This window comes from Canis lupus, chromosome 20 (assembly GCF_048164855.1).
Source record: "Canis lupus baileyi chromosome 20, mCanLup2.hap1, whole genome shotgun sequence".
Classification (NCBI taxonomy): Eukaryota; Metazoa; Chordata; class Mammalia; order Carnivora; family Canidae; genus Canis; species Canis lupus.
In genome coordinates this window covers 9457160-9529248 of record NC_132857.1, presented here as the reverse complement: position 1 = coordinate 9529248, position 72089 = coordinate 9457160, and the positions used below count along the sequence as shown (strand labels likewise).

General features: G+C 34.8%; 1 pseudogene; it reads left to right on the top strand.

Annotated features, from left to right (window-relative positions):
• Nucleotides 1-49137: 49137 nt before the first annotated feature.
• On the top strand, nucleotides 49138-67154 carry LOC140611580 (exportin-4-like; annotated as a pseudogene).
• The last annotated feature ends 4935 nt before the right edge of the window (nucleotides 67155-72089 follow it).

Below are 72089 nucleotides of genomic sequence, written 5' to 3'. Positions count from 1 at the left end.
GATAGTGGCATTTCAGTCTGTTCTGAAAGAACAGATGCCCACTCTTTGGGTTTTGCAGATTTTCACAGGACATTGGCTAGGTCTACTCACTAAATAGCAGAACAGTTTAAAAAATATCTCTGGCCATAATTTCTTCATTTAAATTGATTAAGGGTGCAACCTATACAGTAACATTATCATAACTATGTATAACTCCAGTCTCTCCAAATTGTGTTGACAGGGTGATGAATTAATTTGACTAAAAGCCAAATCAGAATTATTTTTATAGTATCTAATGCAACCGTGCATGCCAATGCAATTTAATTTTCATTAATTTCAATACATATTGAGAAATAGATGTTAAAGCTTAAGACATCTGAAGTGCCACATTTTTTTTCTTCATCTATGTCATGATTTCTTCAAAGTCAATATTCAAAATAATGTTTTTATGCAACTGTAATAGTAATATTTGTAGTAGTAATAATAGTAATATTAGTAATATTTTGTAGTAATGGTAATATTTTGATTTAAATACCAAAAGACTGGGGATCCCTGGGTGGCGCAGCAGTTTAGCGCCTGCCTTTGGCCCAGGGCCCGATCCTGGAGACCCAGGATCAAATCCCACGTCAGGCTCCCGGTGCATGGAGCCTGCTTCTCCCTCTGCCTGTGTCTCTGCCTCTCTCTCTCTCTCTCACTGTGTGCCTATCATAAATAAATAAAATAAAATAAAATTAAAACAAAAAAAAAACAAAAGACCATTTATGGTAATTTTTACTTACCCATCAGGTAGATAGACTGACACATAGGTACATGGATACGTAGACAGAATAGATACAAAGTTTCTACAAGTAACTTCAGATTTTTATTCTAATCCATCCAAAAAATGGGCATCTATCTGTTGGAAGTAACAGTAGCCCATTGTGATATTTCATTTATTGCTTGAAGTTGAAAAACAGTATAAAACTGATCATTACAAATACAATCTCATTCAATTTTAATTGTGTTCCTGATGCTTCTTATCAAGTCTATGTAATTAATTTGTTTTTGATTCTCTAGCTAATTCACCACATGAGATTTTTCTCTCTTCCCTCTTCAATACCCTAAGCTGATAAGCACTCCTCCTTCTATGCAATTTAAAATAGTAGAGGCCAAACGGAAAGCAGAGTTTTCATTTATTAGCTGTGTGTATAAATACTAATAGTTCCTAACTCACAGAAATAATGTGAAAAGAAAATGTGAGCACACATATTGAAGTGTCATGCATAGGCTGTTGTGAATAAATTGAGAGGGTCCTCAACTGTGAATAAATCATTGTGTGATTTGAGCAGTTCTCAAAGTATGGCCCTGGGAAGAACAGCATTGGAAGTATGAGGAATCTTAGAAATGTGAAGCAATTAAATCCTGTCCCAGACCAACTGAATCCAAAACTCTCGAGATAGATCCTAGAAATAAGCCGTGCAGGTGATTTTCATGCTCAGTGAAGTTTGAGAACCATTATTATAAGGAATCCTACTTGCCTTTCAACTTGGTATCAGTCTTGCCTACTATTTGGTCCTTTCACAACCCCTTGTAATGTAATGATTTAAGAGCTCATTGACCATGTCATTGATTTTCCATATATGGTTTTATGACGTAAACTACTAAATATTTAATATACCATGAAAATCATCTCTAGGTGTGGTCTTAAACATAATTACATAAAACATAATAACTCATTAAATATCTATTTTAATATTAGTTTTAGATTTTACCTACTTATGGAATTGATGAAGACATCACACATCATACTGAGCTAGGAGCTAGGATCTAGGATCTAGGAAATATCACAGTTTTGCTCCAGTTTAGATTTCTCTTATTATTGATGCCTGAATTCTGGTAAATTACTCCCTCCTTCACCCCTCCTTCTCTCTCTTCTTCCCTCTCTCCCTTCCGTCCTTTTCTGTCTTTCTTTGTTCAGAGATGATATATATCATCCTTTGCCATGTTTGCTTTCCTTAAATAGTGCTCTTACTACTGCTGCAATTGCAGAAGAATGGCTTCATGCATTTTTTAATTCACTTTAGATAAACAATTTCCATTAGAATAGCACAGATGAAGAGAAGCAAAAAAAGCAGCAAAAGCAGCCACTAATAGAGGTGTTATTTAATGAAACTTCCGCTAAGCTTTGTGTGTGCGTGTGTTTTGTTGCAATGCAGAATACTTTCTTACTCTGGGTGGAGGGAAAAAAATGCCTTGTACAATGCCTGCCCTCAATATATATTTTTTTCTCTTTTTCTCTCAAATCTCTAATACTTCTGTGTTCTCTCTTCTGCCAACGCCGCTTTAATGGTTTTGTGTTTTATGCTTCATTCCTTTTGGCAAAAAAGAGTAAATCCAAATTGTTTACAAGCTAACAAATGGACTCCCTGTCAGAAAGAAATAGATATTTTTTTTAAGTTTTATTTATTTATTTGAGACACAGAGAGAGAGAGAGAGAGTCAGCAGGAGGAGGGGCAGAGAGAGAGAAAGAGGAGAGCATAGCAGACTCCCCACTGAGCAGGAAGCCTGGCCAGAGGCTAGATCCCAGGACTCTGAGATCATGACCTGAGCTAAAGGCAGATGTTCGACGACTGAGCCACTCAGGCACCCTGAGAAATGAATCTATACTAAACATCTGTGGCTGCAGCTGTTTATGTTTTAATACTTAACCATTTCGATCCCATTGATGTAGGAACAAGTTAGGGGCAGATGGGGCTAGGCAGGGAAATATAAGGGAAAGGCCTGGAGACAGGTTCCCAGAAATCTGTGGGCTGCCACAAACCCCAGGGACAACGAAAGGCCCAGAGTCAGGCTCCTATCTGTGCCAAGAAAAACAGAGTGAAGACAGTAAAAACAGAGATAAATAATAAATCTGGTTCCCTAGCTCCAAAATGTTAGGGAGTATCTCCCTTTGATGGTTACTAAGTAATCACAGGAACTCCCCAGACCACAAAGAAATATGTCATGAAGGTGTTATCAATAGTCCTTGCTCAAACCAAGATAGCATGAGAATCTCAAGGCTGTGGGCTCCCTGGCTAAGTTCTCAATAAAAGATTGCCTCTACAGGCCTCAGTGGCAACCCCGTCAGGACCCCTCTCACTCCTGAGAGTTTTCTCTGTACCTTTTCTTAATAAACTTCTATCTCTTTATTCACTCTCTGTTGTGCTCCACATTCATTCTTCTATTCCGTGAGACAAGAACCAAGCTCTCCTGTATCACCTCTGTTTGGCAATTTGCAAAAACAATCTTACGCTATAAAACGGTACATATTTTCTCATAATTTTGATTATTTTATCTCCTATTTTACAGGTTTTCTTCATAATGATATAATGATTTATGCTAAGTATAATGTATTTTTTAAAGTTATTCATGTGCCCAGCAACGTTTTACATGCTTTAACTCATTTCACATCATATATAACTTTATAAAGAACTATTATCCCCATTTTACAGTTAAATAAACCAAAGAAAAGAGAGATTCAATGACCTGTCCCAGATCACATAACAGAAGTGCTAATGCAGGGATTTAAATGATGGTGTCTTGGTCTTAGCTGATTCACAATAATACCAAAGACAAGACTTAAGAGTAGCAGTTTTCAGAAATTCCACTTCAATCACCGCGATTTGGTTTTATTTTCTTTTTTTATCAGGAGGAGCAGAAAGTGTCAGTATTAGCCTCTAGGGTTTTATATCATTTTGAGTTTTAACTTTTGAACATTTGAGGGAGGTGGGAATAGAAAACTCATCTCTTAAATGTTAGATTACTATTTCTGAAGAAGAAATGTCCACTTTGGGTAAAGAACCTCAAGAAAGCATAAAGAAGGATCTGGCTTGCTCCTCTCTTATCGCTTTCCCCATCTCCCTCCACTCCACATTGGGAAAATGCCTAAACTCAGAAGTGTTTACTGGCAACAAAGAGAAAGCCCGATTATATTCACTGTGACTAAAGGTATATTTGATTACTCCTTCCCTTTAAAATAATGAGTCTTGGGAAATTTTATTTTGCATGATTTTCATAGTCCTCCTCCCCTCCATCATTACTTTGCCTTCGAATTCTTATCACATTCTATCTTCTCTTTTCATTCTTCTGCTTTATGATTTTGCATTCTTGGCTTTCTTTTTATTTTGTTCCTTTAATTATTCATAGTTATTTTTTAAAATATGATGCTTTCCAGGCAGGGATGAGGCTAAGGTCAAAGAGATTCTTGCCTTGGGACACAGTATTTAAGACAGCACCAGAACTCAGTAATCAAGATATATAATATTTATGTGACATTTTAAAAAAAAATCACTGGCAAGCTATGTCACATTTTTTTTTAAATAAAGTTTTACTGGAACAAGCACTGGGATTAGGTGAGGTAAGTAAGGCACAGTTTTGAATGCACAGGGCCAAATTGTCTCTATTTAAAGTTTTGCTTTTTAAATGCTTTTTTACATTATTTTTACTTTAAAAAACATTTTGTTAAGATATTACTTATGTACTATTTTGTACCCCTTTGAATTTTCCAGCCCAACGCAGTACTCTCACTTACATCACCCTAGTCCCAACCTGGAACTGTATAGAGTTTTGTTTTTGTTGTATGTAATCCTGGAACCCACTTTTATACTCTAATTATTATTTTCCCCATGAGACCCACAACCAAAGATCTTTCCTAGAAAGTAATTATTCTGCTCTCATAGACAGTACATATAGATGAGTAATATAGGCTCAGCATATATCAGGCTCTGTAAAGTATGGCCTATCACACAAATTCAGAGCACAAGGGCAACATATCTCTTTTATTTTCCAAACAAAACATAACAAATCTGTCACATATCTAATAGGATGAATCCCAGTGTCTGACTCCTCGAGTGGTTTTCAGATTTTCCAAAACCATGCAAGGTTATGGAATGCATAACGGTGACGTGAACAACTTCCACACTAATGCATCTAAAGAATAAATATCACTGAGTTTTTCTTCTTTGCCTTTTCTCCATGGAGTCACACAGTGCCCTCCAGTCCTCTACTGCATAGCCATTACCAGTCCCCATTGTAATAAGGCTTTCCGCCTGGGATCTAGCACAGACTGCCATAATCCTCTACAGCAGAGAGATGTTAACTCTTCCTAGGTAAAGGACAATTAAGTGTATTTGTGTTCACCTCTATTCTCTGCTTATTCACCTATTCTCAAAACTTTCTTAGAACTGAAGTGTCATGCAATTATTTCCAAAGAACCTATACTCCTTGTCTTGAGATTAGTTCAACAGCCTAGACTCCCATAGCCTTCAGGTCATTTAACAATGGGATTTTTGCACTTTTACACACTTAGCCAACCTGCCCACCAATGCATGTCTCCTAACTTTAACTTCCAATGATCAAGTATGGAATAATGTCTGTTTCCCCTGGAAAAGTACCAGATTATTATGTATATTGAATCCCCTTCCTCTCTTATAATTTATTTTCTATTCAAGCAATGCCAAGTAGCGGGTATTTTATAGAGTCACAAAGAAACAGAAATTCCAGGCCAGTAGTTTTCAATAAAAACTTATAGAATGAAGAAGGCAAACTTTTTTCCGAAGAAATTAATCAATCAGTTAATCAATTAAGTACATTTGTTCTCTGTCATTGAGAAATGCTTATTTTTAATTCCACTGTTCATCCACCTCTGTCCACAGAGAAAAGAGCTCGCTGTGTTCCTTCCTCTTGAGGACATTTTATTTCCTGAAGTAGAAAGAACATTTCAACTAACACAGAGCTTGGTATTGAGCTGTACTTTTTGGAGGATGTCAATCATAAAGGAAAAGTCTTTGCTTCCAGTTGCTGTGGTCGGTCTCCTGCTGTTTTGCCCTTTCCTCCACACAGACACAGTTGGCTCCCATTATCTGTTCTTTCCTTTTTATCAGTTTTCTGGTGTTTGGCACCTCCTATCTGCCTCCACCCCTCCAACCCCTGCTAATCTCTGTTTCTCTGCCCAGATTGTAGAGGACCTTCAGTCCTACATCAGGAAAGTCAGATCTGTAGACTGACGGCAGCGTTCAAAGATGATTTGGGGAGAGAATCAGAGGTTCCTTTAGGCTTCACTTGTGAGACACAGTTGCACTTATGATTTTATAAGATGTACACTTAGCTGTTAATACAGCTAATATTTTGATTGCCATTTGTTTAATTTTCTAGATTTAAATTCTCCATTGGTTGAGTGGAGTAAGAAGTAAGGGGAGGGTTGTTTTTGTGTCAAGACTTTGAGAATGCTATTGTGTATGATCACATTTATAATCCTCTTAATTCTGTGGATTAGGCATCAGTTATTTCTTAATTGAGATAGTAGAAATTTGGAGAAGCTAAGTAATATTCACATAATTACATGGATTGGGAGAGCTAGGATTTAGATCCAGTTTTCTTGGTTACAGGTGTTGGCCACTCAATCACCGTGTAGGCACACAGTAGCTTCCCCGATGCTCCTGCAGGGTTCTCTGACACTGCTACATTACTCTACCATTTCATTACTCCATACAGCATTTCACTCCAAAGACAGGTTCCGAGTTTTGTCAAATAAGATATGAGTGAGGATTTTCAGAGTGAAGACTGAGGATTCCCTTTTCCTCTCTTATTATCTCTCAAGAGCAAGAACCAGATGAAAATCAGGTCTGTTTTATATATAAGAATCATAGACTGCACTTATACTTTTTCCTATGAAAATAATGTCTTCCAAACGCAATAGGAAAGTGGACAATTTTCTAAAATGGTTTGTTTATGAAGGGTGTAAAAACATACTATTGATACTAAGTACAAAGGGAAAAAAAAACTTGGAATATGCAAAAAGAATCAGGGAATAGTCAATCACCTTTAGGTTAAAGTGATCTTTAAGGGGCGCTGGGTGGGTCAGTGGTTAAGTGTCTGCCTTCAGCTCAGGTTGTGATCCTGGATCCTGGGATCGAGTCTCACATCAGGCTCCCTATGGAGAGTCTGCTTCTTCCTCAGCCTGTGTCTCTGCTTCTCTCCCTATGTCTCTCATGAATAAAGAAGTAAAATCTTAAAAAAAAAAGAAGAAAAGAAAAGAAAGATATCCTTTAAGCAACAATTTAACCTAAATTTTCTTTGATTATTTTGTAGGTCAACTTTCCATACCAGGTACAAGCAGCCAACAACAATACTCTCATGTCAGAAAGTTATGCCAGTGTCCCCTTACAACAACTGTCAAAGTTAAAATCTTTCCCTGCGGAATAATTTTAAGTGGCACATTATATAGCACAATTAAGGTGAAGTTTAGCCAGTACATGCAGCAAACTATAGGTTTCAGTGTGGCAACCACTTGGGTGAAGATAATTCTAACATTGCTATACAATATTATGAATTGGACTAGATTTTCTTAATTGAGATAGTAGAAATTTGGAAATGCTAAATAATATTCACATAATTACATGGATTGGGAGAGCTAGGATTTAGATCCAGTTTTCTTGGATAGATATGCATAGATATGCATTTCCTGCATAGATATGAAAAAGTATAGTTGTTCAAAATGGAAAAAAAAAAAAAAGCAAAGGAAAGGGTTAGGTTCAAACTATGTCTGGTCACTGTCCTGCTTTGTGGATTGTATCACTACCATTTTAATGTAGATACAGAGTTTCTCCTTGGGTGGGTTTTTCTTTTAAGTCCCCTACAAAAATAAAGAGAGAAAAAGGCAACAACCATGAAACCACCTCAAAAAAGTGACAAAGGAAACTGATCCATTAATTTATAAATACCTTCTAAATCTTTTCCTTCTTAATAAAGTAAACATGTCAAGTTAAATAAGCCACTGGCACAAAATATCACCGTGCGTCTCATATACCACTGGCTAATTATCACTGAATTTGATTTGAAAAATCACATTACTTCCTTTTTTCTTTGTTTCTGAAAATAATTTGCTAACCACTGTCATCAGTAAGTTTGTTTTTCATTTTGTGAATCTCACACAAACAGTGATTTGTTCCAGTTTCTCAAGATCTATAAACATTTGGATCCTACAGCAGTTTGACCATATATTATTAGCAGTGTTTCGGTGCATAATGATGTGTGGCTGCATACTAACACAGACCCAACAGTTATCATCAGACTAAGCCAAATGTACATGCATAAAGTGGCTACAGAATTATTTCACTTTTTTTTTTTTTGTCATTCTGAGAACAGCACTACTTCTTTTTTTTTTTTTAAAGATTTTATTTATTCATGAGAGACACAGAAAGAGAGAGGCAGAGACACAGGCAGAGGGAGAAGCAGGCTCCATGCAGGGAGCCTGATGTGGGACTCGATCCCAGGTCTCCAGGATCAGGCCCTGGGCTGAAGGTGGCGCTAAACTACTGAGCCATCAGGGCTGCCCCTACTTCTTAAGAGAAAAAAAAAATCTATTCATTTTTTTTGGTAATTTTAGTAAAGAATACAAATTTTGTGACTACCTTTAAGTCTTTCATCTGGCATCTAGGCAGTGATAATAGGACTCAAGAAAGAGATACCCATATCTAGCATATATATTCTATGATAAAGACATTTTAAGAATATAAAGTCAATTAACTTGAAATTTCCTTAATAGGCAAAGATTCTGCATAGTAAAACCTAGGATTTAGCCCAACTATTTAATGCTCAATAGCACAGGATAAATCCAGCCCACTGCCTGTTTCGTATGGTTAATGACCTAGGAATGTTGTTTTTATTGTTATTGTTGTTGTTGTCATTTTTAAAGTGATGGAATTGGGCCCCTGGGTGGCTCGTTCAGCTAAGTGTCCTATCCAACTCTTGATTTCGGTTCAGGTTATGACCTCAGAGTCATGAGACCCAGTCCTTCATCATGGTCCATGCTGAGCACAGAGCCTGCTTAAGATTCATTCTCTCTCTCTCTCTCCCTGCCCTCCTCTAATAAATAAATAAATAAATAAATACATACATACATAAATGAATCAAAGATCAAAATAATAATATTTAGTATCATGTTAAAATTCTACAAAATTCAAATCAGTATCCATAATAATTTTTTTATTGAACATTGATTTAGATGTCTCTTGCTATTTCTTCACTATGATAATACAGCTGAGAAGTTGAAATGGAGACCTCATTGACCCACAAAGCCTAAAATAATAAATTTCTGGCCCTTTATGGAAAGTTTGTAGAACCTTGCTCTACATGAGGTAAAGTAAGTGAGTACAGCTTACTACTTGTTGGTCCTTGTGCCAAATTTTTGTAGACATTTTTGTATTTAATCCTTACAACCTTGCATGGTAGGTATTATTATCAGCATTTTTATAGGACTTAAGTAACTGCCTCATTGCTTAAAGTTAGTAAGAGGCAGAGACGTTATTCTAATTTTGGTGCTTCTGACTCATATGATGTTATTTAATTGCAAACTAAAGTTCCTTCTTTAGTCAGAACTTTTTATTCCCTTGTACTAAAGTTATAAGAAAATGCACATTTTGTGAAAGAAATGAGTGTGGTCTATAGATGATAAATATTAGGAAACGCTAACCTATGATTCTTTTTTGTATGGAAAAAACATCTTTTTGATGCATAAGGAAAAAAATGTTTCAGCTATCCATGCGGTAGCACTGCTGATGAATTTGTTGGGTGAAGAGTCCTGAAACCATATTGAACAGTAACCAATCTAGCATCTGAAAATAGTATGTATTTTTACTAAGCCAACCTCAAGGCATTTTTCAAGACCATCATTTTTTTATCTCAGTTATAAAGCAAGTTGTTATGATTCTTGTATATGACTCTGGTTTTTCATTTTATAAAAAAATATTTTCACACGTGTTTTATTGTATCTTCAAATTAGACAATTTTATTCACCATTTGGAAATGAGAAAGTGGAAAAGAAAAGCAAATGAATTCCCAGAGAATAATGGACAGAGGTAGGACCAAACATCATGGTCCCGAGTATCAGTCTGAGCCTTGTTTGTTCCAGGGAGAAGCTGTTGGTAACAGGACCAATCTTTTGTCAGTGGTTAGGAATAAAGAGAACTGCTTGTGTTTGAGGTAAAGAGGGAAACAAAATTGTTTTTCCTTTTCTCACTAACTTCTTTTAAGATGTGAAGCATGGGATACTATGGGCTGTTCTTGAGAGAAAATTTACTATTTTTTTTTTATCTTTGTGTTTGGCTCTGGTTGATAATCAGGAGGGTTTTTTTTTTTTTTAATTGTGTTTAGTGAATAATTCTACAGTTTTTATTTATTTTATTCTTTGGAAAAACACAAGGAAGAGTTTTTTTTCTTTTTTTTTTTTCACAAGGAAGAGTTTAAATCAAAATTCACAGAGTTATTTTTCCTCCATTAATTGAATGGCATGATTTATCAAATATGAAGGCAGTGAACATTTTTATGAGTAGTTACTTTTCAGGCCATTCATGAGATGTTTCTATTAAAGTATGAACATTTTCAAATACAAAACAAATATATCTTTGATTGGAGAAGTGAATTCTGTGGAGAGACTTCCACTGAACAGGCCATGTCATTTTGTGTTTTTAATATGATCTGATGAACACCATTGTTCCCTTTATTCAAGAATTGTTTGGCTTTTCCCAGAACAAAGATGCTACAACTACAGCTACAATTTTAGTTTTAGGATTACAGATTGTAATCATCCTATTACAGTATCTAATATGTTATCTTCCAATAGGCTTCCTCACATATTACTCTCTACCAAGAATACAGAAAAAAAGTATTTCCCTGAATGAATTCAAATTATGCTGAAGTCACACAAACATGGGATTAGATTTCAATTTATTCTAGAAAGCAACTGGGAATTGTAGCCTTTAACTCTGTACTGAAATAAGAACTTAGGGTTGCAAGTTTTACCCATAAAATTCTTAGTTTTGGGCAGCCCCGGTGGCGCAGCGGTTTGGCGCCGCCTGCAGCCCAGGGTGTGATCCTGGAGACCTGGGATCGAGTCCCACATCGGGCTCCTTGCATGGAGCCTGCTTCACCCTCTGCCTGTGTCTCTGCTCCTCTCTCTCTCTCTGTCTCTCATGAATAAATAAATAAAATCTTTAAAAAAAAAATTCTTAGTTTTATCCATGAGAATTCCTATTAATTTTTCATTTCCTTTTTTTTTTTTTTTTTTTTTTTGATTCATGAGAGACACACAGAGAGAAAGAGGCAGAGACACATAGGCTGCAGGACTTAATGTGGGACTTGATCCTGGGACCTGGGATCATACCCTGAGCCTAAGGCAGACACTCAACCACTGAGCCACCCAGGCATACCTTTCCTATTACATTTTTAACCTGATTGACCTCACAGTGATACTATGGTATATGCTAAGAAACCTACAATAAAGTAATTACAAACCTATTTTTGTTTTAATTTTTTTGTCTCTTCCTTTCTGCTTTTGGTTCAAAAAATAAAATAAACAGAATTAGCAATAGCATTCCATAGTTATGGAATCACTATGTCAGAGATCTTTTTAAAACAGTGGAAAAATGTTTAATTAGTAAAAGGTAATGCAGTCTAGAATAGAATTGGATTCAGAGAAGGAAAAATTATTCTAGTGAGGTGATCTTGGAAATCCTGGAATATTTTTCCTCAAAAGAATGCTCTGCCAAGTGGAATCTTTGTTTCATGTTTCAAATGAAAGCAATAACAACAACAACAATAATAATAAAGAAAGTTATCAAGGTGTAAGCATACTGAGGTTTCTGCCAGTCAGGGATATTTGTCAAAAGAAATCACAGTTGGCAGTTAAGATGTCTGCAAAAAAAAAAAAAAAAAAAAAAAAAGAAAAAAGAAAAGAAAAGAAAAGAAAAGAAAAGAAAAGAAAAGAAAAGAAAAGAAAAGACATCTGCAAGTGGTATGTGTTATTAAAATTTTTTGGTATATATTTCTCTGAAGTAGGAAGCAAGGTGATCCCTTGAGAGTAAAAGGGTACGAGCAGGATTAGCAGGTTTAGGAGAGGAGGAAAGGTTTAAAATAATTATTGCATTATACACACTCTCTTGCACACAGTGACTTCTGTCCGTTGACTTGAAATTATAGATAGCATTTGCAGAGCCTAAGATTGTTTGTAATCCTGCCATTTCAACTGAATTGCTGAATCAATTTGGTCAAACATCATGTTAATAAGGTCAAAAAGCCATTCAAACCGGTTGTCTGACTTGAATGATTGTGTGACTAAATTGATTAGTGGAAACAGTCCTGAACTCACATTCATCCCCAAACCTTGTCTTCTGAAAAGCTGGCCTATTTCTGATGCGAGGCTGTTTCGGTATAATCATTATGTTTGCATGAATGTTCCTCAACATTTTAGAGCTCACACTTCCTATTGAAAACATAGTAAATTTTATGCCTCCTCCTAAAGGTTTTCAAATTCAAACACTCTTTTTAAATGCCAAAGGAAAGACATTTTCAACTGGTTTCCAAAATAAAGATACCTCTTATCATGATGTGAGTCAATGCCCATTTTACAGGAAATTGTCAGTTCAGCAGTGGCCTTGAGACTTTTTACTCTGTTCCATTATTTCTACATGCCCTTCAGGGAAATTGTGTGCTAGTAAATACATAATAAAAATCTTCCTGTTTTCCAAAATCTAATTCTTGTTAACTTTACACTGGTACTTGCCATTGTATATTCAACTCACTGGGTATTAATTCTGTGTGCGCCATACACCATCCGACATAGTTATTCCTAGCACAGACATGGGGAATGTAGATTAAGGCATTTAGCAACTTAATTTAAGTCAAAGATGTCTCATTTATGGCTTTCCACTCTTTACATATTGAAACCAATCTCTGTATTAACATAATAGGGTCAACCAAACCCAGACCTAGACTCTGAGACACTTGTTTTAGGGATATCTTTGTGGGGCAAATAGGATCTACCTGAAATTCTTTTTTTTTTTTTTTGAAATTCTTTTTTGGTAAAATTATTAATTATAGAAAAGACTAAAATACTAACTAATTGAAAAGACTCAACATTGTCATATACCAAAAGATATAATACCATGAGCATCTTTCAATATCCCCTGATAACTTTACTGAAAAAAAGTGAAAACTGAAATATGAATGGAGATCAGTTTCAACATCTTACTGCTCATCCTCTACATTATGCCCATCATTACCCAGGTGATCTCTCACTTCTTTTAGTCTCATTCAAGAGATATACCTGATGCTAAGTGTCCTTGAGGACTTTAAGAGCAAAAGAGAAGAATTTTCTCTTCCCCTACTCCCATAGGGGAGCCTGGGTGGCTTAGCTGGGTAAGCATCTGACTCTTGATTTCAGCTCAGGTCATAATCTCAGGCTCATGAAATGAGCCCCACTTCGGGCTCTGCCCTGGGAATAGAACCTGCTTAAGATTCTCTCCCTCTCCCTCTATCCCTCTCCTGGAAAATAAATAAATTAATTGATTAGGTAACTAATTAATTAAACAAGAGATGAAGGCAGCCAAAATGGGTACCAGGTGGAGAGGGTATATTTCACTAAAATGGGAACCACTACGAAGAAAATACTAAATAATGGGTTAAAGATCATGAAATCAGTACTATAACGAATTCAAGGTAATTATGAGAAAGCAAACTGTAGATGCTGAGTAATCAGTTACATACAGGTTTGGAAGTTATTAATAATAGTTTTTTCACCTGGAAAAATAAATTTTAGAGTCCTCATTGTTATTTTAGTACTTGGAGGACTACAGTCAAAGGCTATTCAGTATCAGTGTCACTCTGCTTTACAAGTTCTCTCATTGAAAAATCTCACCCAAATGCCTCCGGTATATTTTAAATACACCAACTTATCTCTCCTTCTTCAAATCATGGTTATCTCATTCCCAGAAATATCCTCATATGCTTCTAATTTCCACTTTTGTCCCCTTTTCCAAGCACAGCTGCATAGTCTTCAAAAGAGGTTTTCTCCAAAATGGGACCTTATACACCAAGTCTCTATTTTGATCCATTCTAAATGCTCCATTTAAAACGCATGGCTATTGTTCATACAGTACCGCCTGGCCCTTGCATGGTCTGGCCTTGGCCTGTATTTTCCACTTCATCTGGTTAGCTGTCCTCCCGTGCTCCATCGGTTTCAGTGCTTTCCTTGCACCACTCTCCTTCCCCTGCAGGGATTTCTGTATCTCTTGCATTCATTAGTCATTTCACCTCCTTCCCATAAAATATGGGTCAGTATACTTTCATCAAATCAATCATTTTGAGATACCACCGCATACTCTAAAGTGCACAGTACACAGGAAGAAAAAACGGAAGAGTAACTAAGATGTAAGTGGCCATTCAAATATGAATAAAAGAGTCGGAGAGTAGCCATAAAACAAAACACTTTGGAAAGGTATTTCTAATAGTCTAACAAGAAATTATCATACTAAGTTATACTTTGGGAGCACTTATTTTTCCACTGAGGAGACAGTCATGAAATAGTCTGGTTCTTTTATTAATTTATTTTTGGCTCAATTATGCAGTTTTATTAATCTTTTAGTCTTTAAAATTTGGGGGGGGGAGATGTCATGTATCACATACTATTTTTCTTATTACACTTTCATTAGAAAGGATCTCTATTTCATCTAATTTAAGGCAGCCTTTTTTAATAGAAATAAAGTGATTGTTACTTTTATAATTATGCCCCTTGGTCTTTAGGTAGACAAGTGAAATGATTTTTAGATTACTTTAATGAGCAAAACTAGATGTAACTGAAGGGATTACATTTAAAAAAGAGAAAAAACTGAGCTGCTTGTAGTCGCTTCATGCATTTTAGCTGTCTAAATGGACAAAAGGATTCTTGAACCATTTATGGTTTTTCAATTTGGGAGCTTTACAGGTTTCTTAACTCTTCTGTTAAATACTAAAACCCTATGTTTGTAAGCATTACGAGTAAGATCAATTTTCAAGTTAATAGTTCCAGGTATTACAGGCTGAATATAGAAATATTGTCCCAGTATACTAGATAGATTAATAGTGTGCGAATACCTTGGGAGCATGTGCTTAAAACATTTAGAATCTCTATTAATTATGATAATATTATATTTAAAATATATATTGATTATAATAAGTGGATAGATTTTATCAATCCAAGAAAGCTATATTGGCTATTTAGTGCTGCTCTTGCACTTTTCTCTATTTTACTATTTATGACCAAAAGTCACCACGTAGAAATTAGTCACTGAAAACAGAAACCATTTTTATGAACCCTAACATATCACCATCTTTGTGATGTTTCTGAGTCTCCTGAGATTCTAATTATATCTATCATTTCCATACTAATTTATAATTGATCAAAAAATGTTCTAAACTATTCTCCAAAGCTGCTGCACCATTAGGCACAGACTTTATAAGGTATGGGAAGGACCAGATTTGCTTATGCTCAGTGTTGCATCCACAGTAACATGCCCACTAACCAAAAACATTAAAAATAAGCTGAATTATTCTTTTTCCTTACTGAATTGCCTGTCGGTGATATAGCTATCCAAGCAATCAACAATAGGATAAAAATAAAATCTCAAAATCATTTATATCTGTACTGGACTACAGCTTTATTTTAAATAGGATCTAAAGAAATGGCTCTTTATCTTATTGAGAAAGGAAAATGATTATATAAATTTTATATTCACTTTCTAAACAAACAGATGCTAAAAACATACTTGAAAATAGCCACTGATTGCCCTTAATAATTATCTTAATCTATGGATATTAAAATAATAGTTTCTCAGTCCCAAACTCAAGTGGTTTTTAGAGAGCTCTTTCTTTGTACATTAATCTTTGTTGATGATTTAAAAGCTCAGAGTTTCATATATATCAGAAATTAGTAAAGTATATGTTTATAGACTACTTTGTGATCTCATCTGGTAATAAACTGAGTGTCTTTTTTTCCAATCGTCAAGTATTCAGCAGCATGAACGTAGTTTATGAGTCCATTAATAAACATTTCAAGATACTTCCAAACGTCTGAAATAGCCTTGGGCCTTTTATAAATCATCCCATAAAACACAGTCTAAAGCATCTTTAGGATATTATAACATGACCATTTAACTATGTCATTTAAAAAAGAAAATAATAAAATTTAAATGCACTTCTGTGATAAATATGAATAAGTATACATATATAAAAATAAGGAAGAAAGGAGTTCCAACTGCTTGTCCTAATCCTGTCCATTGAATGTACTTGCTGTCCTCTACAATAGGGTAATGCATATAATGTTCCATTTATATAATTGGACATTTTTAAAGTAAGCTTTGGGTTCCCACTGATAAATGTGAATCCATTTTTCATTGCCTTCCTGTCTTTTTTCAACTGCCCTTTACTAAGACCAAAGCTTTTTTTTGACTCTTATTTCATATTGGAAAAACTCATTGCAGACTGGTAGCGACAAACATCCCATTAAAATCGGTAAGCCACGTAAAGGATTTTGTTTTGTTTTGTTTTAAATGCAAATTACACAATATAAATCTTCTGCTTAAACCCCCCTATAGCTTTCTATTGTCTAACAGACAAAAATCCTATTTACTTTGGCTACCCCTTAAGTATATCTGAACCTTGCCTGCCTTTCATTCTTCCTCTTTTTCCTTTAGCCACCTTCGCCTTTCATCATGAATGTCACTTTTCAGAGCATTCTGCCTATGTGCTTTCCCCCCTCTGCCACACTTCATCTGGAATTTTTAGGTTCATCTGTCATGATGCTTTCCAATCCCATCTCCCTCCTCCCATTTAGCCATTGCCATCAACTAAAAGGGTCAGCATCATGAAGACAAAGACTGTATCTCTTTTGTTCACCATGATATAGCCAATGCTTAGCACATGACTAGGAGGTAAATATATATTTATTAAATGAATGTACTAATTAGTAATGCAGGCGATACATTTAGCCTGGTGGTAGCAACAGCAACTGCATTAGATCTTCATTGCTGTCAGGGTTCTACTTCTTTTTTTGTGGTCATCTGGTAAAGTCCACAAAACTCCTTTGCATATACTGCCCTATTTTGAACCTGGCAATCACCTTTGTGAGTCAAGCAGTGTTGTCCTTAGTTTTTCAACTTTAGAGTTGAGATCTGAGGGTAGACAGAGAGGTAAAATGAAATCTCACAAGGAAAACTAACACACACCCATTCTGAGACTAAATACAGCCATTGCTTCCCTTAACCAACAGAAAATGTGTTTATTATTATTAATTTCCTGTATTTGTTCAACATCTGAGACTGAGATCTGTAGACAGCAGCAACTCTCTTTAGATTTTGGTTGTGCTTTTTAAAATATTTTTACTTATTTTTTTCGTGAGAGACACAGAGAGAGAGGCAGAGACATAGGCAGAGGGAGAAGCAGGCTCCCTGAGGTAGCCCAATGAAGGACTCCATACCAGGACCCAGGGATCATGACCTGAGCCAAAGGCAGACACCCAACCATTGAGCCACTCAGGTGCCCCCCTTATTTATTTATTTATTTATTTTTGGTGCCTCCTCTTTAGATTTTGAATGAAGTATTTCTTATAATTAAAATAGTCAGTTTTCTCTATGCACTACTAAATCTATCGTGTATTATCTTGTTTTATTTATTTATTTTTTTTATTTTTATTTTTTATTTATTTTTTATTGGTGTTCAATTTACTAACATACAGAATAACCCCCAGTGCCCGTCACCCATTCACTCCCACCCCCTGCCCTCCTCCCCTTCCAACACCCCTAGTTCGTTTCCCAGAGTTAGCAGTCTTTACGTTCTGTCTCCCTTTCTGATATTTCCCACACATTTCTTCCCCCTTCCCTTATATTCCCTTTCACTATTATTTATATTCCCCAAATGAATGAGAACATATAATGTTTGTCCTTCTCCGACTGGCTTACTTCACTCAGCATAATACCCTCCAGTTCCATCCACGTTGAAGCAAATGGTGGGTATTTGTCATTTCTAATAGCTGAGTAATATTCCATTGTATACATAAACCACATCTTCTTTATCCATTCATCTTTCGTTGGACACCGAGGCTCCTTCCACAGTTTGGCTATCGTGGCCATTGCTGCTAGAAACATCGGGGTGCAGGTGTCCCGGCGTTTCATTGCATCTGTATCTTTGGGGTAAATCCCCAACAGTGCAATTGCTGGGTCGTAGGGCAGGTATATGTTTAACTCTTTGAGGAACCTCCACACAGTTTTCCAGAGTGGCTGCACCAGCACAACAGGCCCCTCCCCCAGAACACCAGCTAGACTGACAACTATTATCTTGTTTTAAAACTCACCTGAGCTTCTTCTCGTCTTACCTGTGTTACTCCTTTCCTCCAATCAGTGCTAATGGCTTGCTAAATTTAATACAGTTAAAAACTATTTTCAAATGATAAGAAGATACTAAAATGAAATTTTTACTGTATTACTTAAAAACTAGGTCATGTTCATTGGTTGACTGAACTGACTGCTACCATTTAGATGTATAACTCTTTCTTATAACTCATGTAACTCTTTCTTAAGCTCACATTTCGGGAAATAAAATGGAAGACAGATGTTGGGAAATCCGCTAAAGAACACCAAAATGTCGCTGCCTTTACATCCATTTTCTGTGGCCAAGTTGCTTAATGCACATGCCCTGGATAGCAGTTCACAGTCACAAGTAAACACTCCTGATAGAACTCCCCATGTGCCCTTGTGACAAGCACTCTCCCTCACAGGTCGAGGGTTTTCCCTTGGTGCATCCTTCGACTTTGCCCAAGCTTACCAAAAGCTTACTGCTTTTGAGTGGAATTGAACCATCCAACCTTAGCTTGGAAAAATATGAGCACTCCACCTTCGTATCCTGATAAAGGAATGTGCTCCCAGTCATGTATGTCTTTTTGCTTGCACCCTGCCTTGACTTCCCTGTAAATGGCCCCTCAAAAGGGCTGTGTGATTGCTCCAGGGCCTGTGAGTAATAAACTTCTCTATTTCAATTCCCTAGTGGTATTTTTTTGGACATGGCCCACCATCTGGCAGCCTGGCCTCTACTTAACAAATGCCAATTGTTAAGAGTCGAAACAACAGATTAAATTAAATTTCTATTACTTATACCCTAATTTATTTTATGCCTATATACATGCTTAAAATTATTTTCTTTATAAAGTATGACTAGACTCAGTATTTCACTTTAAGAATTAATGGTTTGGGGTACAGGCAAAGTTAAACAGAAGTTAAAGAGAAAACACTGAATCAATGTTGGATGTACACATTTATTATGCCAAAAGTGCTCATAAGATGAAAGCAATAAATGGAGGCACTTAGAAATGCAATATATAATGATAGCCATACTTGCTCGAATCCAAGATACCCTCAATTGAAAGATGCATCACTCTTACATGTAGAACTACAAAATAATAATAATAATAATAATAATAATAATAATATCAATTAAGCAATGACACAATACTTTAATGATGCACTCTCAAGATGGCTCACACTAGCCTAGAGTTGCTGTGAAATTCTGTTCATAAGTTTTCAAGAAATTTGTTAATATTTTCACCTTCAGTTTTATTGCCTGGCATGTTCTATCCAATTCCCTTAGACATATGTCCTTAACAAAATAAACTATGATTTCAACTACTACTTGCTATCTTCCTCTCTAAGGCCTATAATCCGCATTGCTGCTTTGCAAATAAATATGGAATTGTAGCTGTTATCCATTGTCATGTGTTTTCTTTACTGATACATCAAATTACATTGTTTTCTTAATCCTTTATGCATTCCTAATAATCGTTTTCTTGAATGCCCTGTGTCATTTTTTGTAAGATATTTGAAGAGCAATAAATCCAAAATCATATTACAAAAGTTGCATGTAAATTATGTGAAAAGAGTATGAAAATATTATGACTAATATCATATATGTAAAGAAAATTTCAACAACTTCAAAATGGATGCTCAGTAGAAAGCAATTGTTAGGTATCACCAATTGTACATGTCCCAGATTCAGAAAATTCAAAGCTATGAAGTGTGTGTTAGGAGGGAAAGGGAGAGAAGTTAGGGCTTGAAAAAACTAAGCATTATATGAAGCAGGTGAGTGGACTTAAAAGCCAGGACAATAGTGTTATATTCATATCCTATGATGTTTTTTCTTCTGTACACTAATGCTTTTATTCACTAATGTGAATAAAAATGATAAAAATAAATATTTCAAATATTTTGTTTTTCATATATATGGAGAATAAAAATTATGTGAATTGTTGAATATACATAGTCACAGACTTACCAAAAAAGTAAATTTACAATGAGTGATAGTAATATACAATTGCGTCAACTTTAACTTTCTAAATGAACTATTTGTATTACAGGTGCAAACACTTGCATAAAATTCAAATTCTCATCAGGAAAGTTGGGTAAAAATGTAAAATCCAACATGTTAACATACATTTTCTTTTTCTTGAAGGGCAAATATGATCTTCAAATATGCAAATGCACACTGCTCTGATTACTCTGTTGTATGTTCATTGAAAGAATTTATGAAGCAATTAGGGTAACTTGTTTGCATTATTCAAAACTCAACACATATGACTAAACTTGATCATATCTTTGATTCTAAACAGATTATTTCCTATTGATAGTGAATGATTGTAGAGCTCTAGTTCATGAAGAAGAGTGAATGCTGCACACTATCCTTGCTGATTACTTCTGTAAATATGTATTTTTTTTATTTTTTAACTTACAAAATCAACTCTTTCAAAAGAAATGACTACTTTCATCCTTAACTCTGTCTCACACCTATGCTTGTTTTTCTGAGAACTACTGACCTGAGCTCTCTCTCTCTCACTAAGTCTTCAGTGACAAAAAGTGTCTGAAACTTAATATTTAATATCTCTGTCAAATAAGGTCAGATCTTATTGCTTATTCTGAAATGTTAGGTATATTGCATTGCCAAAAAAGGAAAAAAAAAAAGTCTTGTCTATTAAGACACAGGTAAAATTGCTTTTCTGAATGCTTCTTAAAAAGAACAAAGCTTAACAAACACTTTAAAATATAAATATTGTATACATAAACCACATCTTCTTACAATGGAATATTACTCAGCCATTAGAAATGACAAATACCCACCATTTGCTTCGACGTGGATGGAACTGAAGGGTATTATGCTGAGTGAAATAAGTCAATCGGAGAAGGACAGACATTATATTGTCTCATTCATTTGGGGAATATAAAAAATAGTGAAAGGGAATAAAGGGGAAAGGAGAAAAAATGAGTGGGAAATATCAGAAAGGGAGACAGAACATGAAAGACTCCTAACTCTGGGAAACGAACTAGGGGTGGTGGAAGGGGAGGTGGGCGAGGGGTGGGGGGTGACTGGGTGATGGAACTGAGGTGGGCACTTGACGGGATGAGCACTGGGTGTTATTCTATATGTTGGCAAATTGAACACCAATAAAAAATAAATTTATAAAAAAATATATAAATCTTTTAATTCCAAAATATTTCTCTTTTATTATTTTCTTTTATAATATCACATTTACACTCTTGCAGACAAATTTTACTCAGATTTTTATTCACTTTTACAGTTATTATTTTGGGGGAAAATATTCTAACTGTCCTACCCAGTGAAACAGAAATAGAACAAGCATTGAAAAATTATCCAGTATCAAATAATTTTTGAAAAACATTCATTAAGCACAATAAATGGATTCCTTTATTTCTTTAAAAAAGGTTTTACTTATTTATTTTTTCATGAGAAACACACAGAGAGAGGCAGAGACAGAGACAGAGGGAGAAGCAGGCTCTCCATGGGGAACCCTATTCAGGGCTTGATTCCAGGACTCCAGGATCACAACCAGAGCCAAAGAGAGATACTCAATCACTGAGCCACCCAGGTGCCCCAACAAATGGATTCTTTGAAATACTTTTCACATTTAATACTATACTGAAATACTTTTACTGAAATATTTTCCACATTTTATACTGTAATATCTATTGTGAATATCTACAATGAGGATATAATGATGTAACATTTATGAAAAACTTTGGCCCACAAGATCCCTTTTTCATTGACAAATTTCACATACAATTTTTCTCTGTAGTGTGGTATAAAAATGTTATATATGTTATTTCTGAAATATTGAGGACATTTAAAAATAGATTATACCATTGATCATCTGTGAAATCTAGTCTAAAATTTGCAAAGACTTTTATAAGTATACATAGAAGTGGGTTTTTTAAATGAGATATTTCAAGAGTTTGTTTTGAATTTTATTCATCAGTTGAATAATGTCTTAATAAATTTCATAATTAACAATTTAAAAATATATATAGTAATAAAATAGCAGGAAAAACCTGAAAAATTATGTATATCGCCAAGAATGTTGAGCAAATAGAAAAGTAAATGACACAACAGAAAAATGTAAAAGGATTAGAGAACAAAGCTATAATACCTAACAAAGAAGTTCAAAGGAGTTCCAGAAAGAGATCAGTGATAAATTACAGGTTAGAGAAAACATCAAACAAGCAGTAAAAAAAAAAATTTCTAAGTTATAGAGAGACTTGAATCATTAGAACAAGAGACAGGCTGGTCTCAAGCAGGGTAAATTGAACAAGACCACTCTGCTACATAATGCCAAATTTTCAGAAAATTCTGACATCTATCAGAGTTTGGATAGTATAAATATACAAAAGAAATAAGTTGGAATGGTATGAGAACTGCTATCAGACAAACCAAACATTAGGGAAACAATGAACTAAAGATCTTAAAAAAATTATTTTGAACTTAAAAGTCAATGTCTATCCAAAAAAACTCCAGATATGTGAAAATAAATCAAAATACCCTGACATGCAAGGCTCATATAATTAACTTCTAAAGAACTGCAGAGATGTTGAATTATGATATTGTATACCTGAAAGTAATGTGACATTATTTGTCAACTATACTCAAATAAAAAAGAAATTTAATATTTTGGCAACTTTAAAGCATATAAAAATAAACAAAGAATACTTTTCAAACGAAGAGAAAACTGGAAAGCAGAATATGTGGGTTACATAAAAACAGAAGACATAAAAGGGGAAATGAAAAGAAATCCCATGATGATGGTGTTGAAATATTCCTTACAGTAATCATTCTAAGTTAGTAGAAGAATATAATAAAGAATTCTGCTTTAAAAAGAAATATGCAATAAAATAAATTGCATTTGACTAGATACTCTAGAGTCACATTCTAGGAGATCTTCATAATATGGGTAAAGAAAGCATGTTTCTTTTCTCAGCAAGGTAGAAGGAAAAAAAATAAAAAAGCAACTGGACTGCCAGGGAGGAATGGCATAGTATAGTACATACTAAATACTATTTTTTTTTCATACTAAATGCTATTATAGCTAAGCATAATCTGCATGCCAAAGTGTCCCATCTTGGGGCTGCTTGCCCTTGACTTCTACAAATGGATTCAGAATTTCTTGATCTCTATGGCACGCAAACACAAATACACATAAGCCACTGATTTCCCTTTCCTTTTCTGGTGGAGAAAATAATTGTTACAAAGAATAAATAGCTATTGTTAAAAACATTGACTGAAGTCAGCACTCCAAAATACTTACTAATTATATATAAACAAAAGGGAATATAATTGTCAAAATACATCAGTGCAAACTATCCTGACAGTGTACTTAATGTCAGAATCTGCAAAGTATTTGTGCTAAATATGAGCCTGGAATGCCAAAAAAAAAAAATGATAGTTAAACTAAGGGATTAATGTATACTTCTCTATAAAACAAAATATGAGTGTAAGTCTAGAAAAAGATAAAAAGAGGTTTTGTCATTTCAAATGGGAATATACAGTGAGAGTAGGCCAAAGGGCCATGATGATTTTAGGAAATGGTGGGCTGACAAAATTCAAAGCTGTATTGAGACAATAATAACCTGAATTGACACAGTGCTCAGAAGTATAAATCTTAGAATCTCAGAACACAAATTGATATTGCAGACAACTCTTAAGATTTTTCTCTGTAAATTGATGTCACTCAAAGTTTTATACTTAAATTTCTCTCGTTTGAAGGCCACTAAATTACACATTCAGCTATTTCAGGCTAAGAGAAATGTAGGATATATTTTATTTTATTTTATTTTATTTTATTATTTTATTTTATATTTTTTTATTTTATTTTATTTTATTTTATTTTATTTTATTTTATTTTATTTTATTTTATATTATATTATTTATTAGAGAAAGAGAGCACTAGTAGGGGTAAAGCAGAGAGAGTAGACTCCACTGAGCAAGGAGCCTGATGCCCGGGTCAACCCAAGGACCTTGGGATTATGACATGAGCTGAAGGCAGATGCTTATCCAACTGAGCCACCCAGGCACCCTGTATCTAACCTTTAAAAAAACTGTTAAAATCTCAGAGACTGGGAGAAAATTGAGAGTTTATAGTAGGCAGTCTCTAAGAAGGTCCCCAGTGATCCTTGTTTCCTGGTATTCGTGTCCTTGTGTAGTCTCTTCTCATTTAGTGTACTCGGGTCTTACTGACACACTCTAATGAAAAGAATATGACAGATGTAATGTTATATTGATATGGGAGAGCTTGGTTCTTGTCTCACAGAGTCGAAGAATGAATCTCGCAGACAACAGAGAGTGAGCAAAGTGATAGAAGTTTATTAAGCAGAGATACAGAGAAAAGTTTATTAAGCAGAGATACAGAGAAAACTCTCAAAAGTGAGAGGGGTCCCAACAGGGTTGCCACTGAGGGTTTTCATGGTCTCTCTTTTCTAGGAAATTGACCAGAGAACTTGGTACATTTTTTGTCAATATCAGGGTGGATATTTAGAACAAACATGGTGGACTTGTAACTATCATTATAACAAATAAGATGTTTTTGTGAATATCATGAGCCCAAACAAGGTGTTCCCTACTCTCTGGCTAATATCTCCTCTATAACATTTCTCTACATCTAGGATTTCTGTGAGCCTAGACAAGTAGCCCATGGCCTTGAGATTCTTGTGCCATCTTGCTTTGAGCAGGGACTATGGATAACACCTTAATGACATATTTCTGTGATTACTTAGTAGCCAGGAAAGGGGGGTTACTCCCTAACATTTTGGATCTAGGGAGCCAGGTTTATTATTTCTGTTTTTACTGTCTTATCCCTGTTTTCTTGGGATGGGTAGGAGCCTGACTCCTGGGCCTTTCTCTTATCTTTCCCTGCCTACCCTGATCTGCCCCTAACTGGTTCCTGCATCAATAGCATTTACCAAGATTAGGCCAAAAAAACCTGTGGCTTCCATATTGACAATCCTCTAAATCTCTTGGATTCTTCATGGTAGGGGAAAGAAGTTGTCATTTTGTGAGTTCTCCACCTATGGAGAGGCCCAGGTGGCATAGTAAAGAAATGAGCTCCTGAGTCTAAAAGTCTGCAAGGAACAGACACATGCCAACAACTGTTGAGTGACTTTGGAAGCCAATTCTTTGGCTATTGTCAATCTTTCAAAGGATGCATCATTGGCTAACAGCTTGACTGCAAAATCATAAGAGATCTTGAACTAAATGTACCTGGCTAAACTGTGCTCAGATTTCTTGTTCACACAGATATAGATAATAAATATTTGTTTTAAGCTGTTAAATTCTGGAATAACTTGCTACTCAGCAATAGATAATCAATACAGGGTCCATAAGAGAGTCATAACTGTGATTGTTTTTGATGAAAATATTTGTTAGTAAATATTAAAAGAATTAAATAACAGTAAGTTTGATTTGCAGTTATAATTGTAATTAAAGGATTACATTTAAATATTTCTCTTAATGTAATAAGAGATATGTAATTAATGTAATGTAATGTAATACTTTTGCCCTGTACCCTATGCTTACAGATTTATATGTGGAGATGCAAGTTTTAATTACTTAACTGGTTCTCCTTATCTTATGAATATATAATAATTTAAGTCTTTACACTTTAATGAGGAATTTTCATCTTTATGCATGTGTTTTGTTCTCAAGGGATTTTTCTACTTTACTCCTTTTTTTTGGACATTATACAAACACATGGGCATATTTATATAATATGCATACACATGCACCACTAGGAAAAGCACAGTCTCCATATCTTTTTAAATTAAGGTATGTTGTAATCACTTGGCATTTTATATGGAAAGATATTAAGCATATTGAATTGATGCTGCTTTGTTAGTATATTTAAGTAACTCAGTATAATAACAAGAATATTCAAAATTCTAAAATATACACTATAAAACCCAGTGGATTTAAGAATTTGTATGTCAGTTTTCTCCCATAAAAATAATAAACTCAATACAAGAAACATAAGCCTGCCACAAAACAAGTATGACAATAATTCAACATTACATGGAGCTTCATGTAATAGCACTATTTTAACGTTTTAGAGATGTTAATTGAAATCAAGCAACAGGTAGTTATAAGCCTACATTATATCATATTGTTTACTATTATATAGTAGATAATCATTTGTCTAACAAGCATTTTTATTAATATCTTCTGTGTTTGCTATTCTGTTTAGCATTAAAGGAATTAAGAAAATATTTACTCTTATATGCCTTCTTTGCTATTAAATAATCACATTCTATTTAAATATCCTTGAGATAATTGAATATTTAATGATAGAATATTTTTATGACCAAACTTGTGCATTTCAATTAAACACTAATTAAAGAGAAACAAAGAAAAAAGTCACATAATTAGATTAGCAAAAAGTCAACTAGATTGACTTTTTTCCTTTTTATTTTTTTTTAAATTTTTTTTTCTAAGACTTTATTTATTTATTGATGATAGGCATAAAGAGAGAGAGAGAGAGAGAGGCAGAGACACAGGCTGAGGGAGAAGCAGGCTCCACACCGGGAGCCTGACGTGGGACTCGATCCCTGGTCTCCAGGATGGTGCCCTGGGCCAAACCGCTGAGCCACCCAGGGATCCCCATAGATTGACTTTTTTCTTAGAAAATTATTTAAACTCACCCATAATTACTTCAAACTCCCCCTCCTAATGTATTTCTGATAACATATTTGACAAAAACATTAAAAACATTTGTTTCATACATACATACAATACTCTGTATGTATGTAAATATGCAGCTTAATGAACCTATATGAAGTGAACATATTTATGTAATCTCTGTAGATAGATAAAATAGAGAACACTGCCAGCTTTCCAGAATCCACCCTCATTTCCCCTCAAAGCTACTAAACCACTCCCCACACAACTCAATCACAGTCCTAAGTCCCAAGACAGAGAAACTACTTTTGACTACCATTATGATTGTAAGATTTATTCTTATTATTTATCAGAATTGAACTCATTTTATGTTTCTTTAAATATTTTATTTATTTATTTATTTATTTGAGAGAGAGAAAACACAACAGGGGTAGTGGCAGAGGGAGAGGGAGAAGCAGGCTGAGCCTCGAATTTAATTCATTTTAGTTGAAGTATATCACACCTATTTATACACCTATTTATTTAGCCATTTCATCCTTGATGGGCATTTCAACTTTTCCTAGTTTTAGATATTACAAATAAAGCTGCTTTGAAAATTCTTGTATATGAATTTTGGTACCCATTTATAAGCATTCTGTTGTGTGCAGGCCTGGGAGTAAAACTGCTAGGTTATAAGATCAGCTTAAGTAGATATTGCCAAAACATTCCCAAAGTCACTGTACTAATTTATATTCCCACCAAGCATTGTAGGACACCATTTGATTCTAATCCTTTTCAACATTTGGTGTTGTCAGTCTTGTTAATTGTAGTCATTCCTATGAATGTATACTGGTATCTCATTTTTATTTTAATTTACATTTACTTCATTATTAAAGAGATTGAAACACTTTCCTATAATTTGTAATTTATTGGGCATTTAATCAAACATATTATTTATCGGGCATTAGGGTTTGTGTATGTATATATCTATGGTGGTGGAGAGGAACATTATCTTTCTTTTCCCAGTTGATTTACAGAAATTCTTTATGTAACCTTGTTAATGTGTTCTTTCTTTTATATGTATTGTTAACACTTTGATTCTGTAGTTAGCTTAGTCATTCATTTAATGGGTTTTCTGATTAACAGATTTTAAAATTCAATGTATTAGAGTTCAACAACTTTTCCCATTATCATTTTTTTACCTGTATAAGAAAATTTTGCCTGCTTTAAGGTCATGATTAATTTCACATCTTATTTTCTAGACCAGTGGTTCTTAAACAGGTATGATGTCATACATACACACACATACACACCCCTCTGGGTACATTTGGCAATATCTGGGGATACTTTTGACTATCACACCCAGGGATTTGTGCTATTGACATCTAATGGGTAGAGTTCAGGGTTGGTACTAAACATCCTTCAATAAATAGGGTGATCCCATAACAAATAATTATCATGTCCAAAATATAAATAATGCCACTGCTGAAAAATATCCCTCTAAATTCTGTATTTTTGTATTTATTTAAAAAAAAAAACTGTCTGGATTTTATGTTGTCCTTGGATACTTTTTGTTTCCCCCTATGAATATACAGTCAATTATTGAGAAAACCCTCCTTTCTCTACGTCTCTAAAGCTTCAACTCTGTCTTAAAGCAAGTGTTTGTATATTGGAAGGGGGCTGTCTCTGAACCTCCAAACTTTTCTGTTTGTCCACTTGTGCAAGCCTTGACCCATGACAATGTATTGATTACAAGAGCTATATTAAAAAGATTTTAGAGCAGCCAGGGTGGCTCAGCGGTTTAGCACCGCCTTCAGCCCAGGGCGTGATCCTGGAGACCCGGATCAAGTCCCACATCATGCTTCCTGCATGGAGCCTGCTTCTCCCTCTGCCTGTGTCTCTTCCTCTCTCTCTCTCTCTCTCTCTCTCTCTCTCTCTGTGTCTCTCCTGAATAAATAAATAAAATTAAAAAAAAAAGGTTTTATATGTGGTAGGGTATGTCTCTAAACTTCTTCTTTCACACATTCCACCCCCCCCACCCCCCCCACCCCCCCCCCCCCCCCGCCATTTCATTTCTTGTTCTCTCTTTTCTCTTTGTCATGGCTTTCCCTTCCTTCTTCTTCTTCTTTTTTTTTTTTTGACATTTTTTATATCCCTTCCTTCTTCTTGAATGTCTTTATTCCTTTCTCATTTTCCACTTACTTGATGTGAATTGTAAAATCAGTTAGTCACTTCACTCCAAGAAAGCTGGGATTATATTTGGCATTCCACTGTTTCCATAGATCAAATAGGAGAAGTTGGTATATTTCAATAAGAATATTTCCATGAAAAAAAAAATCTTTCCATGTTTATAGTATTTACCTTCATTGAAATGTTCTTCAATTTTTCCTAGGAATGCTTTAGAGTTTTCTTTGTCACAGACCTCCACTTCTTTTGTTATTCCCACTTACAGACCTTGGAAATTTTATTTTATTTTTTTAAAGCTTTATTTATTTGAGAAAGAGGGAGATAGAGAAACAGGTATCCCACTGAGTGTTGTGTCTGATGCCTATGCCAGGCTCGACCCCACAACCCTGAGATCATGACCTGGGTTGAAATGAAGTAAGACACTTAACCTAATGAGCCACAGACCTTTGAAATTTTTCAAATTGTATTGAACCATCATCATTTGCCATTGCAACTGTTAACTGTATGATGTTAGGATATAAAAATATAATTCATTTTTATATTGACTTTGTATCTAGTTACCTTACAAAAATGCTTATTAATGCTGATATTTTACCTATAGATTCTTTTTTGTTTACTTTGTATACAACCATTAAGACCAGATAACAACTCCTAAAAGTGTTATTCCTTCCTTTGTGAATATTAGCTCTTTTTTTTCTCTTTCTTGTCTTGTTGTAGCTGAAAGATTCTAATCACCAGTTCCAGTATGTGTGGGGAAAGTGGTTACCCCACACCATCAAGCAATTTAGTGTTGGGAAAGAGTAGGAAGCTTCCATGCCATCTCCAGACCTGCTATTTTCCCCAAATCTGTACATGTTAATCAACTCAGAAGCTCTCTGAACCCTATCCTATTGAATTTTTTAAATTTTTTTATAATAAATTTATTTTCCTATTGAATTTTTATGGAAACTTCATTACATAGGCATGGTTGATTGAATCATTGATCATTGGTGATTGATTCAACCTCTAGCCACAGAAATGCCAAAATTTTAGGAGCTCTCTGCTAGAAATGAGGAAAAAGACTAAGTCTATATTCTTTATAAATCACAATATGACATAGGTCTAGTAGAATTCTGAACTGAAATATGTATGGTCATCTTTTTCTTGTTCCTGATAACAGATAGAAATAATTCAATATTTTACCATTAAATTAGTTGTTAGATTTTCACAACATTTATTAGATTTTAACATTTCTTTTCTATTTATGATTTGCTGTGTTATTTTAAATTACAAATGGATTTAGATTTTATCAAATCCTTTTAAAATATCCATTGAAAGGAACATGAAGGTTTCTTTACTCTGTTAATGTAATGAATTACATTGTTGTTTTCATAATTAAATTACAACATTTCTGGACAAAAATCCACTTTCATATGGTATATTATCCTTTTGTATATGATGGATTTCCTTGCTACTTTTAAAAGTATTTGTGAATCTATGTACATAAATATCTTTCTCTTAATGTCATGTTTGTTATATAGATTATGCTGGCAAGACAGAATGAGCTGAAAAGTGATTTTTTTTTTTCTCTCTTCTATGGTATGGTTTTATATTTGACCGATCTTACTACTTTTTAATGTTTGTTTGAAATCATAAGGGAAATTAATTGTGCCTTGAGTTGTCTTTGTGAGAATTTTTTTTTTTTTAAGTTTCACTTTCTTCAATAGGTATGGGGTTAACCATGCTATATATTTCTTAGTCCGGTTTTTTGTTTGTTTGTTTGTTTGTTTGTTTGTTTGTTTGTTTTTTAAGAATGAAAGAGCAGTTTTATCTAAATTTTCAAATTTATTAGTATTAAATAGTTCAAAATCTCCACTCTTTAGTTTTAATGACTATAATACTTGTAGTGATGTTTCTCTTTACTATTAATCACTCTTGTTAGCAGCATTTTTATCATTTTTTTGTCTTAAAAAACTAATTTTAATAGAAATTACCCTTTGTTGTATATTTATCTTCTATACATTTCTGGGATTATCTCTATTATTTTCTTCCTTATTCTTTTTTGGTTTCTGTATCTTTTGTATTTTGACTTATTCAGAGAGATGCTTAAAATAGTGAGTTTTTACACTGTCTTCTTACATGTATTTAAGGATATTTCTTAAGCACAGTTTAACTACATTTACTAATTGTTATTGTTTGTTATCTTTTTAAAAGACTATTTATTTAAGAGAGAAGGAAAGAGAGAGAACAAGTATGGAGAGGGACAGAGGGAGAGAATCTCAGATAGATCCTGTGCTGAGAATGGAGCCTGACAAGGGGCTATTTCTCACAACCCTATGATCATGACCTGAACCAAAAAGCCAAGAGTTGGACACTTAACTGACTCAGCCACCCGGGTATCCCTTGTTATCTGAGATTTTAGAAATGTATAGCTTAATTTATACACTTAAAAATTACCATTTTCCACTAACTTCTAGCTCAATTCCGCTATGAGTAGCAGACATATTCTGTAAGACATTAGTATAAAAATAATTGAAATTTCCTTTATAGATTTGGGGAGGGATACCTGGGTGGCTCAGTGGTTGAGCGTCTGCCTTTGGCTCAGGTCGAGATTCCAGGGTCCCGGGATCAAGTGTCACATCGGGCTCCCCGCAGGGAGCCTACTTCCTCTGCCTGTGCCTCTGCCCTTCTGTGTCTCTCATGAATAATACATAAAATATTTTAAAAAATAAATTAAAAATAAAAATAAGTGTTTAGGATATATTATAGATACATAAAAATTTAGACTCACTATATCTTCTTGCTTGGTTGATCCCTTTACCATTAGAAAATGTTTCTGTTTATCTTTATTAATGCTTCTTGCCTTATGTTGTGATGCTCTGATATTGTTATAGCTAAATCACCTTCCTTTTGGTTCATATTTGCATGGAATATTTTTTTCTATCCTTTTTAGTCTTTCTGTATTCATATTTTATATTACCTTGTAAGCATCATATAGTTGGACTTTGTTTAGTGCAATACATTTTGACAGTTACTTAATTGGAGTATTCCTACTATATTGCAACCATGAACTTGTTTTACGTTTAATGTAAATAATGATGAGTCTGAATTTACTACCTTACTATTGATTTGCTATTTGCAGCAATCATTTATGTCACTTTTTTTTTCTTCTATTAGTATCTTTTGTGTTACTGACCTATTTTACCAATCTATAGAATCTTCTCTTTTAGTTTAGGTAATTTTATTCTTCTTTTAGAATCCTAGAAATTATAACAAAAATCTTTGAATTAAAGCAGTCTAACATAAATCAGTATAGCAATTGCTTCCCAGATGATGCGAGTTCATTAGGAACTTTAACTCTGATTTCTTTATTTATTTTTTTCTTTCTCCCACTGTTTCTGCCTGATACTTCTCAGTCTTACTGTTGCTTTGTTAATTATGTCTTTTTTTTTAAAGCCAGCTGCTTAGTTTCCTTGTCTTTGTTTTTTTTTTCTTTTGCATTTTTAGAAAACGGTATATTTAGATATATTTTCTTTGTATTGATTCCACTTGGGGTTTATTAAGCTTTTTGAATCTGTGGCTTAATGTCTTTTATCACTTTCAGAAAATGTGGCTAGTTTCTTTTCTCATATTGCCACTTCTCATATACTTGCTTCTATCCTTCTGGGTTTCCAAAAAAAATGTTAATACCAAGTTTCTTATATTCAACTTCTTCATTTTTTAAAGATTTTATTTATTTATTCATGAGTGACACAGAGAGAGAGAGAAAGAGAGAAAGAGAGAGAGAGAGAGAGGCAGAGACACAGGCAGAGGGAGAAGCGGGCTCCATGCAGGGAGCCCAATGTGGGACTCGATTCCGGGTCTCCAGGATCACGCCATGGGCGGCAGGCGGCGCTAAACCACTGAGCCACCCCAGGCATCCCCTCAACTTCTTCTTTTCTGTATTTTACATTCATGTCTCCATCTAAAAATTGTCTATCATCATATATACTGATACTATAGTCCCCTTTTTTGCTGTTTCTAATCTGTTGTTAAGCTTATTCTTTAGCTTTTAAATATAGGTACATTTTTCCCCCTAGTTTTAGAATTATCACTTGACTTTTTTTTAAGATTGTATTTAATCATGAGAGCCAGTGAGGCAGAGGGAAAAGCAGGCTCCTTGTGGGAAGCCTGATGTGGGACTTCATCCTGGGATCACCACCTGAGCCAAAGGCAGATGTTCAACCACTGAGCCACCCAGGTGCCCTCACTTGACTGTTTTTATGGTCAGTCATGAACATTATATCTTGATTCCATTTTCTTTATATATTAACCACATTTTAAAATAAGTGTTTGATAACTCCAATATTCGGTTACCTGCAAGTCTATTTTCTTATTTTATACTTTATAATATATTGATTATATTATGATATATTTATATTTATAAAATATATTTTATATATTAATATATTAATATTTTAAATATACAGTTTATATTTTTCTTTTATATCTATAAATTTGGTTCCATATCCTACCATTCCTGAACATTGTTTTATTGTATGCTGAGCACAGCGCATGAAAAGTTGTATAGTCAATTTGAAGTTTAAGTGAATCGTCATCTTCCAAAGAGTATTTACTTTTACTTATGGTAAATAATTAGAGTAGAGATACATATCCTTTTCAATCTGAAGTAAAATTGCTTTGAAAGTTGGTCTATTTCTTATTTGTGATTGTTCCTACTGTGTTCTTCTAGGGCTCTACTTAGGATTTTTTAAAACATATTTTATTTATTTATTTGAGAGAGAAAAAACATGAGCAGGGGAAAAGTCAGAGGGAAAAGTAGGTTCACCACTGAGCAGGGAGCCCAATCCAGTGCTCATCCCAGGATCCTGGGATCATGACCTGAGCCAAAGGCAAAGCCTTAACCAATTTAGCCATCCCAATACCCCTCTACTTGGGAATATTTTTGAAGATTTTAATTATTTATTCATGAGAAACACAAAGAGAGAGAGGCAGAAACATAGGCAGAAGAAGAAGCAGGCTACCTGCAGGGAGCTTGATGCAGGACCTGATCTCAAGACCCCAGGATCACAACCTGAGTCAAAGGCAGATGTTCAACCATTGAACCACTGAGATTCTCCTCTACTTGGGATTTTTAATAAGAATTTTCTTCCTTCCTTGGTTTAATCTCTAACTTTTATCTAACCAGGCCCATGTGCCATCTTATTTGTTGTTTCCTGGCTGCTCCTAACTTTCTTGGGTGCTTATGAATTGAATTCTAAATTCAGTGAATTGAATTCTAAAACTGGGGGCAGGGGGTGGATGGAAAAAGAGTACAGGAATTTAGAACCACTAATGTACTCCATTCTGTCAAAAATCAAGTGCAGCTAGCACTTGAATGTAATCGTGAACAGTAAGTGTGCCTGTCCCTAGAGGCTATTGAAAGCTCAAGTAAGTTTCTGTCCCTGCGTGCTACTTTCTGTTCAATTTTTTTAGCCACTTAATGCTGCATTTAATTGACAAATACCTTGAGGGAAAATACCTTAGGATGCTGGGCTCACTTCAGTCTCTTTCCTTACTCTTTGGGATCCTAGTTCCTCAAGTCTGACTTTTCTACTTTCTTCATGCTGGAAACACATGCACTTTGGTATATTTCTCTATGTTTTTGTATTTGTACTTGGAGAGAAAGAATGACAAATGTTTCTGGAAGTCAACCCAGTAGTTTTGCCATATAAGTCTACTATGTTATTCAACCAACAGATTGAACAGATTTTACAATTCTCAATTTCTTTTCATGATATAAAAAGAAAATTCCCTTATGAGAACTACAGATAATTTATGGGGAAGCTTTGAAACCCATTCTCTAAATTTATCTTTATATTTCCCAGAAAACATCTATAAATAGGAACAATAAATTTCTATCAACCCTGAGACCAAAGAAATAAAAACTAGCCATGAAGAGAATCTGGAATAATTTAATAATAAACCAATTTGTATACCACTAGCTAAGAAAATTGTCAATGGTCAAAATCTGTTCTGTTGGTTTTATAGGTAGGTTTTCTAGAAAGCAAGCTATTGATTTATGAATATCTACTAGAATTGTTTTGGCACCAATACTGATTGTAATTAAGTTGGGATAATCTAGATATCATGATTGTTTTCTAGTATGATTGTTTTCTAGTACTGGATAAATGTCTTTTTATTCACATATGAATGAACAAAATATGCCTTGAGGATCAAATCTGTTAAAGTTTGATATTATTATTACTGTTGTTCCTCCACAAACAATTAAAAAGTATGATGTTCTCAAAACTAAAACAGAGCCAACACTGTAGATTAACAAACCACAAATTAGTTGTGAAAGAATTTTTGGTTTATATTCAAATTTACTTATTTTAAAAAGTAAGATTAAGTAAATTTTAAGTAAAATTACTTAAATTATTTAAGTAATTTAAAAAGTAAATTAATGTTAAAAGATACATATATAAATTACAATTACATATAACTTTATAAGCATCAATTCAAAAATAGAAGTATCTTTTAAAAAACAAAAATAGAAGTACCTTTGTACTTTAAATTTCTCATCTGTGTATGATTAATAACGATATTATAATAATATATATGATATGATATTTTGTTTTGCCTTGCTTGCCATGATTTTTCTCTTCCTTAGGAAGCAGACTGTTTACCTAGCCATAGTGTCGTATAACTGAGGCTGGGCCACCGCTGGTCACTCACAAATCCGTCCTCAGATATAGGTTTGGAGAGGATTCTTGACCCAAGCTGAGCCACTGCTCTTCACTTTCAACAGTTTCAATCATGAATGGACTCTCTGTCTCTGGACTGTTAGGTTTTAAATTCACAGTGCATCATGGAGAGAAATTTTGGAGACTCCAGGTGAAGGGGGTCTCCAAAATTGCCTGATCTCTGTCTTTTGCAGTACTTGTCTTAGATAATCTGTTCTTTAAATCTTTGAATATATATATATATGTATATATATATATAATTTTTTAAAGATCTTATTTACTTATTCATGAGAGACATACAGAGAAAGAGAGGCAGAGACACAGGCAGAGGGAGAAGCAGGCTCCATGCAGGGAGTCTGACGTGGGATTCGATCCTGGGTCTCCAGGATCAGGTCCAGGCACTCAACCCCTGAGCCACCAGGCATGAGTGTATATATATATATATATATATATATATATATATATATATATATATATGAATATTTTATTTTAAATACATTTATCTTATATTTGTATTCAATTAAATTGGTTTATGTGGCTAAATCCAAAAAATAAAAAATTCTTAGCTACCTCAACAGGTAAAAATCTATTTCTCTTCTTTTTCTCCACAATCTGTTTTACAGACAACAGTCAGTTTGGTCTGATTAAAATATAAGTTTGCTTATGCCAAACCTATCTTCAAAACCATTGATTGTCTTCTTCTATTTTTCAGTATAAAATACAAGGCTGTAAAAAAGCTTACAAGACCCTATGCAGCTTAGGCCCTTATTATATCTTTGACTTCATCTCTTATTATTATTCTGCTTCTTCATCCATTAAAGCCACCTTGGTTGTTGTTTTTTTTTTTTTTTTCTCTTTTTTTTTTGCCACCTTGGTCTTGATGCTGTTTCTTGGAACAGGTCTCAGGACTTTGCATAAGCTGTCTTTTCTGTGCAGACATTTCTATTCATAGTTATCCATATGGCTTAGTCCTATACTTCCTTCAGATTTGTGCTCAAATATCAAAAAGGTCTAATTTGAGTATCACAATATCTTTAGATCCTAACATTTCTTTTTTTTTAAGATTTTATTTATTTATTCATGAGAGACACAGAGAGAGAGAGAAAGAGAGAGAGAGAGGCAGAGACACAGGCAGAGGGAGAAGCAGGCTCCTTGCAGGGAGCCCAGTGTGGGACTCGATCCCCGGGGCTCCTGGGTCATGCCCTGAGCCAAAGGCAGATGTCCAACTGCTGAGCCACCCAGGTGTCCCGGACTCTAACACTTCATAAATGAAAATGTACCAAATAGAAAGAGTCCAGAAAGCTTTGAAAAAGACAAATAATATGAGACTTAGAAAAAAAATGAATACCTTAAGAAAACATGAAGAAATGAAGAAGAAAGAAAGAAGAAAGAAAGAAAGAAAGAAAGAAAGAAAGAAAGAAAGAAAGAAAGAAAACATGTATGTATGCTCCTTGTCTTCTTTTAGTTTTTCTTGTCCCTTCAAGAAACTGGGACCCTATATCTCATGTACTTATAAGAGGAAAACTTTAAAGGCAATTGGATCTAAGCTTCAGGCTAATACTAATTCCTGGGAAACCAGACTTTAAATGAAGTTCACTGTGCAGGTTGGGTACTGTGAAGAGGAAGGTGATAATTTAAATTCTAACAAAATTTGTCTCACCCTAATTGCAGTGAGTTTCTGAATCCAATGTGATCATTTTTTTCAATTCCTGAGTGTAAAAGTAGAATGAGATGTTTGGTACATAGTAGCATTCCCATATTGGCAACTTAACTTTTGGAGTCTAGTCAATTTGTGACAGGAAGGATATATTCATGCTCATAACAATGAAAAGAACAAAATGTTATTTTCCATCCCTGGGGAATTAAAGATTTTTGCAAACATCAAAAACTTGAAAATGCCAGCCCTGTGATTCATAGTCTATCCCTATTCTTTTTACTACTTTAATTACTGTAAAATACTAATAAATCTTTAATAATCAATTAGTAAACTTACTGAATAAGTCCAACAGTGCCTGCTATCTAGATATATTCTGCTCATTAGAACATGCAAATATATACCTTGGCACCTGGTATGCTTTTATTGATCTAGGAATTACATTTTCAATGGAACACAAATTAAAACAGAGTAGATTGCTTTCACCTGGAAGGAACTGCCTCTGAGATATTGTGCTTCTGGCATATTTCAGCCCTCTAGTTCTGTGCCATAATATAGTTTTCAGGCCCATTATCTGATTTACCATCTTGTAGGATGTAGTATTAGTCCACGATATTGTTGATGTCATGTTGATCAAACCTGAAGTTATAACTCAATAATAGCATCAACAGAAATTTATAATTTATATATTTAATATACTCAGTTAATTCTTAGTATAAACCCTATGAAAGGATTAATATTATATTCTTAATTGTCTTTGAGGGGAAAGTGTCACGGGGCTAGATGCCCCTAGTTATAGCTAAGAAGGAGCTGAGTGGGATTCTGCCCCAGGCAGTCTGATGTCAAGCTGGACATTTATTCACTATGAATAACTAATAGTGAAGGCAGGGTTAGCAAATTCCCGTTAGGCCATAATCAAAACGCACATGAAGAAAAGGGAAAATATATTTCTTAAAAATGTTAAGTATTCTCAATGGTCTTGAGTATGTGTACTGGTTTTCTGTTGCTATGAACACATACCTGAAAGCTTAAAACAAGGCAAACTTATCATCTGACAATTTCCCTGAGTGGAGAGTCTAGGAACAGCTTTTCTGGATCTTCCTCTTAGCATCCTACAGGTTGAAATGAAAGAGGCTAGACAGTTCTGTGATTCCTGTCTAAGGTTCAGGGTCTTCTTCTGAGCTCACAGTTTTTCAGCAGAAGTTGTCTTTTATAGCTGTATGATTGATGTCCCTGTTTTCTTGCTAAATGTCAGTCAGTTACCATTACTAGAGCCTAGAGCTCACCTACAATTCTTTGCCCCATGCCCCCCAACCTGGCTATTGTTTTCCTTCAGGCCAGCACATGAATATCAGCATTCAGCTAAGAAAAATACTCTAGTTTTATTTTATAATTTTATTTTTTTTTCCTTTTTACCTTTGACCCTCTTGTAGTTTTATTTTATTTTATTTTATTTGGTTTTTTTTTAGATTTTACTTATTCATGAGAGACACAAAGAGAAAGAGGCAGAGACACAGACAGAGGGAGGAGCAGACTCCATGCAGGGAGCCTGATGCGGGACTGGATCCTGGGACTCCAGGATCACACCCTGGGCTGAAGGCAGGTGCTCAACTGCTGAGCCACCCAGGGATCCCGAAAGGATTTTATTTATTTATTTATTTATTTTTAAGTAGGCTCCATGCCCAACGTGGGGCTTGAACTCATTACTCTGATATTAAGAGTCACATGGTCTGTTGACTGAGCCAGCCATGCGCCATTGACCCTCTTATAGTTTTAAATGACTCTCCTGAGTAGGTTTGGCCTGCCCTTTTGACATATAATAGTAGTGAGATCTCCTCTTCACAAGTTCCATCCATACTAAGGGGGATAGATCATATAGGGTATGTACATAACTTGTGGGAATTCTCATGTTTGCATTGTTCCTCTAAATTGAAGCTTGTGTTGTTCCTTAAACCCACATCCAGAAAAATTGTCCTACTCTGTACTCCTGTTATTTGAAAATCTTTCTCTATTTTCTAGAGTTCAGAGGAAAAGAAAACAATTGAGCTGGTCAAGACTAAAGAGTCAGCAGGTCTACCATTCTTTCTTCATAACCTAACAGATCAGTGCTGATAGAAATGTTAATGGCAGATCGGTATCATGTAGGAGTCAATTATAAGATTATGATAACAGGTAATCCTCAAATACGGACTTTTAAAAAAATGTTTCTTAATAAATATTCTAATTTTTTAAAACTATTCTAATTTTAAAAAACAAAAAAAAAAACAAAAAAAAGTAAAAATAATACTTGCACTTCAGGGAATATTGAACCTACTGACCTTGGACACCCAGGTGCCTCATGTTCTCAATACTTTTTGATCTGCCTAAGTATACATGGGGGCATGACCAGAAGTGTTCCACCATTATGTGCCAATGTATATATGAAAATCCTTGGCAGGTCCTGAAGGTACAAGTGAGTTATATGAGTAGGTTTATCACACTCTGAGTATACTATCTCTTCTCATAGGACCTCCCCACTCCTCAAACTCAAACTACAAAGAATAACTAATAACTGTATGAGAAAAAATTAAAAATTATAAGTATAAAACATAGTATATAAATGTTTTATCTTGTAAGTTGTCAATACTCAGAAATAGATGACTTTGACATTCTCTCTTAGAAGTGGCCCTAACCATGAGTAAAAAATGGAAAATTCTCATAAGAAGTAGAATTTTGAATTGACGTTCACTAGGTTTAAATGGACTGATGTCTGGAAGAAGAATCTATGTTGATTTTGGGTTTGATTGGATAACTTGAAGAGAAAAGGATTAAATAATTGGTCAGTAAAGACAATATGGATAGATCTCATAAATAATTTAATGAACTAAAGAAGCCAGGAACGACGGCAATGATGACAATGACGATGAAAAGAAAAAAGAAAAGAAAAGGGAAGAGAAGAGAAAAGAGAAGAGAAGAGGAAAAACAAAAATAGCCAAATTACTGAAACAGTTCAAATGTCCATCAGCTGATGAAGGAAAAGAGGGAAATCTTGTATTTGCAATGACCTGGATAGAGCCAGAGAGTATTATGTTAAGTAAAATAAGTCATACCAAGACGAACACCATATGATTTCACTCATATGTGGAATTTAAGAAACAAAATGAACAAAGAGGGAAAAAAGAAAGGAGGGGGGCAAACTAAGAAACAGACTCTTAACTATAGAGAACAAGCTGATGATCACCAGATGGGAGGTTGGTTGAGGGGATGGCTAAACTAGGTGACAAGAATTAAGGAATGCACTTGCTGTAATGAGCACCAGGTGATGTATAGGAGTATTGAATCACACTATATTGTACACCTGAAACTAATATTATACTGTAACTAACTGGAATTTAAATAAAATCTTAAAAAATGTAAAAATTTTAAAAGTCTATTTGATTATATTCATAGAATATTCAAAACCACATAAAACTAATCTATGGCAATAGAAATCAGGAAGGTTGCTACTCTTGTGGGTATTGAAACCAGAAGAAAGTATATTGGGCCTTCTGAAGAATGTGTAATGTTTTATTTTATAATCTCACTGCTGCTTGTACAGAAGTGCCCAGTTTGTGAAAATTCATTGAGCTGTGCCCAGATGGTTTGTGTACTTTTATGAATGTAGGCTATTATCAAATAAAAAGCCAAACAATTTCAGTAAATAATTAATCTCAAGAAATTTTTTGGAAGAAGCCTATAGTTGGACCTCTAGGAGTGGGCCTAGAATGGGAAATACATTTGTTCCTACTGTAGAAAAATATCTTCATAATCAAGTGTACCGGATAACCGATTTTTTAGAGTATCAGCTATCTTCTTTCTCATGTAGACCACAATTTGCATAATGAGCTTACGATTAAAATGTTCATAGTGGCAGGAAGAAACCTTAAAAAATAGTTTTCCTCCTCTCAAGGTAATATAGCCACAGACACTTATGAATGTAAAGTTGCCAACAAAAATAATTAAATTTTACTCCTTAATATGTCTCTACACTTCAGGTGAACAGCCAACTACGTGGTGGCTTCAAGTGCTTACATTAGAATCCTTTCAGATCTGGGGTTGGGGGGAAGATTTTTTTTTTAATCAGACAGAAACTTACTGTAGATGTCTATTTTATTTTTAGACTATAAGCATGCTTGCTTAGGAACCTCCAGCCTTGGACTAACTAAATGCTTCAAAAATTATCATTCTATTCCACAAGCACTGTCTCCAACTGAAATAAAATAATATTTTGAAACCATTCATTCTGCTACTCCAATGACAGAAGCAACTGGCTTTATTAAAAAATGAATGCAGATGCAGCTGTAGTTCCAGGAGAGACAACACCCCATGAGGTGAAGTTGGCTTTTCTGCACAATGTTGTTTACAATCTAAACCCATGAAAAATATATGTTGCTTTCCTGTCCTTACCCAGAATGCTAAGTCTATGAACAGATTAACCTAGAAAATAAGAGTTAGAAGAAGGTTTTGTTACCGCTCATTCTTATATGTAATATTACACCTCAAAATCTTTTTTTTTTTTTTTTTGCACTTAGGATGATGGCCTTTGGTCTTATATATATATATATATATATATATATATATATATATGGAAGATAGATATATATATATATATATAGGCCTCTGGTCTTCCATATATATTTTTTTTAATATAGCAAAATGATATTTCTACAAGCCTGTCTTTCAATTTTCTTGCAATGGAACAGGGTTACATGTTTTACTAGAATGAATGACCCGATAAGGAGCAGTGGAGATTTTGCTACAGAAATATGGGTGGATCCAAGTAATACTGTGGAATGTTTCTATGTAATAACAGGCCTAATAATAAATATTAAATAAGACAACGTAATAGGATCCACAGAGGATCCAATAACAAGGGATGGATAACTTAGTTCCATTTACAAGATTCAAAAAATAAGGAAATATCCTGAGAATACTCTGACGAAGATGAAATTATATGAAGTAGAAATTTTTAAAAAATCAGTGACAAGTTTACTTTGCATAGCCATTTGTAGCATTGCTTACTCTTTCACATGTATTTCCTTTCTTTTGTTTTTGTCCACTATTATACACAAAGTGCGTTGGTTGATTTTGTCCATAGGCCACAGAATATTGAGATGCTATAATGACAGAGCAAACCAAAAAATATACATAACCCAAAGAACATGTACATCATCTTTGGAAGGATTAACCAAAAATCGTTTTTGGTTTTTTCCTACTGTAAATGGAAAAAGATTGTTTTTAATTGAGACACACTATGTAAAACAGGAACATTTTAGGAATTGTATTTATAGAAAAAGGAGTGGGTTACTACTTGCCTAAGACTTTGGACAGGTAGGGTATGTAAGATAATTTCTTTTGTTTTTGCCTTATTACACCTTCTTTTCCTGGGAGCAGATCCCAATCTCTATGACAACAGGTAGAGACAGTATGTGATGCAAATTGGCTCAATCAAAATATCTCCTGCCCCTGACACTCAGATAATCTACACTTCTGTGAACATTAATCTATAATACAGAGGCTGAAGATTTATTAAATTACATTATTTTCAGGCTTCATCCTGGTGAGACTGTCCCAAACTTCTGCTGGCATTCCCAGTGTTGCCTTGAGCTATCTTTCCTCCGCCTTGTATGTTTAGCTTTACCTATTTCACTATCCTTTATATAAATCCTCTTTCCTTTGCTTAAGTCAGCTGGATCTTTCTTTGGTTTTTGTTAATCTCAGAAACCAAAAGCCTAAGTGCTGCTAACTTAGAGCAACATCCACAGATATTTGACTTTAACATTTTAATCAAGACATTTACCAGCTTTTAGTTTGTCAAGCATTTAAGAAGACAAAAGAATTCTCAGATACACAAGTCTCACTGAAAGTTATTTTCTGTTTCTGTTTCATATGAAGATAAGTCAAAGTTTGATGTAACTGATAGTGGTCATTTTACTGAGGAAAGTTTGGTCATCGACATTAGAAACTATTTAAAAGACTGAAATAAGCAGCTATGGTTTACATAAAAACTACAGTTCTAGTACAGGAACTATAGTTATTGAGTAAAAGCTATTTTACTACTAGCTTTCCATGAACCTGGAGCAGTCATTAGAAAAAATAGAGTGACAATTTTAATTGAATGCTCTAAATGCCAAGGTGAAAGTATCATTAATATTGCCATGATAGACAAATGATGGAGTACTTTGCACAAATTCTTACTTAGGGGTAAAAAAAGTCTTTCTAAAGGCCCAGGGCAGTTACAGGTATACAAGGGGTACTTAATATATATGTTTCTAAGTGTGTGAATGAAAGTGTTAATACAAATTGAACCTTGAAGGATTTTGTTCAGTTAGACATAATAAAAAAATGCCTTAAATAAAAGATTAATAAGATTATCTAAGGAAAGTTAGATAAAAAAGAAAATATAAATTTAGAATAATAAAATTGGGAAAACAGTCATTGGTAATTCAATAAAAAATAGATATCTTTAAAAATATGATTATACCATCTTTTCCTCTCTCCAAATATTCACTAAGAAGAAGGGAAAGGATTTCATGTTATAAAATAGTAAAGACAATTGACAGATATTTAGGAAAATGTTCCATGTTCTCTGATGTTCTATTAATGTAAGAACAAGAAAATGCAAATGAAGCCAACAATTAGATGCCATTTTAAAAGCTTTTTTAAAAAAAAGTCCCACATGATGGTAATGAAAAGACAACATTCCTTTCCAAAGGGTTTTAGAAAATTATGAATCTTTTTTCATTCCCTTCCTCTAGACTTCTAAGCAGTATCTAAGTGCAATTCATTCTGTTTTCCAAAGTTCCTTTCCAATCTCTACTCCTTTCCACTGCCCATAGTTGCCACTTCAGCTTAGTTTATTTAACATCCTAGCTACCTAAATTTCCACAATTACCTTGTATTTTGTCCTTCAGCCTCCAGTCTTAGTCCCCTTGATACATTCTCCTCCTTCAGCTACAAAGCAAATTTGCTCCTGTTGTTCCTCTGACATTGTAAAAGCATCTTTTTTGTTCTTACTTAAAATCAAACTGATTAATATGTTTTTTACTCATTTCATTTACTTTTGTGCTCCTGTTCAATTACTCATTTCTTCATTTTTCCCCTTTCCTCATCCTTCCACACCATCTTCCATTCTGTAACTACCAACTCTAAGTTTCAGGCAGCTCAACTTTCATCCCCCCCATGTTCTCACTTACCTCTCTTGACCTTGGCCCAGATTTCTTTACCCAAAACATGCTTCCTTTAATCTGACTAATCTCTTTGCATCTTAGACATAGATTCAGTTTTGATATCAATCAATTACTCATTATTACGATTAGTTTCTTTCCAGTTAATTCCTGTGGAAATCTATTACAGCTCTGCATTTGGTTTCATTTAACCCAAATCAAATGTAAAATTTAAAAATGCATTAAAGTTTACTTGTCTTAAATCTATTTAAAAATGAATTTTTTAACCCACTTTATAGTTTTTATTTTATGTTTTCCTTTGATGATTTCTCTACAAATTTAATGTATCTGTACAGTCCACATTATCATCTCTGTTGTTTTTTTGTCTTCTTAGGATTTTTCTTTAATTAAAGACATTTTTTGAAAATTTAAATAATTTCTTCTAGTGCATAAGCAATTTTATCAGGTCATATCCTGAAAATGTCAAATATTTATATTTTTGATGTGATATTTACAACAGAAATATCTTAGTAAGAAAAACTTTGTGCCCTTTTTATGGTATATGTTGAAAAGAGACATTTCATGAGCATCAACCTTTTTCCCCAAATATATTGAAAAGATCAAGAACATACTGACAGTACATTTTGTTGGTATGTATAGAAATAGGTGACATAATATCACAATGTAAAATTTTATCTATTTTACTATTTTCCCCATTGGATAGAATATCACTGGTTTTACCCTAATATTATTCAGATTAACCATTAATGAAAAGTATCCACAAAAAAGACTGCAATAGAACACTATCCACATATAATCTAATATACATAATTGTCTTCCCCTTTTTAATTAATTAATTAATTAATTAAAGATTTTATTTATTTATTCATGAGACACAGAGAGAGAGAGAGGCAGAGACATAGGCAGAGAGAGAGGCAGGCTCCATACTGGGAGCCCGATGTGAGACTTGATCCAGTCCCCCGGGATCACAACCCAAGCCACAGACACATGCTCAACCACTGAGCTACCCAGGTACCCCAGGAACTGAGCTTTTAAAGAATGTGAAATTTCTTCTGAAATGTTCTATAAAGAATACTATTCATTGAATTTTCCTCAGAGAGATACCTATATTATACTTTCATTGAGAGGAATTTTAAATGCAAAAAAAAAATGTTTAAATAAAAAGCAAACGGAAATACATGGTAAGATTCCATTCAGATTTAAAATGTTAGGTATCAGATAGTAATCCTCTGACTCAGGATCCATTAGGTAACCTGGATGTGAGGGGTGAAGACATTTAAGATTATCTTCATTTCATAAATAAAGCAATGGAATCTTAGAGCACTTTCATCCCCCATAGATTGTCTAATGTATAGAAGCAATATTCAGACCTAAGTTAGTCTAGCTCTATAGTCTGTGAGTCTGTGATTTGAAACATTTATTTCCCACTACCGATTGTACACACAGAAATTTTACTGTAATACTTGATTTAAAAATCTTATGCATTATGTAAGAGAATGGTCTAGTTTCATTCTTCTGGATGTGGCTGTCCAATTTCCCAACACCATTTATTGAAGAGACTGTCTTTTTCCATTGGATAGTCTTTCCTGCTTTGTCAAAGATTAGTTGACCATAGAGTTGAGGATTCAATTCTGGGTTCTCTATTCTGTTCCATTGATCACTATGTCAGTTTTTGTGCCAGTACCACACTGTCTTGATGATCACAGCTTTGTAATATACCTTGAAGTCAGGCATCATGATGCCCCCAGCTGTGTTTGTTTATTTGTTTGTTTTCAACAATCCTCTGACTATTTGAGTGGGATCTTTTCTGGTTCCATGATATCAGATAAAGGGCTAGCATCCAAGATTTAAAAAAAAAAATTGTCAAACTTATCACCCAGAAGGCAAACAATTCATTCAGGACATGGGCAAAACATCAGGGAAATACAAATCAAAACCACAATGAGATACCACTTTACACTGGTGAGAATGGGTAAAATTAACAAGACAGGAAACAACAAATGTTGGTGAGGGCATGGAAAAAGGGGAACCTTCTTGCACTGTTGATGGGGATGTAAGCTGGTACAGCCACTCTGGAAAACAGTATGGAGGTTTCTCCAGAAGTTAAAAATAGAGCCACCCTACAGCCCATTGCACTACTTTGAGTTATTTACCCCAAAGATACAGATGTAGTGAAAGAGAGGGGTACCTGCACCATAATGATAATAGCAGCAATGTTCACAATAGCCAAACTGTGGAAGGAGCTGAGATGTCCTTTGACAGGTGAATGGATAAAAAGAGATGATATATATACACAATGGAATAGTACTCAGCCATCAGAAATAACGGACACCTACCATTTACATCAGTGTAGATGGAATTGAAGGGTATTACACTAAATGAAATAAGTAAATGAGAGAAAGACAATTATCATATGATTTCACTCATATGTGGAACATAAGAAATAGTGCAAGAGAACATAAGGGAAAAGGGGAAACTGAATGAGGAAAAATCAGAGAATAAGACAAACCATGAGAGACTTAACTCTGGGAAACAAACTGAGAGTTGCTGGAGGGTAGGAGAGTGGGGGGATGGGGTAAGTGAGTGATAGGCACTAAGGAGGGCATGTGATGTGATGAGCACTGGGTGTTATACTCTATGCTGGCAAATTGAATTTAAATTAAAAAAATAAAAAAATGAATAAAATCTTATGCATCATGTTTCATAACTCTACTACTATATTATTAAGAGATATTAAATGATTAGCTAATAACTTCATGAAACATTTAATTATATTAGCATGACTAACAGGGATTCAAAATAAAATTAATCAAAAATCTCTAGGACTCTACAGTCTAATCAGTGTATCAGACACAATGTTGGGTCAGAGGCAGATGATGAACAAGGAAATGAGAGTCCTGGAGGCATCCCACTGCCTAGTACTTACCCTTTGTTTCCCTAAGGAAAAGGAAAAAAATATAGAGATCAAGAACTGGAAAGACCAGTTAGGTAGGAGGGGCACTCTGGGGATTTGGGAGACAGACTTTCTACCAACTGGAGTAGAATTTTAATATTTTAATAAATGATGTGCCCATACAAAAAGCATGCTGAGTCTTTATCAGCCTGGTTATAGGTGATCCTCACCTCACCAGGGGTGGTGGGGGGGTGGGGGTGGGTTGCGGTCAAGTAGGGCCTGGGTACCAGTTGCCTTATCTGCCTGGCACCCATGTAGTAGTCTCCTCTCAGCACGGGTAGCCTAGATCAGGTGACCTCGTTGAGCCATAGTAACCTTATTTTTCTGTCTCTCCTAATGCCATACTCTGTGAAGAACTTCTCTAAGTCAAAGGAGTATGTGTCATCCACTACTTTATGCAATCATTACTGTTCTAGCTAAATGAAGTAATATGTCTTATATTTATCTGTATTTGTAGTATCTGTGTTACTGTGATTAACCAGAATATAGCCAGGTGAGGCAAGAAACTTAGGTTCTAAATTTGGTTTCCATAAGGTACTATGTAATTTCTTTAAAACTATAAATTGCCTAGAGGTCCTGGGTGGCTGGGTAGGTTGAGTAACCCATGCTTGGTTTAGGCTCAGGTCATAATCAGGATGGAGAGACTGAGCCCTGGGGCAGGCTCGTGCCTGGCGGGAGTCTGCTGAAGATTCTCACTCTTCCTCTGCCTTCTCCCTGACACAGAGGTGTCTGCACACACTTTCTCTCTGGCTCTCTCTCTCTCTCTCTCTCATATAAATAAGTCTAAGAAAAAAAAAGAAAGAAAGAAAGTATATATTGCCTCCTCAGTTAAAGAATGGGATTGCAAGAGATTCATTCATCCAACTAACAATTATGCGTAGAGTTTTTGCTAATCTTTAATATATCCTTATACCTGAAATCAGAAACTTACATGTTTGAAAAACAGGGCTTATTATAAAAGAAGCATTTGAAGAAAGTTTTCAAAATCTTTTTTATTTTATTTTATTTTATTTTATTTTATTTTATTTTATTTTATTTTATATTTATGATAGTCACACACAGAGAGAGACTGAGAGGCAGAGACACAGGCAGAGGGAGAAGCAGGCTCCATGCACCGGGAGCCCGACGTGGGATTCGATCCCGGGTCTCCAAGATCATGCCCTGGGCCAAAGGCAGGTGCTAAACCGCTGCGCCACCCAGGGATCCCCTCAAAATCTTAAATCTTATGTTAAAAAAAAAAACAAACACTCTTTAGGTGAGGTGGATTGTTCTTTGACTAATAATCAAGGAGCGCAGGTGCTGGAGTCAAGCACACCTCAGGTTTGAATTTAAGTTTTAGCATGCCCCCAGAGCAAATCATTTCATCTATCTAATCTTCAATTTTCTTAGAAATGAATTGGATTAAAACAGACTATACTGGCCATTGTCTGGGCCAAGCACCGTGGCCTCATCTGGCGTCATACTTCAAGACAATCTGGCTCAGGCTCCCCAGGCCAGCTCCATTATGATTACCTTCTTTTCTGTCTCCCAGAGTTGGGAGGCCATCGGGGCTGCACACACTGTAGTGATGGCAGCTGGGACAGACTCTGCTGGGGTGTGAGTTTAGAGATCTGCGTGCAGGGGTTCAGCCCTGGAACCCCTTCTCATAAAGCAATGCATGGTGCAACATTGAGGAGAGGCCTTCATGGCTGCAGCAAAGCTGTAGAACTCACTGCTCAGCTGGAGAACAAGGCCACAGTGTTCTGATGGCACCACCTTTCTGGGTCAGTAATGAACAAACAACATACACAGCACATATTCCAGTCACTTAGGACATCAGAGTCACGATTTACAGTTTCCAGTTTGCAGGCATATTTTCATACTTCCTATTTTGGAAGAAACAGTTGAAGAGAGAGAGGAAAGTCTGTGAAAATTGTAATAGGTGATTAGCTGCCACTTGCCCGAGGAGTCTTCTGGGAGGAACTAATCTATTTGTGGTGCTAAAGCAAGGTCACTAGATTGAAGAAACAAACAAACAAACAAACAAAAAAAAAAAAAAAAAGAAAAGAAAAGAAAAGAAAAGAAAAGGAAAGAAAGCAAAATGGACCATGTTCTTTTTTAAGCTGCCATAGCCAAACTGGAAGCAGTTGCCTGAGAGTGAATTCTTTTGGAAAAAGATCACATCAGGTCACTGTGAACATTTCTTTTAATCTATGCCTTACAAAGGCCTAACCTCCAGGAGTACGTTTGAGAGCAAATTCTGTTCGCAGTGGCATTAATTGTAAAATGAGGATTGTTAGATAAATCAATGAACTGCAAAAGCATTTTTCGTGAAGTCAACCAGTTGATAAGTAGAGGCAATCCCCCTACGCAAACCATGGCCTGTTTTATTCTAACTGTACTATTTAGTGGATATTCAATTTTGAGTACCATGAGCAGCACTAGACTGAGTTTGGGATTCCAGGAGGACTACTGAAGAGTTTTTCAGGAAGATGACCTTTGTCCCATCTCCATATTAACTGTAGAAGTTCTGCAGGAGTTCATCAGGAGAAGCAACCTTAATATTCGGATGCCTTGAATATTTCAACAGTTACCCTGTATTTGCCAATCAGGCCTTTAGCTGGAACTTTCTTCCTCCAAATTAGGGCAGATACTACGTAGCTATGTTTGAATCCTCACAAAATGTGTTGTCAAAGCCAACAGAGCCCAGGCAGGAGACTCTTCATCACAATAGAGTTATGAAGCTTTTCTTCGCAGTACAGGAAAAATCAAAATATTTTTTTCAGATATGGCACAAGATTCTCTGCAATGCTGTGTGCAGTTAGCGTCTCTTCATGGGTCCATATCCCCCATGTAAGGTCACAGGTTGATTATCGGAAGATTACTGAGTACTGTCAATGGAATTGAAATAAAATATTTGGAAGTTGTGGGATTCCCCAGCAGTAATCAGATGTTAACTGTATTCCCTCCACATGTTTTAAAGTCTATTCCAAATGAACTTTTCTCCTTTGTTAACTGCCTCACACACTTCACTGAATTCTTTGGGTAAACTTCTTCATTGGGAAGAAGTGTGATAAAGATGGCATGGTAGGGGCAGCCCGGGTGGCTCAGCGGTTTAGCACTGCCTTCAGCCCAGGGCCTGATCCTGGAGACCCGAGATGGAGTCCCACGTTGGGCTCCCTGCATGGAGCCTGCTTGTGTCTCTGCCTCTCTCTTTCTGTGTCTCTCATGAATACAAAAAATAAAATAAATAAAAAGGAACTCAATAAATATTTATAAAAAAAAAGATGTCATGCTATACAAGGAGATGTATGACAAATTGCTGGAGTCCTGCTAACTTGGATCCAAGATGACAAACATTTTTGTAGAGGCTTTTTTATCCAACATGCAGCTCAAGTTTTCAATTCTTATATTCAGTGCCACCTAGCTGCTCCAGATGGCACAGGAAATCTGACTGTCAATGGTGTGGCTTCTTATGAGGAAGAAGAAATAAGTAAACATCAAGAGGATGATGACAACTAGCTTTCAGATCAGCTGTGCGGGAGTCCTCGGAAGACTTGCTGCAGAACACTGGCAATGTACACATGGTCCAAAGAAACCCTATGGAGCATATATTACCTATTCACAATTCCCAGGAAAACACATAAATTGTTTAAAGATTTTAAACATCCCCACCTGGTACCCCAGCACGCTGAAACAAATGAACAGAAACAGTCATGATTGTTTTCCTTGGCTTCTACATTTGGAGCCCAGGCACTGTAGCATAGATGGCAGAGAAACTATAGAAAACATGGTATGAGAAATCATTTGACCCATTTCAATAAAAACTTGTAATAACCATTTTTCAAATGCCTTTTGTAAACCATGATTGTTCGTAAATTAATCTTTTAATGTTTAATGTATCAAATAACAAATCACAACTCCTATTTAAAAAAAACACGAAACAGTTTATGTAAATATTAAAGCAGCCTATTTAGCACAATTGTCACAGTTCTTGGTACATAGCTCTCACCAAATACTGTTTTATTGTAAAAATTGTGACTTTTATGGGGAAAGGATCACTCAGATCCATGCTGGAATCCTTCTGTCACTTTCGTTAGTTAAGAAAAGAACTAAATGTATGCATGGTAAATGAAAATATCTCAACTCTATGGTTGACCTAGAGATATAGGGCCTCGTTTTAAAAAGCTCTCTTAAATAGCCTTGAGTCTGCAAGTAGAGGCTGATTTAGCCTTCAAATGTGAATAGTTACATAAAAAATTAAACTAGCTAAACCAAACTATATAAACTCTTAAAAGGAGATGTAATAGCTTAGAGTTATCACTTGACATATTTTATTACTTCTTTCCATTCCCAATAGGTAATTACTCCATTGTAATGTTAAAATTCAGGCTTATAAATGCTGTTTATAAGACTATAAAGAGTTTTTTTTTTTTTTTTCCTTTCTGTAATCTCTCTTCTTTGTCTTGGCAGCCAGTTCAGTCTCTCACCATGAAAAAGAGACAGACGTCAGCAATATGTGGTGAAACAAGATTTAAAAAATAGAATACTCTTTAAAATAAGAGAGTTTTAATGTTAATTACTCATAATTACTCAAACTTTTCATTGAAATTCATCCAATGAATTAAAGAATAGTTGGCTTGAAATTAGACAGTGTTTGAAAGTGTTCTATCTTGCAAAATATATGGTTATAGGTATATATTGTGTAGATTAGATAGGCTATGCCCAAATTCTACCAATACTCTTTAGCTAAAAAGTGCTAAACTGATTTTCTCATTATAAATTTATACCTAGGTTGTCAGAAGTTTCAGTGATGCCCCTCTGCTGTCCTTCCCCACTGGGTTACATGAAATTAACAAAATCTATTTACTGAAATGTTGTGCTTATACTCTTCAAAGTCTTCAAGTTGGAGGGAAGTGGTCTCGGACATGTGAACACAGTCATCACATGGATTTTCAGCTCCAACACTTACTAGGTATGTGAATTTGGATAAAATAAACTCTCTGAACCTCAATTTCTACATTTTAAAAATAGAGAATAAATTTGCTGCATAAAGACCTTACATAGATTACATTAGTTGATGTCAATCCCTCTTACACAGAACCTGGTACCTAGGAGACACTGGATATTTCCTTCTCCTGTTCTATTGTTGAGGATACTAGTGAATAAATCTGTGTCTAAAGGGTAAGAGATTTAGGGGCTTGTAAGGGTGGATATTATTACTATTAGTTATATTCTGTTATAACAGTTAGTTATATTAGTTAGTTATATTCTGGATGGCAATTGAAGATACTAACCACAGGTATCAGCCACTTCTGATGTGTGACATGGGCAGGGTGCTTGGTTTACATATTTCGCTACACAATTTAATTTTATAGACAGTTAAATTTTGGTACCCATTTGCACTACCCAAATAAATAAGAGATTGATCTAAATTAGAATGCTAATTAATCCTTTAATTGAGAAATATCCTTAGCTTAGATTTATTTAGGTTTCCAAATTAATATGAATTTGCTAGCTGAGTTAGCTCCCTCTAAGGACGTGTAATCCATTATGTCAGGGAGCAGCATTCTCCATTCTGGATAATTCTCAAAATTTCAGTATCTGTTTCTATTTTTTTTTTAAATCAAGGATTAAAAAAAATATTAGCTCATCATAGAGTTACATAGCTTCCGGTGTATTATGACCCTTTCTATTCATTGCAGTCACACAACTCCATTTCCAAATCAGTATCTTAGAAGATGAGATTTGAAAGTCACCTTTATCTTTTCTGAAAAACACCAGCAATCTATGACTATGGATAGTTTATTTTGTGTATCAATAGCTTGCTCCTTCCTGTTGCTGCATAGCATTTCATTATGGATGTACCCTCATTTATTTATCCACTTCCCAGGTGAGGGGCATTTGGGTAGTTTCTAGCTTTAGGGATTTGAATAAAACTGTTAGGTACACATATGTCTGGAATGCATACATAATTATAGGTTTAACTTTATAAGAAACTACCACATTTTTCATAATGGCTGTATCATTTTGTACATTAACCAGTTATATGTGAGATTTCAAGACTGAATTCTTTTCCAGCACATAGTACTGTCAGTTTTTCCCTCCTCATTCTAATGGCTATTTAGTGGCATCTTAGTATGCTTGCAGTTTATTTCCCTAATGACTAATGACTTTGAGCATCTTTTTATATGCTTATTTGTCATCTGTTTATCTTCCTTGGTGACCTTTCTTGTCAGATCTTCTATAATTATTTTTTTATTGTTGAGTTTTGAGAGTTCTCTATATATTCTAGATACAAATTATTTATAAGATATATGATTTGCAAATAGGTACTTTCCAGTATGGTGGTTTGTCTTATAATTTTTCAACTATGCTATGGTGCAAAAGTGATTTGCATTCAGTGGAAACTGTATCTCAGATTTTGAACTTCAATCTTTTCCAGGACTGGCTTTCTGTGGAACAATACTTTCTTATGATGTTGGGGAGCAGCAATTAACCAGAACTTCCAATCAGCCATGCAAACACAAGGATACCCCTAAGTCATTCTGTACCCATACAACCATTCTATTTTTCACTTTCAGTACAGTATTCATTAAATTACATGAGATATTCAACATTTTATTTTAAAATAGGTTTTGTGTTAAATGATTGTGTCATTTTAGAGGCTAGGTTTAAACTGTGATGTTCAGTATATTAAGTGTATTAAATGCATCTACAATTTATGATATTTTCAACTTATGAGTGTATTGGACATAGCCCATCATAGTCAAGAAATATCTGTATTTCTTCCTAATACGTGTTTTAATACTTTAATACTCTGAATAGAGTCTTTAACAGCAATTTCTCAATTTTTATTTTATATTTAGCATCCTTTAGCTGTTGTACTAAAAAAAAAAATTTGCCTAGCCCAGTGTCACAGAGATTTCCAGTGTATTATTTGCTAAAAGTTTTATAAATTTATATTCTACATTTAAGTTTACAATCTTATTTGAATTAATTTTGTATAAAGTTTAAGGTATAAGTTTGAAACATGTTGAGTTTCTTTTTTTCTAATTTTTGTTTTTTTATATGAAAATCCAGCCGTTCTAGGATTACTTGTTTAAAAGATGGAAAGACAGAAAGAGTGTCAGAGGGAGAGAAAAAAAGAGGAGAAAAAGAGAAAAAGAAAGAAAGAAATCAGTGTTCCTCAGAATATATATGTGATTAAAATAAGTATCTGTATTAGGACTTTCTGAAATCAATTCTAGTGCACATTATTTTATACTCTTGAGCAGGTACACAAAACAATGAAAACAAATAAATTAAACGAGGATTACAAATTTGAGCAGGTAATTTGACAAATGCAACCTGTCTTGCACATGTAGATAACTGAAGGTAAATTCGGCAATTCAATTGTGTTGTCTCTTGTGCAACTCTTTATCTTAAATAAAAGATAAATTGCACTTTCAACTTTATAAAAATGTCCTAGGCTTCAATCTTATTGAAAGGTAAACATTAGTGCATTACTTCAAATATATTAGACTTTATAAAAATCTCTTTTCTAAATATGCAAAGTGGCAAATGTGTTACATACTTTAAATACCGTTTCAAGTCTCCTTGGCATCAATTTTTTTCCCTGATCTTTGGCCCCTTCACTGAAAACTAAGATAAATTGGCTTAAATATGATTCTTAGACCAAGTCTGGTTAGCATAATTCATTCCATAAGTAACTATTAAGTGCCTACCACTCTTACGGTTCCTAAGTGAACAGAACAGAAAATATAAAAATATCTTCCTTTATGGTGCTTACATTATAGCAAGGAAAAAAGATGATAAAGCAATAATGCAATAAAAGAAAAAAAATTATATTGTACATAAGTTGATAAGCATAATAGAAAGAAATAAGGCACAATAAGGATGTCCAAAATATAAAGGTGGCAATTTAAACTATCTTTGCAAAGTTTATTTGATAAGGATGGTTTTAGCAAAGACTTGAAATGCATGGTGTAGTTAGCTATAATAGCTATCTCAGGAGAGTATCCCAGGACAAAGAAAAAGCCAGTGCCAAGTCTGAAACACAGGAGCCCGCCACATGAATATACTGAAATATAAGAAGGTCAAGATAACATGTAGAATGAACAAGACCGAGGAAATAAAAAAGGAGATGAGATCATACAAAAACTTGAGGGACAGTATAAGGCTTTTAGCATTTACTTGGGTTAAAATGGAAGCTATCGCAGAGCTTGACTAGAGTTGTGGCATTCTGATTTCTATTTTAAAATGGTTGCAGTGTTAAAAGTGGACTGAATCATGTAGAAGTAGGGGACCAGCTATGTAGGCCCGTATGACTGTGGAAGCATACAGAGTCATGGTTCTTCAAATGGAGAAGTAAGGGAAAACTTCCTGATGGAATATTTCCTTCCAATAATCATGAAATATTAATTGAATTTTGGTGCCTGTTTGATAGAAAATAATTCTCTGATAACTGTGTTCAATAAGATGAATGAAGTTATTAAGACTTTAGTGGGCTTACAAAAAAAGAGAGCTTGAGTTTTCTCCATCCTAAGAATAATAAAAGAAGTTAATACCAGGAGCCTATAGTTTGATACCATTAAGGGATTCAGGAACTATGGTCAAGAACTTCATATGAGTTTGTGGACTTTGTAATTTATTTTCCTTCCACCTTTATTATTCACATTCCTAGAATCAGCTAATTTCAGCCATGTTTCTTATCCTTAGGCTCTGAAAAAAATACAGTGGTCCATTTTGCTTCTTTCCATACCTTAAACTATTCCACCTATGACCTTCACCCAAAATCTGTCCCATTATATCTTTTGAAACTTATTTTCTATTACGTATAACTTAATAAAACTTGTAGAATAAAAATGTCTCCAATTTTTCCCTAATGAACCTAGACATTTCCTCAAAATATTATTTACATCAAAGTCCTCTTTATTAGAGTACTTATTTACCCACACCATCAGAATAACCAAATCAGGCATGTATTGAGGTGAGGGAGTCAGCATTACTTTTGTTACTCAAAATCACTTCTGAACCTTTACTCCTCTACTCTTATGTAAAAAATAAATAAATAAAAAATAAAAAATAAAAAAATTCATGCTTTTGAAGCTCATTTTGATTAGTCTATTTCACTCATATCTATCCTAATAATCATTTTCCCATAAAAATCAAGGTCCTAGACATTTATCTTCTAGTTTCCTTTTCTTTCCTGAATTCTACTACTTTAATTTCCACAATTGTCATTAATGTTAATAACCAAATATTTCTGCCTCTCCTCCTGCTGGACACATGTTAAGATTACATGAATGACCCCCTGTTCTAACAGAAGAATTGTGAGCAGAAGTGATCTCTTCACTTCCTAGTCAGAGAATTCCATTGCTAATTTGTGCTCCTCTAGGGTCTTCTTCCCTACTGGTATGGCAACAAGCAATAATTGAGATGATGGCTACTGCTTCTGTCTAAATGTTTTGTAATGTACAAAAGAAGAATTAACATATGTACTATTGTTTTATAAGCTGACTACATGTGCTAAGAAACTGTTATGGTAAGATGGAAGGATGGCAATCCATATTATATAGTGGCAAAATCGTTAAATTCTTACCTGCTATAATTCTATGATGGGAAATGTATTTTGTGAACTCATAGATTTAGGAAAAATGCTAGATGTGTTGGCTACAGTTGACAACTAACTGTAAGAAAGAGATGGTCTCAGAAAATATTTATATGGTAACAAACAAAACCTTCTGCTAACCCAAAATAGATATAACATGAGCAGGGAATAAACTTTTATTATTTTAACTCACTGAGATACTGAGGCTGTCAACTACCTCAGTTTCTCTTAGCCTATTCTAACAGGCATACTTGACAAACTCAATGTCTAGTTAGATAATTTATTCAACACACTTGTCTTCATTCTCATGACCTTACATTTCTTATTAACCATATTTGTTTTACCTATGAAATCTTAAACTTTATCTTTGGTTTGCTATTAAATACATTACTGTTTAGAAGTGTTACTTTTCTAAATAATTTTTATTCATTTTGTAGAATCATTTTTTTCATGTTGTAGAATCGCATGCTATCAATAAATTTGTTTTTTGATTCTGCTGAGTTATTTAGTCCGTTATCTCTCTGAAATTCACAGGCCTGGTCTATCACTGAAAAAAGCTTTCAACTTTGTCCCTTGCAAGAATCTTTTTTGTTTTCGTGATTGACCTATGTCTATCTCCTGTTCTGCATCCCCACCAATGTGATAGGAACAAAGTAGAACTTAGCTCAAGCCCTATGATCCTGGAAAACATTACAATTAAATAACCCCTCTCTCTCTCTACACACCTTTGTTTTCCCGGAATGGTTTAAAACAAGTATCATTCTTCCCCATATGATATGGTTAAGATTCAAGAATACTTCACTTGTTAACCTATGAGAAGGCTAGATACAGGCTCTACAATTTGTCATTCTTTTTCTCATAAATGATTAGCTGAATTGTTTGAACTCACTGACTAATCTCCTTAAAATATCTGATGTCTTGACTTGACCAAACTTCAGTAAGTTTCTTTCCTTCTTCCTGGTTCCTGGACTTTGACCCCCTGCTTCCCACTCTGAGCTAGCATAAGACCCCTTCCCAACAGCCCTTCTAGAACATAAACTTACCTCAGGGAAAAACATTCCCTAATCAACTATCTGATTATATTATCTTTTTATCCCACTTTCCCATACCCATTCTTTCTAATCTTGTTCAAACCCTCCTTATTAAAAAAAAAAAATCCCTTTTTGCTTTACCTTTGAGATATTTGCAGATCTCATGGTTAGTGAGATCAAATACACTTTTTCGCAAACAAAATTGTCACAGCCTCTGAAGTGTTACTTCATATATCAAGGTAAGGTAAAAACATTATCACCAAAAATAAAATTAAAGGGATTCTAATGATAAATTTCAATTCTCAAATTTAGCATGACACATCCCTGAAAAGATTCTCTGATAATAGCCTGGCAACTACAACTTTTGATAATGCCTTTTTAATTCTTTGATCCAGATTCATTGTCCTGCCCTTTCCTTAGTTGCACAACCTGTAAATCACATTTGCCTGTAGAATTTTGTATATACTATTGTCTGTACTAAGAATGTTGCCCCCACACCTTCTACCTGTCTTTTTTTTTTTTTCCCTGCCAAACTAAACACTGTTTAGAAGTCAGTTTTTCTGAGAAGCCTTCCTCAAACTCCTAAATCTGTTTGCAGTCCCCCCCTTTTTTTTTTTTTTATGCCACCTTATTACAAAATACTTCTCCCATCAGGCCCTGAATTGTAAGAGTGTCTTACTTGACAGGTGGAATGGTCATTTCTTTCAGAGGGAAAATCACTAAAAAGAGAATGCTGATAATAGTGCATTTTGCAAAGCCTGAGTTATTCAATCTGGAGTGCCCTTATAAGGAATATAGTAGAAAAGTCCAGAGTGGTTTGACATTATCAGTCTGGTCAACTCCTATGTGCCCCAATAATATGTGTTCAAGATAAGCCCCATTTCCTATGGATTTGCTCCTAATCTCCTGGAGAGAATACAATTGATTCTAATAACAATTTACACAGGCAGCAAAGTACAAATCTATATTAAGGGGAAAAAGCTCCTAAAGGCAATCACATTTGAAAGATGTTACCTATTACCAGGCACACAATAAAGAAATCTTTTTAAATTATTATGCAGAGTAGTTAGAACCCTATTGAATGTTCCTGAATAGGGTCTTGATTTTAACTGTGAACAGAGAAGACCCATTGAAATGTTTGATTCAAACAAGAGATCCCTTTACTCCAAAGGTGAATTCAAGCAATACAGAAGGTTACAGTGCTTTCCATCAACCTCTTCTCTCTTTTTAAATGAATCTTTTCCTCAACAAAACTTGAAAATATTGACAAACTTCAAATCTTGGTCCTACATTCTCTTCTATCCGTATTATTTCCTAATGTGATCCAATTCAGAACCATGTATTTTAGTAGATACTCAGAGTCTTACATAAAAGAGTACCTATCTCTGTTTAGGTAAATTTAATAAATTTAATAAGTATTGAAGGATGAATGTGTTTTAATAAAAATTGTATTCATGTCCTCAGTATCTCTTTCAGTCATTTGCATCAAGATAAATAGCACTAAGGGCCCAACTCCACAAGTTAGAATCTTTGAGCAGAAGTAGACCCTGAAATTTGGATCTGAGGCTTTTACATCTGGGGGTTAGGCTTCCCAGGGAATATTATCCAAATTACAAATATAGGGCAGCCTGGGTGGCTCAGCAGTTTAGCACTGCCTTCGGTCCAGGGCCTGATCCTGGGGACCTGGGATCGAGTCCTGCATCGGGCTCCCTGCATGGGGCCTGCTTCTCCCTCTGCCTGTGTCTCTGCCTCTCTCTCTCTCTCTCTCTCTCTCATGAATAAATAAAATCTTAGGAAAAAAAAACAAAATTACAAATATAAAAGTTAAATATAAAAGATAGTTTCCACTGAGAAAGCAATTACCATAATTTCTAAAATTAAATAAGTTGATGGATAGCATAAACACCATTCCAAAATGTCATATGTCATCGGGACAAGATGCATCAGATACAGATGTATTCAAAAAATTTTGGATGCCCAAAACAAAGGATGTTGGAATCAGACACAAATATTCTCTAGAGTACTGAGAGATTAAATACAAAAGGACAATAGTCAGACTATATATATATATATATATATATATATATATATATATATATATAACTCTAACCCATAATCTGCAGTAATGAACTCAGGAAGTCAGCCTACTATCTATAATAATCAGAATAGGAAGACAGACTACTATCCTTAGCAACTAGTCCAAGCAGCTAACCAATAACCCTTATATTATTTGGCCCCAAACAACTGGGTTTTGATTTATAACTGACAGCTCCACTAATTTTTGCTTCCTTTTCCAACTTAAGACCAACTGGAAAAAGCCAACTATGGGTATTTAACTAATCACGTAGGATGCCCTGTTTCTGTATGGTTGCTCCATGTCAACAGCCTTCAGAGCATACCTGAAGTCTTCTTCGTGTCTTACTATAAAGCTTTCCCAGCCCCTGCCTTCAAGTCTCTGCCAAATTCAAGAATGGGAAGCTGTCATGACAACATCCTGAAGGTGCACACAAGAGTCGTGTCTTTCTACAAGGTCAGCTGTATTCAGGCATGAAGGAAGGTTAGCATAATTATAAAGCAGGTTCAGGATTCCAAACTCAATGACGTTTCACTACGTATTTAAACTTGGCTTCTTACACACAACACAATGCAAAGCAAGAGAAAAGTCCCATGATACAAACAAGATAGCACAGTGGATAACTTGAAGTCAGTCTATGAGCACATAGTTGAGATAAGGCCTGGGTCTGGTCAGGGTCAGCTCTTGGCACTTACTGCTTATTATTGTCAGCAGCAGAGGATCTCTGTTCTGTTCAGAGATCAACTGGGCAATGCTTTCAGTGGCAGCTGCCTTTTTAAAATGTGATCAGACGTGAAAGGGTCAGTGTCAAGAAAGTCTGACAGTCTGCTCCAAAGATCCTCCCTTTATAAAGGGAGGCTTTGCAGACCTCTTCTGTTTCTGCCAGTTATCAGTTGTGAGTGTGTCATCAGCCAGAGCTGATTTCAGAGATATCTGGTCTTAACTTCTTGGTTGCTTGCATCCCTGCTTGACATAAATTAACTACTTGACATGAGTGACTTCATCTTGCTTTCTACAGTGGCTGACTCCCTTGCTATAGCAATCTCTTAACAAACAGCCCATGTTTGTTCACATTTAAGTGGTCTGTGTTTATTTCTACTGTAATGCTGTGAGTTTGCTATGGTTTTAAATGCTATGGTTTAAAAGCACAACAATCCTTTAAATAAGTTCAATTCACATGACTCTAATAAAAAATATGTTAAATTCTAGATTCCTTCATTACAATACCAAGCATGTTTCTGGAAGGTGAAAATTTCACTTTGGGTTATTCATGCAGATCTTTATATATTTCTTTTGATGGAAAGACTTTTCCACTGAACACCTTCTGACTCTGTGCATCTCATATCTGTTTTTCTTTCACAAGTCCATACCTCCTGTGCGCATCGTAGCACAATGCTATGTGACTTAGCACAGTGGGAGATAGAACATTCCTAGGAGTCTTTTCTACATAAGGACAACCAGGAATAAATATATTTATAAGTAGCATTAGGCTATTTCCAAACTAAATCTGTCTCTTATTCATTTTCCTCTAAGTTGGATCCCCCAACAAAAAAAAAAAAAAAAAAGGGCCTATCACCATTCCAGTACCATTATACACAAGAGGAAATCTGATAAAAAAATAAAATAGAGAATGGAAAGTGATGGTAGATTTAACATGTTATTGTTAAAATATCTTATTTTTTGGAAATGTTTCACAAACTAATGGACACATTGCTAGGATTCCTCCCAAAAACTTGGGCCATGTCCATGAAAGAAGGGACCCAAGGCTTAACACTTCATTACTTGCACAGTAAATATCTGTGTGATATGCCATAGTCATCTTTAACTTTTGCCTTTCTTTCCTCTTCTCCCAGACAATCATGAGGGTTTGTCTGTCAAAGAAGATCCACATAGATCAAAATGGAGATTTCAGGCCAACGCACCTTTGGGCAGAAGACCAGAGACAGTTTTCTGGGAAGAGTAGATTGAGAAGGCAAAACCTGAAGTAGTAAATTAGCCTAGAATTGGACTGGGAACTAGAAGTAGGGAATTTATGCAGGAGATTGTGCCCCTGAGCTCTGAGGGTTTATATATTCATCTTACAGGTTAAATGTTAGGTTTTACTCTTTCTAGTGTTCTTTCTGCCTTGTAACACCAAGTGTTTGATAAAGCCATGATAACTATGTAACTTGTGCTTTGGAGAATTAAGGGATAGATTTATATCTTCCCTGGAGAAAGGTTAGTGAAGGGCATTATGCCTTTTCTTGACTCGCTCCTATGAAGCCAGCACATTGGAGCACTGTTTCTACATCTCTAAGAAGCAACTAAAACCTATGGAATAGTGTTCTGTGGTGTTGAGGCAAAAAGAGAACATGAGATGCAGAGAAAGCACACACACACACACACAAACACAGAAAATGGCAGGAGAGACACAGATAAAGGAAAATATAGCAAGAGTGGGGTAGAGAAAATGCCTTCTTGAAAGCAATATTTTATGGAGTTTTCTAGAGAAGCAAGAAATCAATACCCAGAGGAATATGCCAATTCATAATTATAGAATAGGCTATGTTTATTATTGATAAAATAAATCATTGTGCATGTATATAAGTAGTCCTTAATTGACTAAAACGTCTCAATGGATTTTGAGTACTATTTATCTGGAACTAAAGCTACTGTCAAACTTTAGCACACAAAAGTTATTCAGTTTGTATCAGTAGACATATTAAGCTTACTTTGATATCTTATTTTATGTAACTCTTTTATCAATATATCCTATGGTTGCTCCTGACAGTACATTTACTTGACTGTACGTATGATTAGTCACATTCTTCAACATTCCTCAGGTTAGGTGAGGACTAATTTCCCACACATTATATTCTACTGCAATGACCAGCAGTGCTTGGAAACTTACTAAAAATGCAACTTTGAGAATCCCATCTCAGACCTACTATATCAAAATTCTGGGGGTTGGGCCCAGCAATCAGGGATTTGCCAAGACTCAAGTGACTGCCACACTCTTATTTACCATAACTGGTCAGACAGAGGTATTTAAATATTTTATCACTGTATAATTCTAATAAATTCTAATTCTAATAAATTCTATAATTCTACTGCCACCATGATTTTTCCAACATGACAATCTAATCATGTCACTAACTTGAGGACTCTAAGCATAAAATATAATCTTCACATCAGGTTATACTCCATTGTCATTAATGCAATAATACATGGAAACAAAAATAGGTTTTTGAAATAAAGAGACAATTTATCCTTTTTGTTTTAAGTTAACTGAAAAACAAACATGTGGTAAAAGAGTTTCTGTGTTATACTTGATTTAAATTTAATATTATAGTACAAATATATTTTCATTATAGCTCCATATTCACTTAGGGACTGTCTACGTTCATACTCTAAAATATTTTGAGGGGATCCCTGGGTGGCTTAGCAGTTTAGCACCTGCCTTCAGCCCAGGGCGTGATCCTGGAGTCCTGGGATCGAGTCCCGCATCAGACGCCCTACATGGAGCCTGCTTCTCCCTCGGCCTGTGTCTCTGCCTCTCTCTCTCTCTCTCTCTCTCTTTCTCTGTGTGTGTGTGTGTCTCTCATGAATAAATAAATAAAATCTTTAAAAAATAAATAAATACAAATAAAACAAAATATTTTGAAGTAAGAGTATTCTATTCTTGGTTCTCAAATGGACTTAAATATCAAATTATGTGGCCTTATCAGTCACTGTACACCTAAGTGTGATGGAGAATCTCCAAACATGAAGCAGAAAACATATGGGAATACTTTATGGAAGAGAAAGGAGGATCTCAGCTGAAAAGAATTACTGTTGCATGTCTCACAAGAGATAGTAGCCTCAATTTACATTATCATTATTAAGTGCAGTCTTTACTATAATATGTTTAACACTAATGGTTCTTACACACAAATTTCCTTTTGAAAAGCAAACCTTTGTCCCAGGCCTCAAATAATTTAAGCAGATAAGTTGTTCAAGAAAATGAACAGGGATGACTGGGTTGTTCAGTGGATTAAGCATCTGTCTTTGGCTTAGGTCATGATCCTGGGGTCCTGGGATCAAGCCCCGCATGTGTTGAGCTCCTGCTCAACGGAGAGCCTGTTTCTGCCTCCCTCTCTGCTGCTCCCCTTACTTGTGCTTTTTTACTCTCTCTGTGTAATAAATAAATAAATAAATTGAAAAAAGAAAATTGCTGAGTAATCAGAGAGGGAGACAGAACATGAGAGACTCCTAACTCTGGGAAATGAACAAGGGGTGGTGGAAAGGGAGGTGCGCGGGGGTGGGGGGTGGGGGTGACTGAGTGATGAGCACTGAGGGGGGCACTTGATGGGATGAGCACTGGGTGTTATGCTATATGTTGGCAAATTGAACTCTAATAAAAAAATAAATATAAAAAATGAAAAAAGAAAATGAATAGAAAACCTCCAACATATATTTAATTTGAGATTCAGAAGGAAAATAAAAGAGAATGTAACAGTGACAATATATGAAGATATATTGACTGAATATAATCCAGAGCTGAAGAAGGACACCAATCCACAAATTCCAGAATTTCATCCAAATTTTAGGCAGGAACAGAAAAGGAAAAAAAAAAAAATGAGGCCTAGACACAATATGTAAAAATCCAGACCATCAGGAAAACAAAACCGGAAAATGTAATACTCAGCCTTTATTCTTAGAATGCAAGCGATGTACTAGATCTCTTGCAAAAGCTTCCAGCATCAGACTTGCAAAGAATATAATTATCCTCCAAAGAACCTGAATTTTTCATTCTGAGACTAGATCAACAACTTAAACTCCCTTTGCCTCTGAGTAATTGGTATCAACACCCTTGATGTGTTTTTGTGCTCTGAGCCAACATGCCCGCCAATGTATAACTCCTAACTTTGACTCCTGAAGATCAGTTACAGAATGTCATTTATCTTTAGGAATTACTTAGATTCTTTTGTATATTATAAATCTCCTTCCTCTCTTATAATTTATTCACTAATCACCTAATCATCTTCCAGAGATCCCCAACCCATAATATCATCATATTGAGGGTTAAGATTTCAACATATGAATTAGGAGAAGGGCATAAACCTTCAGTTCATAACCAGGCCAAAGAAAGTTACAAGTGTACAGCTAAGTCTCTCAAGCACCGATTTTATAAAACAATAAAAAATAATGTTTCATGGGGTATAGCAAGATAAGTTGGAATTTAAATATTTGAAAACAATAGTGTATCATTTCAAAGAGGTCTTTGTTTCTGTTGAAATACTCTGAGATCTTTGTGTTCAAAGAATACATATATTAACTGCAAATTAAAACATAAATACATATGCTAAGATTTCCAGAACCACAAATTGATAAAGAAATACAAGATGATGACGGGATGAGCACTGGGTGTTGGCACCCAGTGGGTGTTGGCAAATTGAACACCAATAAAAAATAAATTTATCATTAAAAAAAAGAAATACAAGATGATAAAAAATTAAGATAATATAAAAGATAAATGGGGAAAATAGGAAAGGCAGAGTAGCATTGTGTGTTTAAGCCCGAATTTATGTCACTATAATAAATGTACATGGAATCTTATAGTTCAAACATTTTTCAAAGGAGAAAATCAAAACAAACAAAAATTACTACTATTAAGAAACACCTATAAAACTAGAAGATACTGAAAGCATGAAAGTAAAATTATATAAACAAAATATATTCCAAGCAAATGTCAGCCACAGCATCCTGAGGTGTTAACATGAGACAAAATAAACTATAGATGACATAATTACTATAAATAGAATTATGACAAAATAAAAAGAACATTGAAACAAATTTAAGACAGTTCTAAACTTGTATGGGCTAAAATAATAATATAGATTAAAATATAGAGTGCAAATATTATTAGAAATACAAGATTTAGACAAAGTCTCAAATCTTATTAAATAAATAGATACACTCCAAGTTATTGTTCAAGCAGATTTTACAAAGTTGTTAACTATGAACAACTCAATGCCCACGAATTTGTTGACTTAGTTAAAATGGACCAACTCCTTGAAAGGCACAATCTATCAAAAGTCATACAAAAAGAAATAGATAAGTTGAATAAGCCTGTATCTATTGAACAATTAATTCAATATTTAATGACCTTCCAAAATAGAAAATATTAGTCCCAGGTGGGTTCACTAGTGAGTTCTTCCAAACTTTTAGGAAGTAACTATGCCAATTGTGTATAATCTTTTTCAAAAGACAGAAAGATAGAGAATACTTCCTAACTCATTCTATGAAGTAAGCATTATCCTAATATCAAAACTAGATAATACCTCTCATGAACATACATCCAAGGGATGCCTGAGTGACTTAGTGGTTGAGTGCCTCCCTTCAGCCCAGGACCTGATCCTGGGGTGCAGAGATTGAGTCCCACATCGGGTTCCCTGTGTGGAGCCTGCTTCTCCCTCTGCCTGTGTCTCTGCCTCTCTCTGTGTGTGTCTCTCATGAATTAATTAATAATTTTTTTAAAAAGAACATACATGCAAAACTCCTCAACAAAATAGTAACAAAACAAATCAAACAATGCATAAAAAGAATTATGCACCAAGGAACAAAAAGATAAGCTGTAGACTGGGAGAAAGTATTTGCAAAAGACATATCTGGTAACAGATTGTTAACCAAAGTTTACTAAATAGGATTAAAACTCAGCAGTCAGGAAACAACCAGATTCAAAAATAGCTCAAAGATGTTAACAGTTCACTAAACATGTGAAGTTGATAAATAAGCATATGAAATGCCCAACATCATATGCCATCAAGGAAGTGCAAATGAAAACAATGATGAGATATTACCGTACACCTGTTAGAGTGACCAAAATCTGGAACCAACAACACCAAACCCTGGAGAGCATGTGGAGCAACAGGAACTCTCATTCATTGCTGGTGAGGATGCATCATGGTACAGCCGCTTCGAAAGACAGTTTGGTAGCTTTTTAGAAAAATAACCATATGCTTACCATACGATCCAGAAATCAAGCTCCTTGGCATTTACCCAAAGAAACTGAAAGCTTATTTCCACACAAAAACCTGTCCCTGAATGTTTATAGTGGTTTAATTCATAATTGCCAAAACTTGGAAACAACCAAGATGCCCTTTAGTCAGCGAATGGATAAAGTGTAATATGTCCATAAAATGGAATATCGTTCAATGCTAAAAAGAAACGAGCTATCAAGTCATGAAAACACATAGAAAAAATGCATGTTACTAAGTGAAATAAACAATTCTGAAAAGACTATATCATGCTGCGAGATTCTAACTCTGTGATACTGGAAAAGGGAGAGCTCCAGAGACAATAAAAACATCCATGGGAGTCAGAGGTTGAGGAGAAGGAGGGATGAAGAGGTAAAACACGGAAAAGTTTAAGGGCAAGGAAACTACTCTGTATGATATTTTAAACGTGGACACATGACATTATAAATTTGTCCAAATATGTAGGATGTAAAACACGAAGAGTGAGCTCTCCTGTAAACTCTGATGTGTAGGGATCCCTGGATAGCTTGGCAGTTTAGCAACTGTCTTCGGCCCAGGGCATGATCCTGGAGTCCCAGGATCGAGTCCCACATCAGACTCCCTGCATGGAGCCTGCTTCTCCCTCTGCTTGTGTCTCTGCCTCTCTCTCTCTCTCTCTCTCTCTCTCTCTCTCTGGGTGTGTCTCATGAATAAATAGATAAAATCTTTAAAGAAATAAAAAATAAATAAACTCTGATGTGTCAATGCAGGTTAGCAATTTTAACAAAGGTACCACTCTGGTGGGGGATACTGATAATGAGCGAGGTTATGCAAACATGGGAGTAGTAGGTAGATGGGAAATCTTTGGACCTTCTGTTAAATTTTGCTGTGAACCTAAATTATTCTTTAAAAAAATATTTTAAAAAATCACTAAGTATATAAACGGTCTGGATGACAGAAAAAACAAGCTCCATCTAAAGTACAAGCAAAAAATAAAAAATAAAAAAATAAAGTACAAGCATAAAATACAGAGTGAATAACTTAAGAAGACACTCTTATTTATGAAGAGAGTATTTTCGAATACTGATAACATTTAGGATCATAAAACAGACTCAGCCAAAGGGTTGAAATCATAGCTTTTATTTTCAACCTCAGTATAATTAAGTAGAATATCAGTTCCACCTACACCTCATCCCTAAGGAACACATAGAACGTTTGGAGATTAAGGTCAGCACTTGCGGCATTCATCTAAACACACTCCTCCCCCTTTTCTCATTTCAATTTAAAACATATATGCATTATTGGATCATAAATACAAATACAGAATTTGTGTTGTGTATAATTTCTATGGCCTTTGTTCTTTTTGCTATGTTTTTATAATTTCATTGTTTTTTTTTTTTTTAGTTTACCCTAAGTATAGATATTTTTGCACGTGCTTTTCTCATTTTATGTTTTATTTAATTTTATTAATTAAAATATAGTTTTATTTATTGGCTTAAAAGACTAAAGGATTTAAAAGATTAAAACACAAGATATTTGAGATTTTTATAAAATATTTTAATAATATGCAATCAACAATTGTTCTGAATTGATAAAAAATTCCAATATCTTTACTTTGTTTTTCTCCTTAAAAAAAAAAAAAAAAAACAACTGAGTTCTTTTCTTTGAATGTGCATTTTTTAAAAGTAACATTAGCCCCCCCTTTTTTTTTTCTCTTAAGCTTTAGCCATATGCCATTAATTCTCATTGAGGCTAGTTTTTAGCCAGGATCATATTAAAGTATTGATTTTAGATGTTATCTTATTATCTTGCCAGATGGCATGAGAGTGAAATCTCATCTTGGGATCTTAAGAAATGAAATAACCTACTTTCCAGAAATAGAAGGCTGTTGCATGAGAATGCTTTTTATAGATGTTTGATTTCTAATGATATGAAAACATGGAAAACAAAATGCAGTTGAACTCTACTGAAAATAAAGTATTTTAAACATGTACCTGTCAAAAGCTACATTACTACTCATTTTATCAGAAGTTTAAAACCATAAGTAATACTATTTTATCATGAAACAACAAAATCAATTAGGCATTTGCCTTGAAGTCTCTTCTGTGATATATTAAAAAAAAAAAAACTTTTACCTCAGTACACAGAAATAAAGGTACAAATATGACCCAGTTTAGGTTAGATGGTTTGCTAAAATTTATAAAGAATTTTTTGTTACTAGAAGTAAGAGTTGACCATTCACTAAAAGACAAGCTAACTGACCTTTTGATAGGGAATTAAAAAAGTACTTTTTCTTTGTGGATTTGCAATTATAGATTAATGTACCAAAGGCTAATGCCAACTGAAAATTAGGTTCTTCACCTAAAAGAATGTACCTTCCTGTATTTTACAATTCTGAACAATAAAGGGTGGAAAAAAGGATTATACCATAATGGATGCTTACTTTCTTGGAAATAGTATCTCAATGGAAAATGATAAAGGTGTCTAGCAGCATGTTTGGGGTGATGATTTTTAATTTTTATATACTTGTCTTTTTTGAGTATAGTTGGCATGCACTGTTACATTAGTTTCAGGTGTACAGCAGTAGTTCAACAAATTTATATTATGCTACAACTCCCCACAAGTGTAGCTACCATCTGTCACCCTACAATGCTATTATAATGCCAGTGACTATATTCCCTATGCTGTACCTTTCATTCCCATGACTTATCCATTTCAAAACTGGAAGCCTGTTTGTCCCACTCCCCTTCATCCATTTTGTCCATCTCCCCACCCCTCTTACCTCTGATAACTATCAGTCTGTTCTCGTGTTGATAGGTCTGATTATGCTTTTGGGGGGATTATTTTTTAATCAGTTTCAATTATCAGAGTATAAGAAAATCCACTTCTGTAAGGTGGAAACATTCTAATAGCTTACATTCACCCAGAAAGTGCTTCTCAGGTCCTGGATACTTCCCCCCTCTTTTATTAAATGAACCTACTTACTCCTCACAACAAATTTATGAGTTAGATGCTATTGGTATCACTGGTTTACAGATAGGAAAGCTGAAGTAGAGGTTACATAACTTGCCTAAGGTCTCACAAGTAATATAGGTTCTTGTTCAATACTGAGGATTAAATGTTTTTGTGCAGATCAAACTGTTCTCCAACAATAAATCTGATGTAGAAATATAGCCAGAATCCAAGTGGAAAGAGCATAGAACTATGAGAAAATAAATGGATTAGCTATTTGCAAAAGTGTGTCTGAATAGAAAAATAAGTACTTATAAAGGGAAAAATATTGTTATTCTGAATATCCTTAAGTGGAGAGTCCCTCTGGAAATGTATTTACAGAAAAGTACTTTAAAAAATTGATAGCATCTATAATATATAAAGAACTTACACAACTCAAAACCAAAAATAAGTGAATAATCCAATTTAAAAAATGAGCAGAGGACCTGAATAGAGATTTTTTCTAAAGACATACAGATAGGGATGCCTGCATGGCTCAGAGGTTGAGCATCTATCTGCCTTTGGCTCGGGGCAGGATCCTGGAGTCTTGGGATCGAGTCTCACATTGGGCTTCCTGCATGGAGCCTGCTTCTCCCTCTGCCTCTGTCTCAGCCTCTCTCTCTGTGTCTCTCATGAATGAATAAATAAATAAAATCTTAATAAAAGACATACAGATGGGCAGAAGATGCATGAAAAGATGCTCAACATCACTGATCATCAGGGAACTGCAAATTAAAACCATAAGGAAATATCACCTTATACCTGTCAGAATGGTTATAATCAAAAAGACAAGAAGTAGCAAGTGTTGGCGAGAATGTGGACAAGAAGTAACCCATGCACACTGCTGGTGGGAATGCAAATTGGTGCAGCCACTGTGGAAAACAGTATGGAGGCTCTTTAAAAAATTAAAAATAGAATTATCATATGGTTCAGTAATTTCTCTATAGGGTATTTATCCAAAGAATATAAAAACATTAATTCAAAAAGATGCATGCACCCCTATATTTATTGCAACATTATTTACAATACCCATGATATGGAAGCGTGTCCATTGATAGGTGAATGGGTAAAGAAGATGTGCTATATATATACTATGGAATATTATTCAGCCATAAAAAGGAATTGAATTTTGCCATTTGCCCCAACATGGATGAATCCAGAGGGCAAGTGAAATAAGTCAGCCAGGGAAAGACCAGTACCACATGATTTCACTCCTATGTGGAATGTAAGAAACAAAACAAATGAACAAACAAGAAATAAAAGGAACAAAAACCCAAATTCTTAAGTACTGAGAACAAACTGGTGGTTGCCAGAGAGCAGATGAGTGGGAGGATGGGTAAAATAGATAAAGGGGGTTAAGGGGACACTTATCTTGATGAGCACTGAGAAATGTACAGAATTCTTGAATCGTTATATTATACACTTGAAAATAACATTAACATTGTATATTAAATATACTTGAATAAATAAATTAGTGGCATATACATGAAGGTGCAACAAATTATAGTCTTTTTTTTAAGATTTCATTTATTCATGAGAGACACAGAGAGAGAGAGGCAGAGACACAGGCAGAGGGAGAAAAGGCTCCTTGCAGGGAGCTCGATGAGGGTCTCGATCCCAGGACCCCGGGATCATGCCCTGAGACAAAGGCAGCTGTTCAACCACAGAGCCACCCAGGCATCCCAAAATATAGCCTTTTTGAAACAGCACAAATATCATGAAAAAAAATCAAAAGCTTATCTAAGTAAATTTGTAATTGTTTACTATAAAATGCTCTAACTTGACCATATAATATTTAGTTTTGCACTTAATTGTGACATTTTAAATGATTTTCCAAATGCAATTGAGATATTAGCATTTTCATTATTTTCTTACAGCTTACAATTATTCACAACATTGATGTTTTCAGATGTTTCTAAGACATAACACCACACACTGTT